At 36.0% G+C, this 72,089-nt stretch overlaps 3 protein-coding genes and 1 long non-coding RNA gene across 5 annotated transcripts in view; 3 read left to right on the top strand and 1 right to left on the bottom strand.

Annotated features, from left to right (window-relative positions):
- Nucleotides 1–10,940, top strand: part of LOC125664276 (deoxyribodipyrimidine photo-lyase-like) — a 16,830-nt gene extending 5,890 nt beyond the window's left edge. Inside the window, exons 4-6 of the mRNA XM_048896966.2 lie at nt 511–705; nt 1,053–1,290; nt 10,456–10,940. Of these exons, the coding sequence (XP_048752923.2) occupies nt 511–705; nt 1,053–1,290; nt 10,456–10,823 (801 nt within the window). The 3' untranslated portion in view covers nt 10,824–10,940. The remainder of the gene's footprint in view (nt 1–510; nt 706–1,052; nt 1,291–10,455) is intronic.
- Nucleotides 6,124–10,446, top strand: LOC125664277 (uncharacterized). Its single transcript, XR_008799547.1, has 3 exons — nt 6,124–6,167; nt 6,398–6,540; nt 6,957–10,446. It is a non-coding gene; the product is annotated as an uncharacterized LOC125664277 (long non-coding RNA).
- Nucleotides 10,941–24,713: 13,773 nt separating the features above from the next.
- Nucleotides 24,714–31,791, bottom strand: LOC125664264 (sex peptide receptor-like). 2 transcript variants are annotated; one of them, XM_056152551.1, is made up of 2 exons: nt 31,453–31,791; nt 24,714–26,906 (listed from the first exon to the last, which is right to left on the bottom strand). In XM_056152551.1, the coding sequence occupies exon 2, from the start codon at nt 25,982–25,984 to the stop codon at nt 24,827–24,829; it is 1,158 nt and encodes a 385-aa protein (XP_056008526.1). In that variant the 5' UTR covers nt 25,985–26,906; nt 31,453–31,791; the 3' UTR covers nt 24,714–24,826. The 2 variants fall into 2 exon arrangements, with proteins under 2 accessions (XP_056008526.1, XP_048752907.1); XM_048896950.2 differs by having other exon boundaries at nt 24,714–25,916.
- Nucleotides 31,792–67,242: 35,451 nt separating this feature from the next.
- Nucleotides 67,243–68,841, top strand: LOC125664265 (sex peptide receptor-like). The gene has a single exon (XM_048896951.2). It carries the CDS (start codon nt 67,526–67,528, stop codon nt 68,621–68,623), a length of 1,098 nt encoding a protein of 365 aa, XP_048752908.1. The 5' UTR covers nt 67,243–67,525; the 3' UTR covers nt 68,624–68,841.
- The last annotated feature ends 3,248 nt before the right edge of the window (nt 68,842–72,089 follow it).

The raw sequence follows: 72,089 nt of genomic DNA, 5'->3' as shown, positions 1-72,089 counted from the left end.
TGCAGACTTATTGGAAAATATTTTAGAATCTTGTTCTCGAGAACGACAGGACCATGATTACTCATGTTGTTTTGTAAGCATACCTAGGTACTTCAGATTCAGTTTTGATTAAATTTTAGTCTTCTGAAGTAGGATGGGGCCACAATAGGGGATTGAAGTTTTATGAGGGAATGTATAGGGAACATCTTTTAAAAATTTCATTTCAACAACAGAAGGGTTATGATTAGTCAAAGTTTTTAACCTTGTGACATTGAGCTTGGTATGAATTACTTTTAGAAGTAACCCATTCAAAATCTTCTGAGCAATTTAAGGTAGGGTTTACGTAATTTGCAAATAGATTCTTAAGATCTTATTTCTTACATGATCTAATATATAAAAATGTTTTGTGTGGATTGGAAAAGACTATTTAAATTTTGGGCTTGAGGTTTTCATCTGCAGATTTGAAAAACTATTTCATATTTTTAAGTATATTTACTACCCAATTAAAGGTGAGTTTTTCGCTGTTTAAAGAATCAGGTCTGGAACAACAATAGAGTTCACCTGAAGGCCTGGCAGAGGGGCAGGATGGGTTTCCCTCTGGTGGACGCCGCAATGAGGCAGCTCTGGTTGGAGGGGTGGATCAATAACTACCTCAGGCATGTAGTGGCCTCCTTTCTCATCTCCTACCTGCGCATTCACTGGGTGGAGGGGTACAGGTGGTTCCAGGTAAACACCCAAACATTTGATCTCTTTTTACCTTCTAAACAAAAGATTGACTTCTGATATCTGGTGGCTTAGAATTATTTTGTAGCTTTGGAAACAGTTTTAAGCAAATGTTGAAAGTAAAACTGTTCCTCTTAGAGAATGCCAGTTTCTTATTATGTCTATGGCATTCAATGTGGTAAAGATTGTCCATCCATTAGAATTGATAGAATAGATATATTAGTTCAACTCACTTTTCAAAGTCTACCGATCAAATGAAAAATAACTTGTCAGATATTTCAGCAATGAACTTGACTAACTGTTTTATGTAACTAGCAATGAAACAAAAATTTTGTGTTTGTTCCGTATAGGATACCCTGCTGGATGCTGATGTCGCCATTAATGCTATGATGTGGCAGAATGGGGGCATGAGTGGGCTGGATCAGTGGAATTTTGTCATGCATCCCGTAGACGCCGCCTTGACTTGTGACCCCGATGGCACTTATGTCAGAAGATGGTGTCCGGAGATTTCCTCCCTCCCAAACGATTTCATACATCAGCCCTGGAAATGCCCACCCTCTATTCTGAGACGATGCTGTATAAAGCTAGGTTAGTGTTTTTCTGAGATGGTGCTGTGTAAAGCTAGGTTAGTGTTTTTCTGAGATGGTGCTATGGAAAGCTAGATTAGTGTTTTTCTGAGACGGTGCTGTGTAAAGCTAGGTTAGTGTTTTTCTGAGATGGTGCTGTGTTAAGCTTAGGTTAGTGTTTTTCTGAGATTGTTCTGTAGAAAGCTAGGTTAGTGTTTTTCTGAGACTGTGCTGTGTAAAGCTAGGTTAGTGTTTTTCTGAGACGGTGTTGTGTAAAGCTAGGTTAGTGTTTTTCTGAGACTGTGCTGTGTAAAGCTAGGTTAGTGTTTTTCTGAGACGGTAAAGCTAGGTTAGTGTTTTTCTGAGACGGTGATGTGTAAAGCTAAGTTAGTGTTTTTCTGAGACGGTGTTGTGTAAAGCTAGGTTAGTGTTTTTCTGAGACTGTGCTGTGTAAAGCTAGGTTAGTGTTTTTCTGAGACGGTAAAGCTAGGTTAGTGTTTTTCTGAGACGGTGATGTGTAAAGCTAGGTTAGTGTTTTTCTGAGACGGTGATGTGTAAAGCTAGGTTAGTGTTTTTCTGAGACGGTGATGTGTAAAGCTAGGTTAGTGTTTTTCTGAGACGGTGATGTGTTAAGCTTAGGTTAGTGTTTTTCTGAGACTGTGCTGTGTGAAGCTAGGTTAGTGTTTTTCTGAGACGGTGCTGTGTAAAGCTGGGTTAGTGCTTGGGGATTCAATTTTATACTGGTTTCTCTGTGAACTAAACACAAGCACTGACATTTTAACTGTAGGGAAGAGAGATAAAACCCATTAAGTCATGTGACTAGAAGTTTTCATTTCATTGGTTTATGAAGATGTACACATATCTGATATAACAAAATATTGTCAAATCTAAATGACATGGTAGGATGGAGCTGAGTAATCTCAGTTATTATCTAGATGAATCCAAAATATTGGGGTTCAAATAAAAAAAGGATGATGCTAAATTGAGTTATCTTTCCATTATCTGTACTTGGACAATAGGATCAGTTTTATTTCTGTTAGATCATTTAATAGACAATGGAAAACATAATTAAAAAGTATCCTATCAAATGTAAAAATTTCATTTAAAACTATCTTATCCTTTTAACTTGATTAAAGTGTGGTTCTTTTATCTTATAAATTGGCAATATTAAATTTCATCATATTTTCCCAAGATTTGTTTTAGATAAATTCTTGCAGGGTGATTTAAATGGTTAATGTTCACCTATAGAATTGTGGAATATTAAAGTACAAAATTCACTGGTTTATGTATTCTGTATTCCTAAGTATACATATAATATCAAAATGTAACAAAATTCACTGGTTTATGGCTTTCCATTTTTACATTTATTCCTCTTCAAAGATATCTCATGGACTTATTAAAGTTAGAAGACATATTCTAAAGTTTATAAGATATCTTATATTTTTTCTTTATAAGATATCCCGTTAAATATGAGATGTCTTATATAAGTATACAAGATACCTCATAAAGTATAAAAGATATCTTCATTACTTTTTTGATATAATATATCTCATAAAGTTTATAAGATATTCATACCTCTTATAAATTTTACAAGATATCTCATATAAACTTTATAAGATGCCTTGTTTAATATGCAAAATATCTTATTGAATTTATGAGATATCTTATATAGTTTATAAGGTATATTTTATGAGATATCTTATAAATTGCAAATTATATGAGATATCTTATACGATTTATTAGATATCTTATCGAAAATAGAAAATATAGATTATATAAGATATTTTTATAGAGAAATAAATATAAATATGGCGTGTCACACGTGTCACTGACATAGCCAAGTATACATATCAAAATGTAACGAAATTCACTGTTATGTGAATATATGCTACGTTTATTAAAGAAATTATAATAATCATTCATATTTTGTCCTGATCAACAATTGGAAGACATTTCTGATTGTTTGTTTGTTTTAGTCCCGTCAAGAATTGTTCACTCATAATGAGACGTCACCAGCTGTAAGTGAAGTAGCACACATTTAGACCTACGCTTAGCGCTCAGGGCCGTAGCAGTGAGGGTTCTTTAACGTGCCAACCCCTGCCGAGACACGGGACCTCCGTTTTTAAGGTCATATCCGAAAGACCTGTGATTCTCACTTGAAAATGCTGAGCGTTTGGCAAAGGAACAATCACTACCTATTTTAATGTCAGAAGTTTGACAATTACATGGCACGAGCTCGAACTCATGACCTCCCGACAAACTTCCGCCAGAGTTCGTTTTCACGCACGCAGAGAACTATGGGAAGTATGGACCTCCCGGTTAAGTTGAGAACGCTCTACTACTAAGCTACCGCGACCGGTCGAAGACATTTCTGAGACGACGTGAAACCTTATCATGCAATTTCCGATATCAGCCATGACACTAGTGTTAATGTAAGTGTAAAGTAGCAAAGTTATCATATAGTTTACTTTGTCAGTTTACGGCCAACCTCTCTATAGTATGCAAGGCGAAGATAACGAACAGTGATCAATCTCATTACTCCTATAAGCAATACAAAATAGATAGTTGGGCAAACACAGACCCCTGGATATACCAGAGATCAGTATACACGGCCGTGGTGCTCTCTCTATAGTACACGCAAAACTTTTACATGGTCGCGGCGCTCTTTCTATAGTACACACTATACACACGGAAGTTTTACACGGCCGTGGCGCTCTTTCTATAGTATACACTATACACATGGAAGTTTTACACGGCCGTGGCGCTCTTTCTATAGTTCACACTATACACACGGAAGTTTTACACGGCCGCGGCGCTCTTTCTATAGTATACACTATACATACGGAAGTTTTACACGGCCGCGGCGCTCTTTCTATAGTTCACACTATACACACGGAAGTTTTACACGGCCGCGGCGCTCTTTCTATAGTATACACTATACACATGGAAGTTTTACACGGCCGTGGCGCTCTTTCTATAGTATACACTATACACACGGAAGTTTACACGGCCGCGGCGCTCTTTCTATAGTATACACTCTTTCTACTTGTAATGAATGTTTTGTCATTGTTTTATTCAGAAGTAGTGTACACTAGACTATGATCATTTATTATGTACTTTATTTACAATGATCAATAATTGATAGTTTGTTTTTTTCTATACTAGTATATTCGTTTCTTGTTTACGTTACTAGATACAGATGTTCTGCTGGGTTTTTTTTTCTATACTAGTAGGTTAGATATTCGTTTCTTATTTACGTTACTAGATACAGATGTTCTGCTGGGGTTTTTTCTATACTAGTAGGTTAGATATTCGTTTCTTATTTACGTTACTAGATACAGATGTTCTGCTGGGGTTTTTTCTATACTAGTAGGTTACATATTCGTTACTAGATACAGATGTTCTGCTGGGTTTTTTTTTCTATACTAGTAGGTTAGATATTCGTTTCTTATTTACGTTACTAGATACAGATGTTCTGCTGTGTTTTTTTCTATACTAGTAGGTTAGATATTCGTTACTAGATACAGATGTTCTGCTGTGTTTTTTTCTATACTAGTAGGTTAGATATTCGTTTCTTATTTACGTTACTAGATACAGATGTTCTGCTGAGTTTTTTTCTATACTAGTAGGTTAGATATTCGTTACTAGATACAGATGTTCTGCTGGGTTTTTTTCTATACTAGTAGGTTAGATATTCGTTACTAGATACAGATGTTCTGCTGGGTTTTTTTCTATACTAGTAGGTTAGATATTCGTTACTAGATACAGATGTTCTGTTGGGTTTTTTTCTATACTAGTAGGTTAGATATTCGTTACTAGATACAAATGTTCTGTTGGTTTTTTTTCTATACTAGTAGGTTAGATATTCGTTTCTTATTTACGTTACTAGATACAGATGTTCTGCTGTGTTTTTTTCTATACTAGTAGGTTAGATATTCGTTACTAGATACAGATGTTCTGCTGGGTTTTTTTTTCTATACTAGTAGGTTAGATATTCGTTACTAGATACAAATGTTCTGTTGGTTTTTTTTCTATACTAGTAGGTTAGATATTCGTTACTAGATACAAATGTTCTGTTGGTTTTTTTTCTATACTAGTAGGTTAGATATTCGTTTCTTATTTACGTTACTAGATACAGGTGTTCTGCTGTTTGGTTTTTTTCTATACTAGTAGGTTAGATATTCGTTTCTTATTTACGTTACTAGATACAGATGTTCTGCTGGGGTTTTTTCTATACTAGTAGGTTAGATATTCGTTACTAGATACAGATGTTCTGCTGGGTTTTTTTCTATACTAGTAGGTTAGATATTCGTTTCTTGTTTACGTTACTAGATACAGATGTTCTGCTGGGTTTTTTTCTATACTAGTAGGTTAGATATTCGTTACTAGATACAGATGTTCTGCTGGGGTTTTTTTTCTATACTAGTAGGTTAGATATTCGTTACTAGATACAGATGTTCTGCTGGGTTTTTTTCTATACTAGTAGGTTAGATATTCGTTACTAGATACAGATGTTCTGCTGGGTTTTTTCTATACTAGTAGGTTAGATATTCGTTACTAGATACAGATGTTCTGCTGGGTTTTTTTCTATACTAGTAGGTTAGATATTCGTTACTAGATACAGATGTTCTGTTGGGTTTTTTTCTATACTAGTAGGTTAGATATTCGTTACTAGATACAAATGTTCTGTTGGTTTTTTTTCTATACTAGTAGGTTAGATATTCGTTTCTTATTTACGTTACTAGATACAGATGTTCTGCTGGGGTTTTTTCTATACTAGTAGGTTAGATATTCGTTACTAGATACAGATGTTCTGCTGTTGTTTTTTTTCTATACTAGTAGGTTACATATTCGTTACTAGATACAGATGTTCTGCTGGGGTTTTTTCTATACTAGTAGGTTAGATATTCGTTACTAGATACAGATGTTCTGCTGGGTTTTTTTCTATACTAGTAGGTTATATATTCGTTACTAGATACAGATGTTCTGCTGGGTTTTTTCTATACTAGTAGGTTAGATATTCGTTACTAGATACAGATGTTCTGCTGGGTTTTTTTCTATACTAGTAGGTTAGATATTCGTTACTAGATACAGATGTTCTGCTGTTTGGTTTTTTTCTATACTAGTAGGTTAGATATTCGTTTCTTATTTACGTTACTAGATACAGATGTTCTGCTGGGGTTTTTTCTATACTAGTAGGTTAGATATTCGTTTCTTATTTACGTTACTAGATACAGGTGTTCTGCTGTTTGGTTTTTTTCTATACTAGTAGGTTAGATATTCGTTACTAGATACAGATGTTCTGCTGGGTTTTTTTTTCTATACTAGTAGGTTAGATATTCGTTACTAGATACAGATGTTCTGTTGGGTTTTTTTCTATACTAGTAGGTTAGATATTCGTTACTAGATACAAATGTTCTGTTGGTTTTTTTTCTATACTAGTAGGTTAGATATTCGTTTCTTATTTACGTTACTAGATACAGATGTTCTGCTGGGGTTTTTTCTATACTAGTAGGTTAGATATTCGTTACTAGATACAGATGTTCTGCTGTTTTTTTTTTTCTATACTAGTAGGTTACATATTCGTTACTAGATACAGATGTTCTGCTGGGGTTTTTTCTATACTAGTAGGTTAGATATTCGTTACTAGATACAGATGTTCTGCTGGGTTTTTTTCTATACTAGTAGGTTAGATATTCGTTTCTTGTTTACGTTACTAGATACAGATGTTCTGCTGGGGTTTTTTCTATACTAGTAGGTTAGATATTCGTTACTAGATACAGATGTTCTGCTGGGTTTTTTTTTCTATACTAGTAGGTTAGATATTCGTTACTAGATACAGCTGTTCTGCTGGGGTTTTTTCTATACTAGTAGGTTAGATATTCGTTACTAGATACAGATGTTCTGCTGGGTTTTTTTCTATACTAGTAGGTTAGATATTCGTTACTAGATACAGATGTTCTGCTGGGGTTTTTTTTCTATACTAGTAGGTTAGATATTCGTTACTAGATACAGATGTTCTGCTGGGGTTTTTTCTATACTAGTAGGTTAGATATTCGTTACTAGATACAGATGTTCTGCTGGGTTTTTTCTATACTAGTAGGTTAGATATTCGTTACTAGATACAGATGTTCTGCTGGGTTTTTTTCTATACTAGTAGGTTAGATATTCGTTTCTTATTTACGTTACTAGATACAGATGTTCTGCTGAGTTTTTTTCTATACTAGTAGGTTAGATATTCGTTACTAGATACAGATGTTCTGCTGGGTTTTTTTTCTATACTAGTAGGTTAGATATTCGTTACTAGATACAGATGTTCTGCTGTGTTTTTTTCTATACTAGTAGGTTAGATATTCGTTTCTTTTTTACGTTACTAGATACAGATGTTCTGCTGAGTTTTTTTCTATACTAGTAGGTTAGATATTCGTTACTAGATACAGATGTTCTGCTGGGTTTATTTTTCTATACTAGTAGGTTAGATATTCGTTACTAGATACAGATGTTCTGCTGGGTTTTTTTTTCTATACTAGTAGGTTAGATATTCGTTACTAGATACAGATGTTCTGCTGGGTTTTTTTCTATACTAGTAGGTTAGATATTCGTTACTAGATACAGATGTTCTGCTGGGTTTTTTTTTCTATACTAGTAGGTTAGATATTCGTTACTAGATACAGATGTTCTGCTGGGTTTTTTTTTCTATACTAGTAGGTTAGATATTCGTTACTAGATACAGATGTTCTGCTGGGTTTTTTTCTATACTAGTAGGTTAGATATTCGTTACTAGATACATATGTTCTGCTGGTTTTTTTTCTATACTAGTAGGTTAGATATTCGTTACTAGATACAGATGTTCTGTTGGGTTTTTTTCTATACTAGTAGGTTAGATATTCGTTACTAGATACAAATGTTCTGTTGGGTTTTTTTCTATACTAGTAGGTTAGATATTCGTTTCTTATTTACGTTACTAGATACAGATGTTCTGCTGGGGTTTTTTCTATACTAGTAGGTTAGATATTCGTTACTAGATACAGATGTTCTGCTGGGTTTTTTTTTCTATACTAGTAGGTTAGATATTCGTTTCTTATTTACGTTACTAGATACAGATGTTCTGCTGGGTTTTTTTTCTATACTAGTAGGTTAGATATTCGTTACTAGATACAGATGTTCTGCTGGGTTTTTTTCTATACTAGTAGGTTAGATATTCGTTACTAGATACAGATGTTCTGCTGGGTTTTTTTCTATACTAGTAGGTTAGATATTCGTTACTAGATACAGATGTTCTGCTGGGTTTTTTTCTATACTAGTAGGTTAGATATTCGTTACTAGATACAGATGTTCTGCTGGGTTTTTTTTTCTATACTAGTAGGTTAGATATTCGTTACTAGATACAGATGTTCTGCTGGGTTTTTTTCTATACTAGTAGGTTAGATATTCGTTACTAGATACAGATGTTCTGCTGGGTTTTTTCTATACTAGTAGGTTAGATATTCGTTACTAGATACAGATGTTCTGCTGGGTTTTTTTCTATACTAGTAGGTTAGATATTCGTTTCTTATTTACGTTACTAGATACAGATGTTCTGCTGAGTTTTTTTCTATACTAGTAGGTTAGATATTCGTTACTAGATACAGATGTTCTGCTGGTTTTTTTTTTCTATACTAGTAGGTTAGATATTCGTTACTAGATACAGATGTTCTGCTGTGTTTTTTTCTATACTAGTAGGTTAGATATTCGTTTCTTATTTACGTTACTAGATACAGATGTTCTGCTGAGTTTTTTTCTATACTAGTAGGTTAGATATTCGTTACTAGATACAGATGTTCTGCTGGGTTTATTTTTCTATACTAGTAGGTTAGATATTCGTTACTAGATACAGATGTTCTGCTGGGTTTTTTTTTCTATACTAGTAGGTTAGATATTCGTTACTAGATACAGATGTTCTGCTGTGTTTTTTTCTATACTAGTAGGTTAGATATTCGTTACTAGATACAGATGTTCTGCTGGGTTTTTTTTTCTATACTAGTAGGTTAGATATTCGTTACTAGATACAGATGTTCTGCTGGGTTTTTTTCTATACTAGTAGGTTAGATATTCGTTACTAGATACAGATGTTCTGCTGGGTTTTTTTTTCTATACTAGTAGGTTAGATATTCGTTACTAGATACAGATGTTCTGCTGTGTTTTACAGCGTGTTGATTTCTTTGTATGTATCACAAATAATTTTTATTACAGATCTGTTACTGATTAAAACAAAACTTACAGATCATTTATTTCAAGGGGAAATTAACAGATAGGAGCTACAAATGTTTATCACAGAGAAAACAGTTGGGAATGTTCATTTGAAGTCCGCTTAGCACACGTGGATGGTCACGTGGTTTAGTGAAAGATATATATCATGTTCTGATGCATGTATTATCATTTTCGATGTCACAAGAGGTTGTGTGCAGTGCACATAGATGTATCACTTGATTGATTGATTGTTTGTTTGTTATACGTCCGGTCGAGAGTTTTTCATTCACATTGAGACGTCACCAGCGTGAAGTACCACAAATTTAGACCTATGCCTGGCGCTCAGGGCCGTAACAGTGAGGGTTCTTTAAGTAACGTACTAACACCTCCCGCGGCACGAGACCTCCGTTTTTAAGGTCATATCCGAAAGACCCGTGATTCTCACTTCCAAATGCCGAGCGTTTGGTGAAAGAGCGATCACTACCTATTTCAGCGGTATAGGTTTGTCGCGGTCCTGGTACGAGCGGGGCCCGAACTCACGACCTCCCGGTTACGAAGCGAACGCTTTACCACTGAGGTACCGCGACTGGTGTATCACTTGAAACCATGTGTAGTGTACAATGTACAGCGTGTATATATCATTACAATGTACAGCGTGTATATATCATTACAATGTACAGCGTGTATATATCATTAAATGTTTGTGTAAATTGTACACATTTATGACATTCGGTGACAAAAAGGACTTCTTCCCTAGAGTTGTTACTTTCCAGTTGTAAGTTTGTCAGCATTTGTTTGTATATTCAAATCAGTGGAGATGAACTGGAATGCATGCTCTGTCGTACTGCCACAATCCTCCAGATCTATGTGTTAAGCGGTATTCTGTCGTTCCACAATCATCCAGATATATATGTTTTGAGCGGCATTGAATTTACATTACTCTGTTTTATATTTACAGGAGAAACGTATCCTGAACGGATCATCACGGATCTGGAGGGAGCCAGGGAGCAGTCATTAGCGGACGTTGTTGCTGTCCGTAAGAAACACCCGGAGTACGTAGACAGACGATCCGGAAACGACCTGGTGTCGCTCCCTAACGGTATGTGTCTCCCAGTCATCACGAGAATGGAGTTCAAATACAAGCTTCACCACCCCGAGGCTAGAGACAACCCCCACACGGCCGTGCTTAGAGGGTACCGTTCCCGGAAGAGAGACGAGGCCATTGCCTTTGCCAATGAAAGAGACTTTATGGCTAGCACTATGAAAGAATGTGTACAGATGAACGAACGGAAATTTAGAGCGACTAAACTTCAAGTACTTTCATGACAAAGTAGAGGGGTTTTTTTTCTCTTGGCTTGGGTTACCTTCACACCTTAGCGAACATAACTGTATTGAGTGTAGGGGCTTTTGTGATATAATTCAATAAAGATATGAAACATTGCAGTGGTAGTCATGTATTTAGGAAAACCATCAATAGATGCTATAAAGTTTGCGCTATGTTTTAAAATATTAAAAGTTAGATATCATATTTTCTAACCAGCTGTTCAACAAATGGACTGAAGAATCCAACATATGAAACAAATTCGGCACACATGCAGCAATATTTGGTGAACGATTGAAAACTGCATTCCTTCAGACACGTAATGACACGCGGAGTGTTCGATGACTACCAACACAGCTTGATTTAACCTATGCACAGTCTGTGGAGATTATCACGTGCTATCACTGACATTTACGTGGGTCGCGGGTTCGATTCTAAATGTCTTTCAATTCTTGATGTCCAGACAACTTCTCTGCTTTTCATTAGTCGTGTCACATCCCGCGTTTAAGGGCCATCAAAGTCCGCTATATCACCGTAAGCCTAAAGCTGACGGGGGACTATCCATTGTGTGTTTTTGAAAAGGAAGTGTCAATTTCAATCTGTTGTGACTCCTTAAACCACCATTAATAATGTTTTGGAAGCAGTAAACGTCCCTTTCTATTCTCAGCATGGATTTTAAGATTACGAGAAGTCGTTTTTAGCAGACGTAGATTGTGTGTGTGTAGAATACATGATGAAGTTCTGACAGAGCGTAATGGAAATTGGCTTCCTTGTTACACAACAACGGAACATTTAGATTTTGATTTACGAGTCCCTGTACGTATAATGTTACAGGTTTCAATTCACTTGCAAGGGTAAATTGAGAAATTAACGCCGGATATCTAAAATCATGTTGATTTTCATTAGGATAACGATTATGAATGAACAGATATAGCACAATATATCTATAGGCGTCTTACAAACGGGATACTGCGGACGTACCTTCACCCAATTAGCAGACAATTAAAACACAAAACCGTTAATTTCCGGTCCCGTAATTTCATATCGGGGGGGGGGGGGGGGGGGGGGGAAACTCCGCTGGCGTCTACAATATAATCTTTTGATTACTTGATTACACCTAATTTACAAGGTAATCCAAGTTCACAAAGTTGTACATCGGTCTTTCCCTTGTCCATTTCCTACCCGGAAAAGCAGCCCCCCCCCCCCTTCATGGGAACCTGGCTATGTAGGAAGGCCTCTCCCTCTATTATAGCCAAATTTCTCCCACGAAAATTTTGCCATACAGTATTCCGGTTAAGTTTATGGAGGGTCGTTTTTTGGCAGAAACTAGCAAGATTTGAAAAGACATTAAATTCTGATCATTGTGAAATCAGCCCACTAAGTTTCATTGCAACAGCTCAAATATAAGACCACATGGCGTATTTCATAGAATATGTGAATTTGTGACCTTGCTATTCAAAATTTCCAACCCAAGATCATTATCGTTTTAGCTGAGCTGAAAGCTCAAGTAAGCTTTTCTGATAACCTGTTGTCCGTCTGTCTGTAAACTTTTTACATTATCGACTTCTTCTTCAGAACCACTTGGTCAATTTCAACAAAAAATGGAAAATGCACCCTTGGGTGAAAGTCTTGCAAGTTTGTTCAAATGAAGAGCCATGCTATCTTTAAAGGGAAACGCAAAAACAGGATGGGGTCATTTAAAAATCTTCTCAAGAACCACTGGTCCAGAAGAGCTGAAATTTATATGAAAGCTTCTTGGCATAGTGCAGATTCTAGTTTGTTAAAACCATGACCCCTGGGGGTAGGTTGGGGTACAATAGGGGATCAAAGTTTTACAAGCGAATATATAGGAAAAATCAATTTTTGAAAATCTTCTCAAGAACCACAGCAAAGTACAAATTTTCATGAAAGCTTCCTGACATAGTGCAGATTCAAGTTTTTTTTTAAATCATGGCCCCCGGGGGTAGGATGGGCCACTATTGGGGATCAAAGTTTTACATACAAGTATATAAGGTAAATCTTTAAAAATCTTCTTCTCAAGAACCACTGGGTCAGAAAAGTTTACATTTACATGAAAGCTTCCTGACATAGTTCAGATTTAAGTATGTAAAAACCATGACCCCCGGAGGTAGGTTGGGGCCACAATAGGGATCAAAGTTTTACATGTCAATATACATGTATAGGGAAAATCTTTATATATGGGCCAAGGTGACTCAGGTGAGCGATGTGGCCCATGGGTCTCTTGTTTTCTGTTATATCATGTTTTATTTTATATATCAGGTATTATACAGAGATGTTGTTTTAATTTTCACTAAAAACTCGAAGAGAATTAAATATATCATTTCGAATTTTCTACAGTGGTCTTTGATTTATTAATAGGGTCTTATCCGAATCATAAGGATTCTTGATTATCATATAAATTTCATTGCAATGTTAAATGACCTCTAAAGACTAAGATATGTGTTACGACAGACGAACAGGCCTAAAATAATGAATAAATGTTAATTCGGTAGATACATACATACAACTATGCATACATAAATACCAAGGATAACCCATGGAAGCTTAATTCCAATGGGGTCCTTTGATTCACATATGTTGCCGCTAGGGAGCAGGTTTAGTTGATTGGTTGATGGTATCTTAACTTGTTTAACGTCCCTCTCGAGAATTTTCACTCATATGGAGACGTCACCAAGACCGGTGAAGGGCTTCAAATTTAGCCCTATTCTCGGCTCTTACGGCCATTAAGCAGTGACATTCACACCTGATGCCGAGCGTTTGGCGATGGAACTGTCACTACCTATTTTAACGACTTAGGTCTGTCGCGGTTGGGATTCGAACCCCGGCCTTCAGCATGCGGGGTGAACGCTCTAACCTCTCGGCCACCGCGGCAGTCTCTATCCTTCTGTGTTTAGTAAAATATCTGACGACCTATTGTATATATTATTATATATACCTTGTATACTATTACCTCTATCTCACTATGTTATATGTTTATGAATATCTGACGACCTATTGTATATATTATTATATATACCTTGTATACTATTACCTCTATCTCACTATGTTATATGTTTATGAATATCTGATGACCTATTGTATATATTATATATGTTACATGTTTGTACCTCGTGTACCATTTTAACATGAATCTAATGGAATGGAAATGATTATCAACTGTAGGAAATGGTAATCTAAACGACGCCGTCTGGTACAAAGTACATGACTTACTATACGTACAGAATAGGAGACAAACTCTATTTCAAATCGTAAAACATATTTATTCGGAAAGATTTATATGCACAGTACATGTAATGTAGTCACACAGTAAGGTTTACTGTGCGGATGTGACGTAAGGTCCCGCCGATCAGCCTGATAAGGAACTTCTAGACCAATTTTCATTTTCAACATCAAAATGTTTGTCTTGTTACAAAGAGTGCAAATATACTGGCAACAACCCAATGACTCCAATCTGACATTGGTGTTTTTAATTAATTGAGAAGAGCAATGTCAAAGTTTCCAGGAATTGGGACAATTTCTCGAGATGATCCAAGAGCAACTTCATGGTTGAAAAAATCTTTAAATATCAAAGGAAGGCAGGCCAGATTTAATTTGTCTCATATAGCATATGCCAAGCATCGAGTTGGTTGAAGTAAGACTGTAAACTAAAATACTCTAATTTTCCTCTTCCATTTTCAGTCATTACATTCTTGCTGGAATAAAAATCAAGAACAAAAAAACAAAAAAAAAAAAAACAAAAAAATCAGTTTTGCATACCAGTCGTTGAAATTTTATTAAAAGATTTAAAGCATGGCTTGTGTCTGAAATCATTAAGATGAATCCACCTCTCTCTCCTGGAAGCATCGTTTTGATATTATTGATTTCACGTATACACTGTAACCACATGATGTACAGTTAAACCCGCAATATCTAAAAACAAAAGTTCGTTGTTGTTGTTGTATGTTGTTTAACGGGACGTTAAAAACTTTCCCTCATATGGAGACGTCACCCTTGGTGGTGAAGGGCTGCAAAATCTAGACCTTTGCTCGGCGCTTACAACCATTGAGCAGGGCCGAGGGATACTTATCGTGCCACACCTGCTGTGACACGGGGCCTCGGTTTTTACGGTCACAAAAGTTCGTTGTTGTTACATGTGTCTATGTCCGTCTGTCTGTCTGTAATTTCATCACACTTTCTTGTCATTAGCACTCCTCTTTGATTTGGAGTAGTATAGAAAATATTTCATATTCTACATTAACTTGAATGCATGATACCTTTGAGGACACATCCAAACAGAATTCAGAGCTAATTGTTTTACATAATGTAATTATCCTATATATGCTGCGTAATCAAGATATACGCTGAGTAGCACAGGTTCAGTTCCCCGTAGTGTTACCATGATGTAGGGCTTTAACGGTTTGAATGAAGCAATTGACCTACATTTTCTGCGTGAGTGGCACGTAATCATCTACGGCAGATACAATCTCAAGTATCTGTATAGAACAATGTTACAAATGTAAGAAAGAGTAAGAGAATTCTATAGACACTCCAGCCATCGCTTCAGATGCCGTTTTGACCTATTTCTTATTTGGAGGCATATTTGATTTTTGCAGTGATCTTTTCCCCCCAATTCTGATAACTGTAAGGTTACATTCAGGTTACATTCAGATGCTGAAATTAATTTAACTTTAAAATGATCAAGGACAATATTTTGTGGGATGGGGGATTTAATTTCTGATGACTATAATAGCCATAAATTAACTTTTACTATGCTTGTTTAGCAGCACACATCAGGGTGTTCATGAGTTGTCTTTCAACCCTTGCTTTTACGTGGATGTCTCTTGTTAAAGGTTAATCGGTTTAGAAAAGTCTCCCAGTCTCTGTTATCACTGTACAAATAAATTCTACATCAACTAATACTCTTACAAATAACGAATGATGGAGCATCATAGAGATATATCACTGGCCGCGTCAATACTAGCCCTGAAACAAAACCATGAATATATCGATGTAAAGGTTACACTCTTTGAATAACGCCGTGCTGTTATATGAATTATTCTGCAAGTAAAAACATTCAAATGATCCCTGCGGAGGTCGTTTATGGTACAACACAAATTTCAAATTCATGTTTTCTGTCGCATTTGCCTTGACGAGAGTAAAAAACGTGCGTTTAAATGAACATTTGATTCCAAACAGAAACAATGTAGAAATAGAAACCAATCATTAGATTTTGTACATTTTTCAAATTAAATGTACAGTGTTCCTTACAATGCAATTTTTCAAAATATTTTCTTTTCTGGAAGGAGTCCATATCATATAATAAATTTGTTGGTCGTCTGCCTGTATAATCTGAAATCTTTTCATATTTTCGATATCTGTTCTTCCTGGGTCCATGGTGGGGTTATGATACGGGTTGTAAGTTTTACAAAAGAATTAGCAGAAGAAATGCCTCACAAATGTTTTCTTGAATTGTAAAATTGATATACATGCCTCCTGATGTAATATAGAGTTAAATATGTTTACACCATGAACCTTGCTGCAAAGGTGGGACCGCAATATATAAGGTTTCAGTGTTTTACAGAAAAATAAAAATGATACAGGGTGAAAATTTAATTACAATATTTTTTTTCTGGAGTCAAAATGGCTCAGGTTGTGAAAATGACATGCAAGCATCCTCATGCCTTACGATAAGATCTGGATGGGAATAATAATAGGACCTCAACGTTTTGTATAATGGACACTTTGAAAATCTTCTTTTCAAGGGTAAACGGATCTAATAGCACCCTAATAAATTGTATACAGAATTAGAAAATTTGTAACGACGATATCTGCTCTCTGGAGCAGCGAGTATAACGGCAATCTGTGGTCAAAGGAGCGGCAAAGTGTGAAAGCTATTGTTTACACAGATCAAAATGGGATCTGATATCATCCTAATAACTTATGCTTGTTAACAATACCATGATACCTGATGAAAGTGCGAAGCCATGGTATGGACTAGATTTTACATAGAAATAATCGGAAGCATACACATGTATGAAAAATTGAAGATGACGAACAGTGATCAATATCATAACTCCAATACAAAGTGCAGATGACGAACAGTGATCAATATCATAGCTCCAATACAAAGTGATGAGAAGGGCAAACACGGACCCCTGGACATATTTAAGGTGGACTCGGGTGCTGTATGTATATTCATGTTTGTCTGCAGCATCACTCTTAAGTTCAAGATGTTGTCATCAGAACGTGTGTGTAGCATAGTAGGGATGTGATGTGTTACATGGGAAAATGCAGTGGTTCAGGTGAGCGACATGGCCCATGGGCCTCTTTATAAAATAACTGACGTTATCTATCATTTCGAGAGTTATCTCGCTTATCCGAGGGATGTTGTACATTAAGTTTAGAATCAAAATGAAACATTCTATCACAATCGTGTGTTCTCTCTCTACGTGTGATGAAGTTAAACGTCAGCAGACGGGACGCACCCAGCATCACAGCAGGCTATAGGTGTATAATCTGATAAACCTGCAATAACAAACAACCAATCAGATTACAGAATCACACAAATGTGCAATATACAATGATATCCAACACTCTTAGTTATCTACAGGAAATAATGGAGATATGGTTATGCATACTAGAAATGCATATTCATGCATGAGATTTACAACCTTTAGTGTTCTAGAATTGATAAGCCGTTTTATATATAAATTACATATTGTTCTTAGTAATTACTAAAGACAAATCGATTCCTGACTTTGTATCCATGCAGTGTGCTTGCATGCTCGTAATCTTTCAATTTGCATAAAGTTCTCTATTCAAAAGTGCAAAAACCAAAACATGCTATGATCTTTATATAACAGTAATGGACATGCTGAATGTTGCAATGTTATATCAAGACATTTTAAGAATGAGTGGTAGGTGGGGGAGGGTGGGTAAATTGTGGTCATGCAAACATATTGCCTTTATTCTATGTGTCAATATCTCGATTCTCCCTGTTTAAGTCCGGTTTTTTCTGACCCGTGGAAGTGGTTAGGTTTTTGTAGACTTTTATTTGTTGTTGTTTTAGTTACATTTTATGTAGTTAATTTGATTTACGACCTTGTCACGTACATGGAACTTTCACCTTATAATCCTGATATACGCATGGAATGTTTGTTTTCCTCTCTGACGCTTTCGTCTCTCTGTGGTTTGTTCTGGATAGTCTGATATGAATACTTATTTAATCAATGAAAGGTGATCGAAGATAACGAACAGTGACCAGTCTCATAGCTCCAATAAAGAATACAAAATTAAGAGTTGGGCAAGCACGGACCCTTGAATATACCAGAGATGGGGTCATAAGAAAGCATCTCCTGTCGACTGGTCACACCCGCTGTCAGCCCTATATCTTGATCAGGTAAACGGAGTAATCAAAATCAGTGTAAAAAGAACGACCTAACAATCAGTATGAAACACGTCAGACAACATTTGACCCAATTATGGGTTATTATGGCAAACTATATCATTATATCGACCATAGAATTTGCGAAATGCTGACTTTAGACGAGAATGTTGAAACTTCTGTAACTTCAACTTGTTTGTCAATAGCCTGCCTCGATTTAAAAATTGACCATACGCAGAACAAGCTCTTGCGTGTCGAATCACTTGAGAGATATAAGCACCATATGCAGGTGATAATGGAATATTGCTACATGAGTATGGGAAGTTGACGATGGAGAAGCTGAAATCATCCCGTGTGTCATTAAGATGAGTTGAGATAAGTCAAAATAACCAAAACTTAATTCTCTTGATATCGACTTTAGATAAAGATGACGTATCTGAGAGTATACATTTTGTATATACCATTGAATTCAAATACAGATGAAATATCGATCGATCGATCGATCGAGAGAGAGAGTTATCATAAATACTACCATGTGTATCTTCAATAGGAAGTATTTCAGGGTAATCTTACAATAGGGTGGCGTGGAAAAGCTGGACTTTTTCATTGTGCTGGTCTGTTCAGATATGGCATATCAAACGTTGCACGATTCAATTTTTTTCATTCTTATTATATGAATTTTGATTTGTTCTGTGTATTTTTCATTTGTATTGTATATTTTTCATTTGTATTGTATATTTTCCATTTGTATTGTATATTTTCCGTTTGTATTGTATTGATTGATTGGTTGTTTTGATGTTTTTCCCCACATTCAACAATTTTTCAGTTATATGGTGGCGCCCAGTTTTTGTTGGTGGAAGGGAGAACCCAGATACAATGTACCTGGGAAGAGACCACCGACCTTCCGAAAGTAAACTGGGAAACTTTCACACTTACCGACGCGAGCGGGATTCGAACTCGCGCCTACCAGAGATGGGAGGTCGTGTAATTTGGAGCGCGATGCTCTAACCAATCGGCCACGGAGACCCCTTCCGTATTGTATTGTATACTTTTCTTTTGTATTGTATAAGTTTTCATTTGTATTCTTCATTTTATTTCCATTTGTATGATAGAATTTTTAATTTGCATTGTACTATTTTTTCAATCTTTCATTTGTATTTTATAATTTTTCATTTGTATTGTATAAGTTTTCATTTGTATTGTATGATTTTTCATTTGTATTGTATAATTTTTATTTATATTCAAATTGTATCTAAAGGATTGTTTATTTTGATTTGCAATGATGGATTTCATTGGTCTAGTTTTAGCCTGTATTATGTTGAAAACGAGCGACATGCTTCGGATGCTCAATCACAAAATTACCTAGTCACTCCCCCCCCCCCATCCCCCATTTTCATGCAGAACTAGTGAGAGAAAGTTCAGCACAGTCTAAATAAGTGAATGGTAAACAGATATAGTCCCATCGAACCATGATTTAAACCAATGAAATCCTTTGTAACAAACCAAGATAATCAATCCCTCGGATAAATTATACAATATACAAATAAAATGAAAATTATACAATATAAACAAAATATTTTACAATGCAAATGAAACATTCAGCAACACACAAATATAAAATATAGCAGTAGATCAAATATTGCAATGTTTGACAGGCCGTCTTCTGAATAGCCTCAACTTCAGACTTTATTGATATTTCTGTACTTCACTTTGGCTTAACAAGTGGATTAGCTGCAGAACTGTAGCTCTCTGAAAAAATATTTTGACATAACAGAGAGCTACAGAGCCACCCCTTATAAAAACCTTCGGTTTACGGCGCACAAAAAGCTGCGCACGGTTGAGGCCTTATATCTTTGTATTCTTGAGTTGCTGTCTCATAAATTTAGTATCAAAAAATTCTTAACATATTTCCCTACTATACTTGTGTCTAAACATACCTTCAAATATTCATCAAAGCCCCATACGACCTGAAACAGTCCCAGCTTCAAATGATTTCATTTGTTGACGTAGCCATGTTAGGTAGCCAGTCAATTCGAATCCTGGTTAATTTCCATACTAGCACAATAACGTCTAGATGTGAACTAATATCCCCACAAACATTTTAGCTAAATATTTTAAATAATATATCATCCCAATGCCCTTAAATAATAATTATTCAAATATCTAAACTCACGGCAATGCGGCTTTCATTAGTCTGGTCCGGTCTCCATCCGTGCCACACGAGTGTTAAGGAATTTAGTAGCATTTTCATGAATCAAGAGCTTATTTTACCTTTAGAAAAACTTCATTTTTTTAATTTCTATAAATTATTCGTATTGATAATAAATGAAGAGTGAATATATAATATATAAAGAATTTTATGAATATATACCAACAACAACAGGGTACGAATTGACCGGCTACCTAACATGGCTACGTCAACAAACGAAATCATTTGAAGCTGGGACTGTTTCAGGTCGTATGGGGCTTTGATGAATATTTGAAGGTATGTTTAGACACAAGTATAGTAGGGAAATATGTTAAGAATTTTTTGATATTAAATTTATGAGACAGCAACTCAAGAATACAACGATATAAGGCCTCAACCGTGCACAGCTTTTTGTGCGCCGTAAATCGAAGGTTTTTATAAGGGGTGGCTCTGTAGCTCTCTGTTATGTCAAAATATTTTTTCAGAGAGCTACAGTTCTGCAGCTACAAGTGGATGTATAGATTGATTCTCTCTCTCTCTTTCTCTCTCTCTCTCTCTCTCTCTGGTTTGTTTATAAATGTAATAAGTACAAATTAAAAATTCACAAAAATACGGAACTTGTAACTATTGAAATATACTACCACTCTCTATATAGCTCTAGTTCTATACGAATTTAATTTTCTTAACTGTTTTTGGACTTTAAAAATGTGTTCATTTTAAGTATAAAAACACTTCAATTTTTATTTTCATAATTTTTGAAAAAGGTTTGTAGCAAGTGAATCAGTCCGCAGCTTATAACACGTGTTATTTTGTCATTCTTATAAATTCTAGCGAATAACGAAGTTTTATATATTTCTTTGTAAACCGTAGAACTTTAAAAACAAAAAAAACAAAACAAAAAAACAAACAAACAAACCCACACACACCTAAAAAACCCTCAGTTATTACCCGTTCAGCTGGTCTCGAGGGTCATGTATCTATCTGAATGAGAATATTTGCATATTGATTTCATACATTGTACAAGTCTGTTGTTCTTGAGAAAGTTTTTTCAAAGAATCATTTCTATGTAAATATTTAATCCATTGCGGTTCAGCTGCCTAGCCAGTGGATCTTTGCTTCAAGACAATACATTATTGACTCTTTATCATTTTGTGAAATAACGAAGTTTCACGGAAGCCGTGTTATAACTCTTCTGTCTCGCTATGTTTGATTTATACACTTTACAGATACCTCTCCCATCTTCATGTTTTCTTCATCATTTCCTCTTTGAATGGACATTGCTTCATTTACACAATTTGAATCGTCTTCACTCAAAGACGTTTTGTGCCAAGTTTGGCTGAAATTTACCTAGTGGTTCTTGGGAATATAAAAATGTAATTCACACCAGACAGACAATCCAATTACTTCTGGCTGATTTACGTTTTTTGCGAAGAACAATTATCTCTTTTCATCCACACGGCTAAGCGTGACAGTGCATCACACTCCCCCCTTAAAGTACATATGTTTTAAAGGAACCCACTTGAGAACTCTTGATCTGTTTTAAAGGATCCCAAGTTCAAGCTCTTGATCTGAAGAATGCGCACAAAAATTTAACGCTATCAACACTAGTATTCAATGATAACTTTGTCATATGATGCAGACCATTCAACAACGAAAGGACGTTTATTGATATTTCATATTCATTGATATACTAGCTATCCCATCGGATCACGCGCTCGTCCTTTTCCGTAACCGGCAAGAAGTTCATTTGCGGTTACGGAAATAGCCGAGTAGTTACGATCGACCAGCTATCTAGACCGCGCCCAGCTAGAGAATCCCAACAGTTACGTCATGTACGTTTGTACTGACGCAGTGTCCACCATATTTAAAGGCTCGGGTTTTGTTTTTTATAAGTAGACAACAATGAATTACGCATCGTAAGTTGTTGTCTTTCTAATTAATTAAGTAACATATTGATTTGGTTCCTCAGGTGGATTAAGATCTCAATATTGTACAAACGATATCAAATAATCATGACGTCAGATTCTCAAGTATGAACACCAACTTACCATTCATGCAAATGCAATTTAGATTTTAAAAAGAAAGGGAAAATAAAAGTGTATATTGCGAGTCATGTTTGTGAATAATTGATAGTACACAGGTTCAATGCCTCGGTATAGAAAAAGAAAATGTATGATATGGGTATCTTTTGGGATTAGGCCTACTTAGCTTACGGCAGGGAAAGTTCGCTATATGTAACAGTATTCAACAAAACACTCGGATAACCTCGGTTGATTCCATCTAGATGTAGGGTACCAGAATCTGCCGAGGTTTGCCGAATGTCAACAAAAACGTTCACAACATAGGTCTATCAATCTAATTCGCGGTTAGGAATGGTCTCCGATTTCACGGATATTTTGGCAGTCGTGGAGATAACAGGGCCTAGTTTAGAACACATTATATTAACTTTTAAAAGAATATCTTTATAGTCGCGAAAAAGATCATTTTTGAATAAATAGAACTTTGAAAATATGAATGTTAAGTATATTAAAAAACACACGTCTGAATTCATAATGCATTGTCTTGAAACGCCATCTGGCTGGATCTTTGACATCAAAACTATGAGCGGTCTCAGGTCACGTGTGTAGACAAACAATATAAATGATTTAAAAAGGGACTGGTTCACGATTTTCCCCAAAATTTTGTTCTTTACTTTTAATGATCAAAATCTACTGCTTATTATGTTTAAAAGATTTCACATAAAAATTAAGGTTATACATTATCACAGAAGCTCATTTTAGGGAATTTATTATTTGTTTTGTAAACAAAGATTGTGGTGTTTTTGTCTACGAAATTTTCAAAAGAAATGGATATTGATCAAAGTTTATCATATCTTTCACATTTCAACCATTCTTTGGGTAAAATGTGGAATCTAAAAGTTAAAATGTGTGACTCTGCATAATTAAGATGCTTTATATTACAAAATTATTTTTTCACGGGTTTATTTGTATACACTAAAAGACTCGAGTCTTTGTTTACATAACACAGATTCAAGGCTAAAATATTGCTTTTATTCTTGCATTCAGAAAGTCAAAATTTTGGCTGTCAACATTCAATGAGTTATATTTTTAATGCCTAACATAAAAAATGAAAAAATATTTTTCTCAAAAATCGTGAAGCAGTCCCTTAAATGTTTGTTCTTCATAGATATACCAAAATCTATTCCTATTTTACGGTGAAAGCTTTCTATTAAAAACAGCATTCTGATTGTCAGTGGGCTTCCTGGTTTGGATCATTATTAGATTATCCGATTAAATGTGTTTCACTACACGAAGGTTTGAAAAATTAACACATCTATCTTACAACATCCTGCTAATGAGATTTTACGTACTGTACTCAACGATTTCACCGAAGTAAATTATTTCCGAATAAATAGAAAATTAATTTCAAAAGAAATGTAAATACAGAATATTACTTAACTTTATCCCGACATAAAACTTAAGATTCATCCCCGTACAGTACTTAGAATTATCAGTTAAAATAATGCTGTTAAAAATACTCATAATGTGATTTCGTGTACACGAGGAAGGGGCGGGGCAGCTGATTAGGACAATCGCGTGGTGAGAAATGACGACAAACTGGCGCTGATGGAAACAACTTGCCTGACAGAGAATATCTTTCACAAATTACGAAAAATATCGATTTGGAATACAAAACGTTTATCGAATTAATTTGCTCTGTGGAATACAAAAACGTCTGACGAATACAGGAGATAGGAAATACCTTTTTCTTATTCTTTTTATTTCATTCCGAATTGACCTCTCAGCACTCGTTCAATTATTACGTAACACATATACAGACCAGTTGAATGGTGTGCTTGACTTTTGTTTTTATGATGACAAAACACAGGAATGTGAAGAGATGCTCAGGGAACAAGAGCCTCTCCTCCTCATCTTTTTCTAACTTCTTTCATCCCGTCAGTTATAGCACTTTTATGATAAAAATCCAAACTTTGAAATCCTCCGGGAATTTCTTTCGCTGATGTTCGATTTCTACATTACCAAATTCTATACATTACAGTTGTCACTATATCATAAGATTCACAGAATTGTTTTAGACACTTTGATGTATGCAGACTTTGTTTGACGCCGTGGGGGGTAATCAGTCATATTGAACATCCCTCGTATTAATTTGGTTTATACTGTGTGTCTATGCTTTAAGATACGAGTTATCCTGCGGCAATAAAAGAAATGTGAGACCAAAATGGGACATTATGGGACATGCCTGAATGGAAAAATGACCTAATTCAAATTAGATCGTTACACAATGCTTAAAGCACACGTCACAACAAAATAACTACACTTTTATTTGCTGATGAAAATAAATAAAACATGCGTATGTCAAGCTGAGTTTGTTTGAAATACAGAAAAATCCAGACAAAAACTCACAACATTTCACTACAGATTTTCTGTTGTGGTTTTCATAGACCCCTGGCTAAGTAAATGTACCTTTTGATATTTCACATTCCAGCGGCAGAAAATCGCTCTCAAATTTTTCCGAAACTCCTGGCTCATACAAACGTAAATCCAGAAATTTATATGGAAGTTGAGGAGTGTGCAAGCATTAAGAACAGCTATCAGGAATAGGTCCGTTTTGGGGTCAATGGCTCCCACATCTATTGTCTTAATGAGGAGGCGTAATCCATTTGGAACTTCTACCGCCAAACAACACACAACTATGACGACAATCATGAGCGAGGTCCTCCGAATGAGCCGCGCCTCTCTCGTCTCTCCCTCTTCAAGTTGATGGTCCGCGTGAAGTCTCGCAGATTGCCGTGCTTCCATGTCCAGTTTTCGGACGAGCAGAATTGTGGTGATCGTCAAAATAAAACAAGGGATCAGCTTTGCAAGGGACAATTTAAGGATCTTCAGTTTACTTTCGTACTGAGCGGGTAACCCTGTTTGCCAGCATTCACACACATAAACCATATAGCCATATCCATTATCAACGTAAGTCTTCTTAAAATTGAAATAAAAGAATTGTGGAAGGTACATGCCAGTGGCGAGGGCATACACACAGAGTAATATAATCACAGACAGCTTTATAGTGCAATATTTTGGCCCCACAAATGGATGCGACACGACCAAATACCTCTGGACCCCAAGAACGGTTGTCACCCACACCGATACAGTGTGGAGAATCGTGGACACCACCGGTGCCATGTGGTAGTATATGCACCACGGATACTCCATAGTATACATATAGTTCTCAAGACTGTGATAGTATATGTGGAGGGGCAGGGTGGCCGCCCCGACCCCAGCATCGCCGATGGCCAGCCCTATCAATAGCGTGGTGGTGGGGGACTTCATTTTCTGTTTTAAGAACACACCGACCACTAGAATGTTTGTGATGACCGTGAGGATAGCCACGGAGGGATATAAAATCCCGTAGAAGAAAAACGCCTCCGGATACACGTACGGATCACAGAAGTGAAATTCTGTATAGTTCTGATCCTCGGCAAAGGTCAGGTTTCTCATGGTTCTAGGTCTGAAAATAACAGAAACAAAAACTGGAGAAATCTCACAAAGTGCTATCCTTTGAGCGCGCGGGTGCATCAATAGGTTCTAGCCTTTTAGTTTGTAACACATCTACTAATTAACTCCCGCGTGTTCAACTTACTCTGTATGCGGAGTCTCACTTTTAATCATGCGCATTCCGAAGTTAATTTTACGGAAGCGATTAATATCACCGCAACATGATTTAATCCAACACAATGGTTCGATTAAATCAGAGACATCAATGAACACGTAACGACGCTGTCAATTAACAGACCTGTGATTAAGATTTACTCCGAAAATGGCACGAAAAATTAAGCATGTTCATTAGAAAAGTCCTTGTAGCAAATCCGTGTTTCCGTAAGATCACAATAAATGTAGAAACGGAACATAAACTGAATATATACTAAAATTCATTGCATAAGACTAGTACAATTTCATCATGTTCATTATCGAATACAGCAGCTCAGGATTCGGGCCGTCCCGGTTTACTCTGAAAGCAAATGAGCTGTTTTGTGTTCAGACACCATCAAAGATTATCTGTGAGTAATGCAATTAGTTGCTTTGCATCCTTACCCATAAAAACCACCTGCAACATTTTACATTTATTTCAATATTTTTTATAGCTTTTAGGCGACTCATTCACAAATAACTATATCATTTGTCGAAATATTGTTTTTATTTTTCATGAATTCCGATTAAGCGAGGTCAGTGATCAGGAGATATGGTTATTTTGTACATTCTGTATTCTGTTTTGTTAAAAAAAACAACAACAAAAAACACGAAAAATGCCAAACACTATCTGGTTGATTTTGTTTCTACAACTCGCTCTGTGGTTCCATTCAGGAGGAAGATTGATTCTTGGTATCAAATTCACAAATTCTACTGCTTCCGCTGTCGATTCAGGTCAAATCAAGATTAGACCCCAAAAAATCTGTTTCTTTCCCCCTATCCATCAATCCGGAAAGAAATACCTTCACTCCTAAAAAAAAAAATCTAATTGTTATTTCTCTTTTTAAAGAGAAATATATTTCATATTTCAATGAACGAAACATTTTCCGAGTTATCATTTCGTGTGATTTCAAATGCAGAGTACATATTAAACTTAATAACAAAAGTGATTTTCCTTTATCCCCCCCCCCCCCCCCCCCCCCCCCCATTAAATCCTAAATTGGTGAGAAAGGGGAACAAAGGCCTCGAGTAGATTACATGTATATTGTATGACACCTTCTCGTGTGATTAAGAAATTATCCGACTCTTTTCTATCATTATATCACCGTGGATAATTCGACGGAAGGATTAAAGTAGCGGGAAAATCTTAACCTCTGACGAGCATCAAAAATATATCATCGTCCTATTTTTAGAATAAGTATAATTTCACCTTTACAGAGAGGGTATTACCACGGAGCAGGAACAGGCCCTTGTGAAATGATCAGCTATGAGCGGGATTGTTGTAGTTCGTAGGTCGTTTGTCCCGCTAATCATGTCGGACAGGTTACATATGGGGTGTCAATATAAAGCTAACTCTTTTCTGAAGCCGACGTAAGACAAATAATGAAGACTTCTGACACTGTCATATCCGCTAAAGCAGATTCCTGCAGGGGCGATTATTGAACTGGTGTGTTCTTAAAGGCAAATTTACAAGAGACAGATCTCAGAAGCATGTTCCAGATGGTACACAGGTGATTTTGGAAGGGGGGATAGAACGGCTTAAATACAAAGGCAAGAATATTGTATAGTGCCTTATTCAATACTATAAGTCAATAACACTGTTTTTAGCCTTATTGAATACCATGTCAATAATCCTGTATATTGCCTTATTGAATACTACATGTAATTATATCAGTCAACAATACTGTATATAGCCTTATTGAATACCAAGTCAATAATACTGTATATAGCCTTATTGACAGCCTTATTGAGTATCAAGACAATGATAATATGTATTGCATTTTGGTGAGGTAAATACATTTGCTTTTATCGACTTGATGAGATTTTATTAACGAAGGACGAAGTCCAATTAGTGGATTGCATGTTTTACGTCCCGTCGAGAATTTTTCACTCCTATTGAAACGCCACCTGCTGAAGGTGAAGTACCACAACTTTAGACCTATGATTAACGCTCGGGGCAGGAAGCAGTGAGGGTTCTTTATCATGCCAACGCCTATCGCGACACGGGACCTCCGTTTTAAAGGTCATAATTGAAAGACCTTTGATTCTCACTTCTAAATGCCGAGCGTTTGGCGAAGGAGTAATCGCTACCTATCTTAACGTCTAAGGTTTGACTTGGCCATGGTACATGCGGGGCTTGAACCTCACGGTTACGAAGCGAACGCTCTAGCACTGAGCTATCGCAACCGGTAGGTCGATATACTCTCATGCATTGACCGATATCGAAATGCTGTAATTGTTTTATAAATAAAAGGTCATAACAGTAAAAAGATGAGTCTGTAATTAGTTGATTGTTGTCACATGATTTTATGATTGATTGTGTAACGTCCCTCTCGAGAATATTTCACTCATAAGGAGACGTCACCAGGGCCGGTAAAGGGTATTAGACAATTAGGCCTGTGCTCGGCGCTTATGACCATTGAGCAGGGAATAGACAATTAGGCCTGTGCTCGGCGCTTATGACCATTGAGCAGGGAATAGACAATTAGGCCTGTGCTCGGCGCTTATGACCATTGAGCAGGGAAGGATCTTTATCGTGCCACACCTGTTGTGACACGGGGCCTCGGTCTTTGCGGTCTCATCCGAAGGACTATACCCCCATTTAGTCACCTCTTACGACAAGCAAGGGATACTGAGGACCTATTCTAACCCGGATCCCCAGGGGTGGGGTACTGAGGACCTATTCTAAGTCGGATTCCCGGGGGAATGATTCTGTTATGAACCGCTTATAAAAAGATACCGTCTAAAACAAATGTATATCTAAACCTTATTATACTAAAAATAGAACATCTATAAACCTCATCTAACTGAATATACTACGATCAGATTCAATTACTGCACCATGTCTAAATTGTTCTACTAGTATTTTAGTATACCGTAGTCAGTTTAATAAGCGTTTTACAACATTATCACGTGACAACAGTTGACTACTCAAAGTATCTACGTCAACATTAACATGGGCGTGGGCTGGGATTATCCACCTCTACTAACACGGGCGTGGGCTATGGTTATTCACCTCTATTAACACGGGCTAGGGCTGGGATTATTCTCTCTATTTACACGGGCGTGTACTGGGTTAACACGGGCGTGGGCTGACGTTATCCACCTCTATTAAAACGGGCGTGGGCACAGATTATCCACCTCTATCAACACGGCCGTGGGCTGGGGTTATCTACCTCTATTAACACAGGCGTGGGCTTGGGTTATCCTCTATTAACACGGGCGTGGGCTGGGATTATGCTTCTCTATTAACACGGGCGTGGGCTGGGATTATCCACCTCTATTCACACGGGCGTGGGCTGGGATTATCCACCTCTATTCACACGGGCGTGGGCTGGGGTAATCAACCTCTATTTACACAGTCGTGGGCTGGGGTTACAAGTTTGAAGAAATTTGATGAAATTAAATGTTTATTGTTAAATAATGATGAAAGTGAAGTAGATGAAATTCACATGACAGGTAAATGATTAGAAGCTGACTTTTCTGCACTTGAGACCTTTTTGAAGAGTTACATTCTACGATAAGAAACATCAACTTTCCTAATGTGTGCGGTAAATGATTGATTTCATTTCATATTTTCATAAAGAGAAAGTGTATGTAACATTCTACCAAGAGATGAAAATATAATTTCTTTTAAAAATATTTAGGTAAAACATGCTATGTTCATAGACTTCAATGTAAAATTCCAGGTGAAATAAATCAAGCAGTAGACTAGATTTTGAAAATTCCTTTGGTGGATTATTTTTATTTCATGAACCCTTCAAAACCATACCATGATTACAAAAATATCACCATCCATTTACTAGATATGAAATATGGTCGTTATACATTGAAGGTAATTCATAACAGTTTGATGTTAATTAGACTGTCTCCCGTTAGATCTTCATGTCGAGGGTTCATTAGCAATTTATAAAAACAGACTTAAAAACATATCTTTTTAAACTTGCATTTAATCTGTAACATTGGGTATTTATGTATACCGTTATTTAAAAAAAAAGATATATATGAAAATAAAACACACCTCAGTTTTAGCATCATTTTATGCCTTTTTCTATGTATTTATTGTTCTTTGTTTTAGTTTGTTTTTATTCCTTTTACATGTAAAGCGCAAATGTCTGAAAATCTATTGTTTGTCACATTTATTTTGGATTTTGAAGAATCCCTGAAAATGATTCATTTGATTAGAAGGTTGGGGGTGGGTGGGGGTCGACGTATATTCTAACTATCATTGCCCCCTAAGTAAGAAAATGTATTCTTGAAAGTCTATGCATATTAAGTTATTATATCTAATTAAAATCATCAATAAATTGGCATTGCACGTACGTGAAGTGTATAAACGTATATATTATATATAAATATGAACCTTACATTGTGATCTGGCAACAGAAGGGGAGCATACGCCATCTTGAATCCGCCACTATATTGAGAGGTGATGTTGACAATTCTAGCAACATGCGGCTTTACATTGTTTTTACATTTTATGGAGTTTTTCACATTAAATTATTGTTTTTTATATCAAGGATAGTTGATTTTATGCACTTAAGAGTTGGAACATTTCCCGAAGTTACCGAGTATATCAATTCCTTTATAACCATACCGTACCGCCAGTATTGTATGTCTGCTGTTATAATGGGCTACACGAGCAGGTATTTACAACGACCAGGACGTTCCGTGAACACCGGAAAGTTTACGTCAACAGTTACCCGAAGATTGTCAAAACTAACCACTTCGACTCTAAACATTCCAAGCTTGGATTTTAACTGAATCGCTAAGCTTTTGATTTATTACATTTATAACTCAAATATTTCCAGTCAATATATGCTTAAACAGCCTAGACCTGCAAGGTAAATGATGACAAAGTACCAGTGTGGATGTTAATTTCTCGTGATTTGATCGTTCAATATTACAACGGCTGACGCTCAGATTTACGTTAGTGTCGCCAAAAGCGCCGCCATGCAGATAATGGCATGCTGCACGCGACAAGCATAAAAAAGCATAAAAACTTCTCATTGAAAGACAGGTCTCTTAATTTTAAAGATTATCATCATAACTTCCCCAGACTGTCTAATAATATCGCTATCTAAAGATTAATATTAACACATCGTGAACACGAACGTTTAATTTTACTTTATATTAAAGTGATAATAACAATACTCATTAATTAAATGATTTCATTTTCTATATCGAATTTTATACGAGTCTTTTAGATTTATCAAATTAAATTAGTCGGAATAAGATCGCTTTTAACGTACGATTTTCTTTATTTTGGTATGCATGTAGTACACCACTGTCGCTCTGGGGCAGGCACAATGCAGTCACTTTTAGTACAATTTTAACAATTTTGAAACTTTCTTTACCTCAGAAATGGTACATTTCGAAACTGGCAAAAAGATCACACTTCGAAGAAATTCCCTCACATAACATTTCCTCAATTCCATAAAACAACATCTCTTGCAAGACAAATGACCCTGTTAGTTAGGATGCAGACAACGAATGCAGCGCATATTCCCTCCGTCAACTCGGCTGGCTCGGTCCGAAGGATAGCGCAGTCACGGTAGAAACATCAATGGTTATATCTAATTAGAACGGACAAATGTCTTAGAATCTGGGGTCTGAGTTAGGGCAGATACACTGTACGTGTGCGATATCCACTAGAGGTATGCCGAGTGCATCAAACGTCAACCACCAAGCCAACAAGCATTACATGTAGATCACCATCTTGCAATGATGCGAAGCGTTTTATTAACTGTGTCGAACAATTTTGCCGTTAATGCGTATTGTGTTCGCTGTAAGATACGCCTGCCGGGTATATAGATCCATTTGTTTGGTCCTCAGAAAAGCCGTATAGAGGTACAATACATTCCGCTGTCGATAATGCCGGAGACGGTAATGAATTGTAAAGCAGTACATTAGCAGTCTCCTCTGGGACCTTATCTAAAGCAGTTTATAATTTTCACTTCTGTCCCACAAATCCGTAAAATCTAAACAGCGGTGGATATAAAGCGAAATCCTATCTTTTATATGTAATGGACGTAAAACGAGAATTTCAATCTGCGTTTAAATAGATCTAGAAAAGAAATTATAAAATAATCAGACGCGAAATGACAGTAAAATAATGAAAAATAACAAAACAAAATGTATAATAGCCTACGATATAACCTAATCCTGAAAAGTGAAGATATCGAATAATTCCCATAAAGACTGCAATATTAAGGGTAGGACAAAAACGAAGCAGACAATATACCCAAGAGGAATATGCACCCCCTGTTGATCGATCACACCCGACGTAAACCCTATATCTTGATCAGCCAAACGGAGTAATCCGTAGTCAAAATCAGTATGCTCATAATTGAAAACTTACGATTTAAAGCAAGAATAAGGTAAACATGAAAATTTGAAAATTCCTTGAAATTTTGAATACGCGATTTTTTATGATATGCCTATTTTGTTTGTATATTTTTTATGATATGCCTATTTTGTTTGTGTATTTTTTATGATATGCCTATTTTGTTTGTATATTTTTTATGATATGCCTATGTTGTTTGTATATTTTCATGATATGCCTATGTTGTTTGTGTATTTTTTATGATATGCCTATGTTGTTTGTTTATTTTTTATGATATGCCTATGTTGTTTGTATATTTTTTATGGTATGCCTATTTTGTTTGTATATTTTTTATGATATGCCTATGTTGTTTGTATATTTTTATGGTATGCCTATGTTGTTTGTGTATTTTTTATGATATGCCTATGTTGTTTGTGTATTTTTTATGATATGCCTATGTTGTTTGTATATTTTTATGGTATGCCTATTTTGTTTGTGTATTTTTTATGATATGCCTATGTTGTTTGTGTATTTTTTATGATATGCCTATGTTGTTTGTATATTTTTTATGATATGCCTATGTTGTTTGTATATTTTTTATGGTATGCCTATTTTGTTTGTTTATTTTTTATGATATGCCTATTTTGTTTGTATATTTTCATGATATGCCTATTTTGTTTGTATATTTTTATGGTATGCCTATTTTTTGTATATTTTCATGATATGCCTATTTTGTTTGTATATTTTTATGGTATGCCTATGTTGTTTGTATATTTTTATGGTATGCCTACGCTGTTTGTATATTTTTTATGGTATGCCTATTTTGTTTGTATATCTATTTGCAACACGTCCCTTCGAGAATTTTTCATTTAGATCGAGATGTCATCAGCTGTAGGTGACCTGCCACAAAGTTAGACTTCTGCATGGTGCTCAGTGCCATAGCAGTAAGGGCTCTTTTTCGTGACAACGCCTGCGGCGACACGCGTCATCGGTTTTTTAAGGTCTCATTTGAAAGACCTGTGACTCTCACTTCTGTAAAATGCCGAACGTTTGGCGAAGAAGCAATCACTACGGTAACCTAATTTCAAGTCTTAGGTTAGACACGGTCATGGCAGGAATGGGGCTTGAACCTACGACCTCCCGGTCACGACGCAAACGCTCTGACCACTGAACCATCGCAACCGGTAGCGTATGCCTTATGAAAGAATAACAAAAGTTAATACAGAAATACGCCGATGATGCAAAAATAAAATCCTTGTTATAGATCTACCCTCTGTCTTAAGTCACATATCTGGTTAATTCAGTGGAGTAAGGTGGTATGTTGGCGGCAATCTGTAGGTCGTGTTTTCGCACTACGCGGTGGTTTTAATTTGTTTCCTGGTTATATTAAGAATTGAAATTTGTTTGTTACATAAGACAAAGTTCGAACTTTTCTACATCACATCATTATCATACAAATCTTGTAATTTTCTATAATGACGATTCTGATAGTGTGTTATTCCTCTCTAATATATTTATTTACAATCGTACAGCGGAGGGATTCATTGTCTTTGTACTGCGGAGAGATTCAACGTGAAATGTCTTTGTACAGTGGAGGGATTCGACGTGAAATGTCTTTGTACAGCGGAGGGATTCGACATGAAATGTCTTTGTACTGCGGAGGGATTCGACATGAAATGTCTTTGTACTGCGGAGGAATTCGACATAAAATGTCTTTTTACTGCGCGTGGAGGGATTCGGCATGAAATGTCTTTGTAGTGCGGAGGGATTCGACATGAAATCTCTTTGTATTGCGGAGGGATTAGACGTGAAATATCTTTGAGAAATAACTCAAGCGTAAATGCGTCAGGGTCAGGTAAGCAGAGAAGAAACTGAAATTTTTGAAGAGTTCTTAAAGTTATTTATTTGGCTTTTTATTTATAATTTTAATTTTACTTTCGGTTTCACATAATGTGTATGTACGTGATTTAGCATATCTCGGAAGAGCCGAGCTCCCGGTAATATGTTCTTGGAATCAAAGTCTAAATCAATGTCTGGAGCCGCAAGAAATCCATCACACTTACAACATATTTATATTTATACTGAAAGAACATATTCTGCATTTTGTTTTAACATCAAAGAACAAACCAACTCTGTTTCGTGCAATAAAAGAATGCTGAAGTACGATGGAACCAAACCTATCATAATTACCATGGTTAATTCACAAGTTTTACATTCTTCCTCAAAACCACTTGGCCAATTCCTTCCATAGAACTTGGTTCACTCTATACAAGAAATGGCCCTGTTAATTTCCAGATCAAAGAAATTTCCCGTTTTGCCAAATTTTAAGCAGAAACATCATACTTTTATTAGCTATAAAGTAATTTTTAAATAGATTTCATTTAAGAAAACAGGACATGCGAATTTGTATGTGTGTGTTTTAACAAGAATTTGAATATGAGGAGCTGGTGCATGAAATATCTAATTTTGACCTATGCACGGTGAGTAAGGCTACGGTGACTGGTATATAGGACAGGTGGGAGAGATTTTTTAAAACAAATCGTCACCACGAAATGACCAGCCACCGTACTGAGCCGTAGCAGTGGCGGTTATTTTTCTTTTCGTCGTTATATACATTTACAAGCGTCTACCAGGACGTATGGCCTCTTATATCTAAACTGATAACCGAAGCATCTCTGACTTTAATTTTTCTTCTAATGTCACGTGTCTGGCAATAGAACAGTAACCGTCATTTACCTGGGACGTCTCGGTTACGAAGCGGGCGGCTTAACCACTAGGCTACGACTGGTAAATGTATACGGCTGCCACAAAAATAATAAACTACATCCTGAATGGGATCGTCAAACTCTATTTTATTTTCTCCTTCGTGCCCACAATATGAAATATCTGATTGCGAAGAAGTGAAGACAAAGGCGCAAAAGTGCTAGCTGCCGATCTGTACCTCAGAAAATATTGGGACAGATCAGAGAGCTACAGATCCACCCTTAACTTTCGATTTACGGCGCAGAACAAAATGCGCACGGTCGATGCTTTATATCGTTGCATTCTCGCATCGATGTCTCATACCAAATTACTTGGTACACCTTATGTCCAGACTTCTTCAAAGCCAGTCAATACCAAATTGCATTAATCAAGATAAATGCTGATGATCTTGATTAAAAGATGAAAATACGAAAGGGTTATAAGAGATAAAAAAAGAGACCACAAAGAATTTTCCTGTCTTGTGTGCAACATGTACTACCTATAAGTATGTTGTTACACTTTTCTCTCGCCACTCGATTTGGTCCCTCACTTCGCTTGGCATCAAACTCTTGATACTTGAGAAAAGTTTAACAGCATATACTTGTGTCCAAACATACCTTCAAATATCCATTAAAGCCCCATGCGACCCGAAAACTCACAGCTTCAAATGATTTGTTGACGTAGCCATGTAAGGTAGCCGGTCACATCGAACACTCCCTGTTAATGCCCATACTCTCACTATTGTCTATGTGATCAAATATTCCCACAAATATTTTTAGTAAAATATTATGGATGAAATCATCCCCGTTCGTTTTAAAATAATTGCTTATATAAGTTTGAACATTGAATTAAATTCCCGGCTTTCATTACACTTTGCTATTAGTGGTGCGAGGACCGGATTAGGATTAGGTTTTCATAACGTACCAGGATTACTTTTCAATACGCAAGAGCTTCTTTTACATCTATAAAAATACACATTTTTCATTTTACATTGATTTATGTTAATCTTGATTTAAATGAAGACCGAATCTCGAATCGGATATCACTAATACATACAAAAATCAACAGGATTCAATTTGATTGGCTACCTAACATGGCTACGCCAACATAAGGACTCATTTGAAGCTGTGAGTTTTCGGGTCTAAAAATATAGCACTTTCCTGAGATTTTTCAATATTGAGTATGGTAGCTCTCATTATCATGTTCCCCAAACAAAGTTTGGGAACATATTGCTTTTACTCTGTTTCTTATTATTTTTCTCCGGTACTTTTGTGTCCGGGAGTGTTCTCAGAAACTACAAAAGGTATCAATATGAAACTTTCCAGGATGATAGTATAGCGTTTCTAGATGTGCAGAACGATAGTCATTTTGTCTGCACGTGCACGCACACGCACTGCAATTTTGGTACAAAAAATGGAAAATAAGAATATTAAAGGGATCGATATGAAACTTTAATAGGATGATAGTATATCATTTGTAGATATGAAAAATTATAGTTATTTTGTCTGCATGCGCATGCACGTGCATTACAAAATTTGTACACTAACTTTGGAATCAGTCTAACTTTTTAGTTGTTCATTGAAATGGCTTGATATTCATATCATAGGTAGATATTGAGACCCTTAACTGGTTTGCATGGTCAACATTACCAATTTGCACGCGCATGCAAGTGCGTTTCTTTTTGATTGGATAATACTAAACGTTTGTAACTATCTTATTCAAGAAGCGAATGAGTTGATATTTACAATATAGGTAGATAGTACGTGTATCTATATATTAGTGTAGCAAAAAATGCCAGCGCACACGCGCATGCATCGTTTTTCAAATCTTCAATTTTTAAAGGACGACAACGTTTTTGTTTTTCATCAAATTCTATTGATATTAGGGGTTTAGATGTGTCTTGGTCCTCCTTACAAATTACTGTTGTTAAAATTACTGCTCAGCACGTGCATGCACGGGTGCTGAATTCTGATTGGACGATTTTAAAATCGCTATAACTTCCTTATATTTGATGGAAACGTTATGACATTCATACTGTGGGTATATGATACAAAGGCCTGTTGAATGACATCAAGAAAACTGCAGAATCATAAACGCATGCGCGTGTTTACACGTGCAACGCTTTTTTTTCATTTCTTGGTACTGATATGACCATTTTGAACGTACTACATGTAATTAAAAGCTAAAATAAAATGATTTTTTGCTATAGGTTTACAATGACATCACTTTTTAATTGGGGGAGGTTTGGGGAACATATGTAACGGTCCCCGTTACAATTAGAACTAGTTTTCCTTTTACTATTGAGCATGCTACATGTAGCTTTCATTACATTGAAAACATTTTTGTTACGCAATCCTTTGTCTTTTTAGGCTTATATATAGAAGAAAGTCCACTTGTAGTGAAAAGGTTACCTGTAGGTGTCCAATAAGTTGACAATTGCTGTCCATTATTTTTAAGAATGGACAGATACTGTCCGTTCTTAAAAATAATAGACAGTAATTGTCAACTTATTGGACAGTGCCAGGTAAACCCAATAACTTATTAGACATCTACAAGTAGGCTGAAAATAAGAGAAAGACAATACATTTGTCAAAGAAATACAAATTTAATTTTAAATACCCTACAAGTAAGAATCAACAGAGATATCGGAAAAATCACTGAAACACTTAAAAACGATATTTCCTACGGGCCTCGATCAGTTCCTTCTCTCACAGAATGGGCAGTTTTTGGCTTATACCCTTTACGTATTTTACTTTTCATCTTGAGTATGCTAGCTCTCATTATTTTACTTTCAATCTAACGAATCTCATTTCATGATTCATTTGTAGACTGACAAGTCGTAAGGTTGAAAGGTCAAATTCAACACTTGTACATGTAAAAATATAAAAAAAAAAAAAAAAAAAGCAGCATGCTTAGAAAAATTTCTTAATGCATCCGTACAGAAAATTGCTTTGTATTCTCGTTAATATTACAATACAGGACTGAATTGACCCCCTTTGATGTATAATGAAAACGCTTTAAAGTGATAGATCATATAAACACCCTGTCTGCCAAAAAACAAATAATTTCGTCTCCAATACTTTGAAATAAATGTGTGATGCATGTTAAAGCACAAACTTTACAATATGTACTATTAACAATAATTGTTTTTAAAAACATAATTGGAAACGATGCCCTGACCTCATTAACCTTTGCAGATTTCTCCCGCCGTTGATTCCGGAGATTGTCGAGGATATGCAGGGCGATGGAGTCCGGCGCATTTGATGTACGTACAGGTATTTTGTCAGTTAATAACTATGTAAATTTATAATATGAAAAATTACAAGATACATTGTCTAATTATTATTAGCATGGTGTTTAATCCCTTGCACGCCTTTGTCGCACTTGCATACCCGCCATTATTAGCCGAAAGTGACGTAACAATGCGCAGTGCAATGTCCGAGTGAGTTCACAGAATACGCAAATTAGCTCTTTTAATTTTTACACAGGAAGCAAAAATGAGTATAGCGATGGAATACGCTGTTCATTAATTGAATAAGAAAATGTGTGAACGTATGTTCAAATGTGAAACTTCGATATTATGGGCAATTTTATTATGTCTAGACGAAGATTTCTCAAAACAAAAACGACGTTTATTATCCAGTACACAAAAATTATATAACCACTAATGTTGGATGTTTTAAGGTTTGGGGATATTGTCCATTAATCAAAGAATGTGGAAGCAAAATTCGATTTTCCTTACGCTTAATTAAAAACGATGTAATTAACTTACTTTGTACGATATGTAAAGGGAATGAAGGGCAAGGAAAATTTGATATATTAAGACCTTGCTGTAAGCTTAACTAAAATACTACCTCTTTCCTAACTCAGTTAGAAAGATATCTTCTCTCTATAAATTGCCACAAAGCACAACTAAATTGATTTTAGAAAATTACAGAAAAGTTAATATCGGCAAATGAAATGCCTTCGGTATATCCCAAAATTCCCCCATGTATGCAAAACTATAAAAGATGTACAACAATTATTAAGAAAAATCGTTATGAAAAATCTTTTATGAATAGCATCAATCAATTACGAGTATCTTATCATAATTGGGTATTTTTGGTGCATTTGCTATACACGTTTTGATATCTTTGGACAAGATTAAAATGAATTTCAAAATTCATTCATATTTTCCAACAATATTTCACCCAACAAAAAAACCCAAAAGCCTGTTTGATTACATCATGAACACTCACAGACCCCACCGCTCGCCATCACTCCGCTAAGTACCAGATGCTGCTTTTTCTCCCCCACTTTGATGTACAATTAGGCGAGCCCCTCTCAGTTGGTTGAGAGGCTTCAACAGGATTTATTTTGAGAAGAAAAAAAACTATTACATCAAGGTCAATCAGGATCAAGACATGAGTATCTTTTATTAATTGTTGATGAAATAGAATCCCATTTTTATCGCTTTTAAATCCATCAACAGGTTTTATTTGTTAATTCAGATACGTTAGAATGGCGGTATCAGAGTGATTAATGTATTACCGATAACAAAATTTGATAGAAACTGGAAAAAAACACCCCAAGATCATGCTTGAATTTTTCCCCAACAGAATACAGATCACCATTTCTTGTTGTATATATTTTCGGACATTTTTTATCAGATGCAGTTTCAAGATATCAACAAAATGACGCATGTGTTTCTGTTACAAAGGAGATCGTACCAAACACTGTAAAATTTGAAATGTTTTCTTAAATCCGTGAGACAATATCTTATTTTCTATCACTCATGAAGTACTAAATACTTCCCGAGGAGTGGCTGCGTCCGAACTACGTGTTTTCATTACGCGTGTGCACGTGACTTATCAAATTCATAGTTTATCACTTTGTAATAAGGGTACTTGCTACTTTTTTCTGCGCACTAGAATATCAATCCTTTATCTGCTACGTCATTTGAGGATGGATTCTTGTTGTTATTCAGGCTATTTAAATGATATGTGCCATATGCGCAGGTATTTTCGTCAGTTAGGAACCGTGCAAGTCACGAAGACAAAGTATTTTTCCTTACTTACAGTTGTAACATTGAAAACGATATCCAGGGAACGACTATATGATGTCAGTTTCTTACTTACAATAGTAACATTGAAAATCCAGGAAACATAAATTATATGAGATTCTAATGTCAGTTAGTCAACGGCGTAGAAAAATATATATCAATTTATTCCTTCATTTGAAAAAATTCAAAATACTAATGAAACAAAATTACATTACGATAATGTTTTCAAAACTATTAAGGGAATAAGTCGGCACTGACAAAAATAAATATCATTTATATCTGCAACTTGCTACCCTTCCTTGAGTCGTTTTATTTTAAAGAAAAGATTGATTGGTTAAATATTGTTTAACCACAGGCACTCCACGTTTTAAATATCTATAATAAAAAAAATTCTTCCTTCAAACAAAAGATATTTAAAACGTCGAGTGCCTGTCTGTTTAGCATCCCTCTTGAGAATATTTCACTTTTATGGAGACGTTACCATTGCCGGTGAAGGGCTGCATCACCGTGCCACATCTGCTGTGACAAAGGGCCTCGGTTTTTTACGGTCTCATCCGAATTACCGCCCCATTTAGTCGCCTCTTACTACAAGCAAGGGTACTGAGGACCTATTCTAACCCGGATCATTTTCTCATTATCATACATGTATGATCCGATATAACGTATTACGTATAAAAACTTCCACAATATCTTCAAAGAAGTGTAACAGGAAGGAAAATCAATATACAAAAATAAAATTATCAGAGGAAATTCGGATTACCTTATATTTGTTGAATTTGTCATTGTTTAAAAGCTTTGCTATGCAAAAAGACAGAAATATACTCACACACACACACACACACACACACACACACACACACACACACACACATATATATATATATATATATATATATATATGCAAATATGCAAGGTGAAAATAACGAACAGTGATCAATCTCATAACTCCTATAACCAATACAAAATAGATAGTTGGGCAAACACGAACCCCTGGACACACCAGAGGTGGGATCAGGTGCCTAGGAGGAGTAAGCATCCCCTGTTGACCGGTCACACCCGCCGTGAGCCCTATATCCTGATCAGGTAAACGGAGTTATCCGCAGTCAAAATCAGTGTGCCAAGAACGGCTTAACAATCGGTATGAAACACGTCAGACAGCATTTGACCCAATGCGAGGTTGTATTGACGAACTAGATCGTTATAACGACCATAGAATTTGCGAAGTGCTGACTTCAATCGAGACTGTTGAAATCCCTGTACCATCAACTTGTTTGTCAGTAGCTTACCTCGATTTAAAAACTGACTATACCCAGAACAAGCTCTTGCATATCGAATCACTTGAAATATATAAACACCATATGCAGGTGATAATGGAATATTGCTACATAAATATGGGAAGTTGACGATGGAAAAGCTGAAATCATCCCGCTTGTCATACAGTTGATTTGTCAGTTTGCCGTTAATGTCTACTTTCAATAAAATATCTACGTATAAAGCAGAAGTGGACGACTTTGTGGTGTCCTTTATTTCGAGCTCACAGGGATATATCAAATCGACATATGAATGAAAGCTATCATTGTAAATAGACAAAACGTCATCGATATATCTAAAAGTCGAATTGAAGGTCACAGCGAGAGATTTTTTCTTCTCACGTAGAAGTTTTTGAATAAATTCTGCTTCATATGAATATAAAAACAGGTCAGCTAACAAAGGAGCACAATTCGTGCCCATGGGAATTCCAACAGACTGTTGGAAGACCTGATCACCAAAGACCACGAAGATATTGTCAATGAGGAACTCTAGCATATTTTTTATTTCAACTTCAGAGTACTTGTGCGTGGAATCAGAGTGGTGTTTAACAAAGTAAGTTTTTGAATGACTGATCACTAGATATGAATATTTCCGTTTTCCGTTTTTGTTGAAGAAGCAACTGTCTATGATGTTAAAAAGTCTAGTCTTTAATTTATCGTGAGGAATGGCCGTGTATAGTGTTGAAAAGTCATAGGTTTTAATGCTATTGATTTGGGGAAAATTCTGTGATTTCAAGTTTACTAAAAGTTCTTTAGAATTTTTTAGAATCCACATTTGATTAACACCACTTCTGGCATATGTAGTCGCACAGTAAGTTTGAAGTTTCTCCTTCACAGCTGTTAACATTTTCGTGATGAGCAAAGATAGGGGCTTGGTAGAGCACTTACTGGATCCAGCAATGTATCTTTGTTTGTAAGGGTTTTTATGTAGTTTAGGAATCCAGTATAGGTACGGTAACTCATATTCATTCGACCCATTGACTGGGATATTAAATTTGTCTAAAACTGAAGCAGGGTTTTGAAGAATTTCATCTTTTGAAAGGGCAGTTGGAGTATAAGTATGATTACCAAAAGTGGAATTAATGCCAAGTTCGTTTAAAATACAGTTGAAATAATGAGCCTTACAAACAAAGACAATGTTGTGACAAGCTTTGTCCGCTGGAACCAAAACATATTCCTTATGTAACCTATCTAATTCTTTTTTCACTTCTGGTTTACTAAACACAGAAGGATAGATGGTACGTACTTTTGTTTTCATGTGTCTAATGCGGGATTTTAATATCCCTCTTATGCTTTTAACCCATTCTGACAATGTATCAAGTTCTTCTTTTTCATATTTAGCCCATCGTCTGGTATAATAGCAATTATACTTCAAATTAACACAAAATATTTAATGAATCACAAGTATAAAAATTAAGCCCTGATCCAATGAAATTTCAGGATCCTTTGGTGAAAAGAATGTGTCGTTGAAATGACCTTGACACAAAGAGAACCACAACACTTATTTTTTTGTGTCAATTAAATGCATTTAGTTTATGATTTCTGCATACAAAATATCATATCTCAATATATATATATATATATATATATATATATATATATATATATATATAATATACACACACGTGATCTGATAATCGGAAGTTTAGAATTTCGAAATTTTTTCAGAATTTCGTAAATACCTAAATGTCTTTACTAGCATATGTACTACATATATTGATTACCTGAGGTAGGGGTCTCATTACAGATTGATATTTCATGTTTAATCAATACAGAATGTCATGCAATATGTAGCTGTCTAGTTAAACATATAATTATTACAAATTTACAAGAACCGAACAAACAAATGTTACTATCACTGAGAAAAAATCATGTCGAGTTTATGTAAGATGACGTCATGTCTTAAATTACGTTGAAGTGTGAATCTTAGATGTCGTATCATTAATGTATTACATACAATAAAAAATAGGGAAATATCATTTAATTTCAATAAAAATCAAACTATTACATTAGATTCATACATTAAGGAAGGTGAAGATAACGAACAGTGATCAATCTCATAATTCCTATAAACAATATAAAACAGAGAGCTGGACAAACACGGAGGACCCCTGGATATACTAGAGGTGGGGTCAGGTGCCTAGGAAAAATCAAAATCAAACTATTAAATTCATACATTAGGGACATATGTGTTCTTATCGCAGCTAAAGAGTTAAGTGCGTCATCTGTCACTAAAAGTAAGGTTGCCTTCCTTCCAGAGAGTGCGGACATCTGTTGGACCATTGATAAGCGGGGTCACCGGAGGTCAAATAATGGATTTAATGCTGCAAGGGGAGGCACAGGACGGTCAGACCATCTCATCTTATTACTCCTAATATGAGCTAAGTATGGTGTCTTATTTTTAATTCGGTGTCTATTACGGCCGAGACGGCAACATGGCAAAAATCATCTGTCCTAATTCACCCACTGTCATCGATTGACAGAGGAACAGCACAATCTGTTGGAGTATAAACAAGATCCTTCACCCTAACACCAGCTTTAATGGACATGCTGAGTTACCGTATGCCTAAATACAACATAAAATAAGTTCATTGGTTCTCTTTAGTACATGCATAACAATCCTCGGCGATATTAAAAATCAAATTATGTGTAGTAACCCTTGCTTAGTCATTAGCTGTGGGACTGTATATCTCAGCCTCTACATTGAATCACGACATTCTAAAGACAAGGTGTACTCTGTATACAAACAGGTTAAAATTATCTGTTAATAAGGGCACTTTCTGCCAACAAAAGAATCCCAATTCAACAGAGTCGTTATTCTCCATTGATGAAAATGACGTAGGACAGAAAGCATGACATCATAAACTTTTGTCACCATGTTCGGCCTTTTGACATGACATGACCATCTTTCACATCGCTATTCTTTAAGAAAATATCGAGCGCAGGCTTGGATCAACTTTATATTCATATCATAGATTTAGTTTTTCGATACACATACGTAACAGAAAACTTTTATTTGTCCAAAGATGCGCTCTATGCTTTCTAACAGAAAACTCATTTAACGGAAATTACCGTTTTGACTAAATTGAGTGAAATTGAGATATTGCGTCACTTTAGATGCTGTGTATTCCAAATGACTGCAGGTATGTAAAACTGTATCAAATAAAAGACTTAATCTTCCTTTAAAGCTTTCGAATTTTGATTTTTACGTGGGCCGTTGTCGTGTGATAGTCCTTTAAGCTGAAACATTTATATCATATGTAGCGGTGGTTCAGTGGTAGAGCGTTTGCTTTGTAACCGGGAAGTCTTGAGTTCGAGCCCCGCTCGTGACATGTCAAACCTAATACGTTAACATAGGTGGATATTACTCCTTCGTCAAACGCTCGGCAATCACGGGTCTTTCGGATATGATATTAAACACGGAGGTCTCATGTCGCAGAAGACGTTGGCACGATAAAGGAACCTCATTGTTACGGTCATGGGCGCAAATGACAGATATATTACTAAAAGTAGGTAATAACGGCAAACTATCAACTGACCTTATGACAAACGGGATGATTTCAGCTTTTCCATCGTCAACTGCCCATATTTATGTAGCAATATTCCATTATCACCTGCATATGGTGTTTATATCTCTCAACTAATTCGATACGTAAGAGCTTGTTCTGCGTGTGATCAGTTTTTAAATCGAGGCAGGCTACTGACAAAATAGTTGATGGTGCAGGGATTTCAACAGTCTCGTTAAAGTCAGTATTTCGCAAATTCGACGGTCGTTATAATGATCTAGTTTGCCATTACTACATTTCGTTGGGTCAAATGCTGTCTGACGTGTTTCATAACGATTGTTAGGCACTAGTTTAACTACGGATAAATCCGTTTACCTGATCACGGCTCACGGCGGGTGTGACCGGTCCACAGGGGATGCTTACTCCTCCTAGGCACCTGATCCCACCTCTGGTGTGTCCAGGGGTACGTGTTTGCCCAGCTATCTATTTTGTATTCCTTGTAGGAGTTATGAGATTGAATACTGTTAGTTATCTTCATCTTTTTGTGGCACTTACAGCTGGTGCCCTCTCATTATGAGTGCAACATTCTCGACGGGACGTAAAACAAACAATCAATCAAATATTTACATGCTATTTATCATGATCCTTAAAGCTATCAACTTCGCGTGTCACTTCCTCACTACTACCGAGGTAACCGGTTATTTCCATAGAAAAATGCGTCTTTCCTTTTTTACTACTGTTGTGACTGAGAATTACATCTGAATGAAGGACAAGTTCAGAAAGGTACAGAAATATAAATTTAGAAGATTAATCTGAAATGTTACAGGCATATGAATGACAACGATTCCATGAGTCCCCTTGTTCATTAAGAGATTGATAGGGATTTAATAATGCGTCAAGGCTTATCATTGGATAACTATAAAAATAATAGTGATTCAGTGATACACCATGACCCGTCATTGGATGAATATAATAATTATTACATTGTCTTTAGATAAATTCACTTTAGGAGGCTCAGTGGTCAAGCTTTCGCTTCGTAACCGAAAGGTCGTGAGTTCGAACCCTGCTCGTGTCATGGCCGCGTCAAGCCTACGGCATAAATCTTTCGGATATGACCTTATCAATATTATGGAGGTCTCGTGTCACGACAGGCGTTGACACGTTACACCACCTATACGACCCTGAACACCAAGCGTAGGTCTAACGACAGGCGTTGACACGTTACACCACCTATACGACTCTGAACACCAAGCGTAGGTCTAACGACAGGCGTTGACACGTTACACCACCTATACGCCACTGAACACCAAGCGTAGGTCTAACGACAGGCGTTGACACGTTACACCACCTATACGACCCTGAACACCAAGCGTAGGTCGAACGACAGGCGTTGACACGTTACACCACCTATACGACCCTGAACACCAAGCGTACATGTAGGTCTAACGTTTTGGTGCTTCACTTACAGATGGTGACTTGTCAATGAATGAACGTTAACAATTCTCGACAGAACATAAAACAAAGAAACAAACAACTAACAATGTTTTATTTTTTTATCGAAAGATTCTGAAAGATTTCTTCTGGATCTTATTCATTGTTGACTCACTCTGACTCATTATTTCAAACAAAGCTGAATTTGTTCCAACGATAGATGGTTCTTTTTAATTGTGTAAGCCTTGTTGTTAAAAAGATGATTTTGATAGAATTCAAACTTAGATCTTCACTACATCCTGTTCCTGTTTGGGAGGGGCGTGATTTGAATAAATTAAATTTACACTATGTGAATATCTTGAGAAAGTTATATTAACCTGGACATAGTAATTGTGTATTGTACAGAAATCGGTGCAGTTTATTATTCTGTAATGCACGGCACGTGATACGTTGCTGATAACATCAGATAAAAAGAACATATCTGTCTACTTGTATCTATCTAAAATTGTCCATATGTGATTACCATTCATGTATACAATCGAAAACATGTCAAATAAATGAGAAATTTTGACATTTAATTGGAAAAAAAATATGAAAAATGAAGTTGTAAAACCCTCTGCTCCTTCTTGGTGTTTTAAAAATGAAACAATCCAAAGCATGTCGTTTGCAAATATTTTAGGTACTGCACTGGACTAATTAGGTGGATAATGGTTAATGGTGGACTTGTCACGAAAATTCGATTTTGCCTGATTTTTTCGTGGAACCATATTTAATAGAGAATTAACATTGGGACTCGTCTCTCCCTGTTTTAAAGGAATGTAGCAGTTGTCGAACATTCTCCAAGATGTCTCCTTTTACATTTGCAATATATTAGCTAAACTTTAACTGACTTTAACTTTATACTATTGCAATATAGTTGTAAGTATATTGTTGACGCGGGTAGTCGGGTACTAAATAAAAAGTCATTCAAGTAGACTTAAGGCGGTTTGCTCCACAGTACGAATTAATTCTATAGCTACACGTGGTGCAGAGCAGAGACTGACACACAAAACTGTTGGTTGGCGTGCTTCGTGTGGACCCGGGGGTGGGGGTGGGGGTTTACACTGTTACGCACTTACATTTCAAACATTAGCTTTTTATTTGTATTTGGATATTGAATCTTTGTACGTGAAAATGTTGAAATTTATGTGTAAAACATTGATATGTTATTGATATAATATTGTCTGAATGTCAAGATATTTATTAGTCTCCTACCGTCAGCTCAGTTTTCCGCACATTTTTATACGCCCGTCTTTAGACGGGACGTATTATGGTACAGCGATGTTTGTACTTCCGTCCGTCCGTTCGGGGTTTTCTCTTTATAACTTCATTTCCCTTTCACATATCACGCTGAAATTTGCTGTGTAGCTTCTTTGTGGGTCACTCTAGATCATACTGCAATTTCGACCTTTTTTCCAGGAGTTTTGCCCCTTTATTTGGAAATAATTATTATATGGAGGGTACATAATTTGTCCGCCCTACTCCTCCAACAGTTTTCAAGTGAGAGCCCTCTTATTTTGTGGAGTGTTTGTATAGGTATTGAAGATGTGCATATGGGATGGATTTTGATTTTCTACAATTTTTGAGAAAATTACAGGTTGTTGAACTTGGTCTATTTGGAAATTAATATTCTATGGAGGGTACATAATTTGTCCGCCCTCCTTCTCCCACAGTTTTCAAGTGAGGACCATCTTTTTTGTGGAGTGTTTGTATGGGTACTGAAGATGTGCATCTGGGGATGGATTTTGATTTTCTTCCATTTTTTTAAAAAAAATTACAGGTTGTTGAACTTGGTCCATTTTGAGGAAATCTCGATTTTTAGGCAAAGTTTGTCACAACCTCATGATGGCTGATACTACCTGAAGCTCTTGGTCTCTGTTCTTGCAGATATTTATTTGATATTTGGTATGTTGCTTTGCCATAATAAGTTACAGATCAAATTCGAATTTCGTCTCGGTCCGTTGATTTGTCACTTAGTTATGGCCTTTGGACTTAGAACAATAGCGTGAATTATCAGTTTTGTTGTGCTTGCATGCAGATATTCATTTGATATTTGGTACATTGCTTTGCCTTAACAAGTTACAGATCAAGTTTGAATTTGATCCCGGTCCGTTGATTTTTCACTTATAGTTTTGGGCCTTGGACTTGGAAAAATAGCATGAATTGTTAGTTTGCATCCAAGTTTCTTATTTCTGTACTACAAGGGGTCATGTACATGTAAACCAATTTGTTTTCATTTTGGGCTTACTCCAATATAGAATCTTATTAATCACTTTATTGAGTTCTAGCTCCAAGACCTAAAACTCAGAATAGATTGAAGTAAAAATTGAGAATATATTTTGTATATTCCATTGACTTGATCAAATCACGTGGATACTTTGTTATCATTTTGAATTATATCAAAATATGATCTCACCATAAAGTTTATCAACTTATATAGATTAGATCAACTTGAAAAATAAGAATTAGTCTATTTTCAATTTATGGTCATTGGACCAGATTTTCCAACGGGATCTATATACATTATAATTTTTCATTGCTTCGACCTTTGGTATGGAGAAACGCCATTAAATGAATCGTTCACCACAGAATTGTAAAATATAAAGATTATCGGGAAAATATGGTCCGTTGACCAAGCCATTCTGCATCTTTGCTTTTATGTTACATGTAAATATGCAAAGGGGCTAAACTCTGAGGGCGAGGAAGCAAAAACAAAAAGCCAAAGGAGCTAAAGCACTTGTAACATCGCTCCTTCAGTTCCGCACTTTTGTCCCTATGTCGTCGCTCCTACCGGAAACAAGGAAAAATTGTTACAATACTTTAATCATATTCTGATTGGTCATATAGTCCAAAGCAAAAATAAACTGAAAAATAGAATAAACAATAAAAACGTACGTTATACAGTCCCGTCTCCTGTGATTTAAAGTTTCTGTAAGATTTACTTAGTTAACTGCAGTGTGGATGATAGCGACTTAACTTAGTACAGAGCGATACGGAAAGTGTGGTACAAAGAAAATCCATTAAGAAAATAAAAAATAATGATATCATCATAAAATTCACAGTTCATTAAAATCTGCAAATCCGCAAAACGAAAGTTTATAAAGGCTGAAAGGTTGTTTTAGAAATTTGAAGGTTATATTTTAACAATTGTTCGTTACAAAAAGGAACAGTCTAAAAATTGGAAGTTTAAACATACGTGAGTAGAAATGTGTTCCCTAGTGGAAGAGTAATAAAACTCAAATGCAGCCACCTAAGCACGTGAAATGTAAAGACGAGCGGACATCGGACATTGATAGCGGAATAGTGCATAGGAATCCTGCCTACTTTATTGCTCTATAATTTGTGGCATGTGATGAACCACAAATGTGTTCAGATATAAAGAACATAACTGTCTACACGTCTCCATCTCCCATACAACGCCCATATAGCTTTAACAGACACAAACATGGCAGGTCTTTGCATGTAATCACATAGTTTATCTTTTTATTGTATAATCAATTCAGAAGGGATTTCAGAGAGCAGTATAGCATGAAGTTGATGTTTCCGAAACAGGATAACTATTTACAAATGTTGTTCAGATCTCTGAGTGTCGTGATACCAAACATTAAATTTGTTTAATGTTAAGCTATATGATAAGTCGGGAGTAACATGATTCATTATGTCTAGTGATATATATATATATATATATATATATATATATATATATATATATATAATTCACCTCCTTATATTGTCTAGTTATATGACTATAGCTTACATATACCTCCTCATTAAGTTTACGCAGAATGGGTTTTAACAAAGTAAATTTTTGGGTGACTGATCACAAGATTTGATATTTTCGACTTTCATTTTTATTGAAGAAGCAGTTGTCTATGATGTCAATAAGTAGAAATGGCGGAGTAAAGTGGTGAGACGTCGCACGTTTTGGTGCTGTTGATTGGAAAGTCTTTTGACATCAGCTTTTCTAGCAGTTCTTTACGTGATTTCTTATGCTGGTGTATCACGTAATCTTTTATGACGATTATTGCGTAATCTTTTATGACAATTATTACGTAATATTTTCTATGACGAGGCACTAAGGATAAATATTTCTCATTTTCATTGGACATGTTGAAATATTTCACTACGCCGTTGATTCACCGAAAATATAGTCCTTTATAATGCCAGTTTCCGGACCCCATTTTGGCGTTGAGTTTTACAACTGTAAGTATGGGCTTCATGATCCACATTCATAAAAATGCATGCATCATCGAATTTATCTGAAAGATGACAAGGTTTCACCCCTCCGTTTATAGGGCGGTATGATGTTTAATTCTAAATAGAAATTTTTACGTAGATTAAACAATATTTTTATCATAAAAACAGCACATTTTGACCGATTCTTGAGAATTCTGAGAAATATTTGGTACATGTACAGCCTGTGGGTGGTATATTTGCAAATACCGACAATCCAGCAGTGAATAACTAAAACCGACATATATGTGACTTCTCATACACAAACATGAAGTGCAAATAATTCTAGCGGAACATATTTTGGCGGATATAAAGTTCCAAAAAACATAAAGATTGATAAGTAGTGTGGTGTTGATAACTTATCTGTAAAACGTTTTGCTGTAGTCAGAAACAATTTGTATTAAAAAGCCCTGTAGTTTATTTACCTCCCAAGTTGAAGATTGCTACATATGTACTTTGACATAAAAAATCTACTATACAGAGTTATCTTTCTTGTCAACATATGTATTTTGATTGCAGACACATTTGGGTGCAAATTTAGCTATTAAAAATTTGATGGCATGATACCAAACCGCTAAAATAAGCCAAAATTATCCCTACGCGGACAAAACCGCCATACGGTTGTGCTACAACACCGGGTTCGATCTCGGATCCAGACAAAGATTTGTTCCGTTTCTTTCTTACCATAACTTAATTTGTTTGTTTGTTTTATATTCTGTCGAGAAATGTTCACTCGCCCACTGTAGGTGACGTGCAACAAATGTAGGCTAAGCGCCGTACCAGTGAGGGTTCTTTAACATGCCAACGTCTGTCGCGACCCGGAACCACCGTTTTAAAGTCATATCCGAAAGGCCAGCAATTTTCACTTGAAAATGTCGAGCGAAATTAAATGCCGAGTGTTTGGCAAAGAAGCAAACACTATATATAATGGTTGAAATAATGCCAAAACGACGTAAAAACCATAAAAAATCAATCAATCATATACATTGTAATATATAACCTTCTGTAATACATAAGAAGTTACAATCAATCATATACACTGTAATATACAACCTTCTGTAATATACAACCTTCTGTAATATACAACCTTCTGTAATACATAAGAAGTTACATTTTTATTTGCACGCACTTGCGGAATCTGCTAAGTAAACTATAAGCACGCCAAGTAACATACTCCATCTTTGTTTTGTAGAAACGTCGCTTGTGACTTTACTCTAACAGACAGAAGATAAATGACATTACACACGGGGGTCATCATTGAGAGTTAGCTTTCAGGGTTAATATACAATCATACATGTAGTCATGTGTTGATAAATTTGTGTTAGAATATCGCTGGACTGTAATTCACGTTATGAGAATTAAGTGTATAGCTTCGTTATTTGCTATTGTCGTGAATTTTGTCAAAGAATCCCATCTGATTTATATTTGCATAATAGAGGGTGTCTACGCTTCCGCGATGTAAAAACCAGTAATGAAATAAACCACAGAATGCTGTACAGTGGTCACTGCTTCCAAAAACAAAGGGAATACTGTCCACTGCTGCTCACTCCTCGTCCGTTAATCAGATGTCACAGTTTACGCAGAATTGGAAGATAGAGCTCTTGTATGTTATAAAAATGAAAACCCATTCCATCAACCCTGTTAATTGCTATTTTCTAAGTAAAGATAAGAAAACTCTACGATGAATGAGGCAAAATTCGAAAATCATAAAATTGTTTTCCTCAATATACTAGTATGATATTTTACTTTTAGTTTCTATAATTCATTTAGAGTAGTTATAGCTTTGAAGTCGTGGTAATTCATGCTACTGACAAACAAGTTGATGGTTCAGGGGTTCCAACACTCTCATTTAAAGTCAGCATTTCGCAAATTCTATGGTCGTTACAGCGATCTAGTTTGCCAATACAACCTATCATTGGGTCAAATGTTGTCTGACGTGTTTCATGCCGATTGTTATGCCGTTCTTGGCACACTGATTTTGACTACTGATAACTCCGTTTACCTGATCAAGATATAGGGCTCACGGCGGGTGTGACCGGTCGACAGGGGATGCTTACTCCTCTTAGGCTCCTGATCCCACCTCTGGTGTGTCCAGGGTTTGTGTTTGTCCAACTTTTTCTATTTTGCATTGCTTATAGGAATTATGAGATTGATCACTGTTCGTTATCTTCACCTTTCATCAATGACTGGCTACATTCAACAGCATCACCATTTTCACAAGTCAAGGGTTATTCATTCGTTAACTCGCACTAACCCTTGACATCTGTCACCATTTAAAATATGGGTTTGGGACAGAGGATAACGCAATAAGTTAAATCTAAACCATCCAATGAGATTCCTTGTTTAAGATGCAAGTTTGGTAATAGCCAAATCAGGAAGGAAAGAATTGTCTTCGTAGGGTACTTCTATAACATCATGAACATTGCGTGTTGATTTTATATGTAACGTAATTAATAATTCACAGTTTCGTCCCTTGAATGTTATAATTATCTATTTCAATTTCAAATGTTGAAACAAAATCGACAAACATACTTGTGCAATCCATCGTTTTCATGCGGCTCGTATTCTAAAACTTCGTCTAATTCTTTCTTTAAAAAATAAATCCCCGAAAATCAACCGACAGGCACAAATTCTACATCATGTTGGGTGTTTAGTTTCGTTATCGCCCGATTATAAAGGCCGTTGTCTGATTGGCTCCATGCTACAGGCTGCAAACCAATCATATGCTCCGTCTCGAGCCCATGTTTTGAATAGTGACTGATGTCAAAGGTTAGTGCGAGGTAACAAATCAAAAACCCTTGACTTGTGAAGATGCAGCATCACCCCTAAACTGGATTGCTAAAAACCTTGGTTAAGCTTGACCACTGGTTCAATTTCGTTACTCAAATGTTAACAAGTGGTTAAATTGCGTAACCAATGGTTGCAATATTGACCAAAGTTAACCAATCTGCAAAGTTAGGTTGAGGCATTTAACCAGTGGTTAGTGTAACCAGAGGTCAAATTTAAAGAAGGTTTTGAGCACGCAACCAATGATAGCATGTTATTAAATGTGACGTAGTTTTCAGACTACATGACAACAGATGACATAGAAGACAATATTAGCCGTGATTACTTATCATGAACTGTGACAGTCACGTGGCGCAGGAGGAAAGTTATTTACATATACTCGTCAGATGCACGGTCGCCAGCACCCCATGATCTCCTCGGGGTAGTATGATTAAGAGTAGGGAACCAGTTTAATTTTTGTCCTAGGACACTAATAGTTTTGTATCGAATGAATAAGTTGAAAGAAAACCACACGCTGTGTCAACTAAATCTAGATTTACGAGATTCTCTCTCCACTTTGTTATAATCTGATTCCGTTTAATCCACTGCAGTTTTATGTCTTTTATAGTAATTGATAATATCTACGTTAAAAGATGCAACATCCTCTCAGCAATTCGACAATTAAACGAGTTCTACTGTAATTAATGATCACTTCAATAAGAGGCAGCATTCTCTAAGTAATTAGACAGTTTTCTGACTTAATGAAAACAACTACGAACTGGAATAGTGTTACGGCTCGCCTCCTACTCTCAATAAATTTACAGATACTGAGGTCTGAGTGCATTCATTTAATGCTTGTCTTTGTTTACTACTACTCACACGAATGGACATCGCATTTTAAATGACTAGAAACAAACTAAGACCTGAGCCATTCCACCTCATATAAAGCTGTCCACTGAATTAGGCACTTCCTGACCTTTACAGCGTTTAAAACCAATATGAAGAAGTGTTAATACGCCTCGTTTGGTTTTTAAAATGCAGCAATAGAAATGCGCGGAATATCTTGTATTATAAAGAATGGCGAGGAAGGCGGAAACCATGTAATGTCGTTAGGATCTTAGAGAAGCTGTGGAAACCAATTTCTAAGTTCTGATAGATCCTGAATGTTTTTATGATTGATTTTTCTGGTACTGAAAAATGATGCAAAACAAGCTGGAAATAGATATCTCTCTCTCTCTATCTCTCTCTCTCTCTCTCTCTCTCTCTCTCTCTCTCTCTCTCTCTCACACACACACACTTCAGAAACTCGAAAATGTAAAAGATTAATTTACATACCCTAAAACTTGCTACAATTTTTTTCTTCAAAATTCTCAATTACGTTCAAAAGAGTGAGGAAAATGTATATAGAGTTATAAAGAGAGGGATAATAGATTAAAACTTTTGAACATCTATTTTCCAATATGACCTTGAAATAAGAACCCACGTCACAGTAAGCTAATCTTCACGACTCACTGTCTCGCGCCCTATACAGACTAACTTTTGTGGTACTTCGCCTACAGCTGCTGGCGTCTCGATATCATTGACAATTTCTGGAATGGGTCGTAATACAGAATCAAAGGAACAATACGGAATGAATTTCCTGATAGTGAACTCATGAATATTTATAAAGTGTCAACTTTCAGGTAATCTCTGCCATTGCTTTCTAAAACTATTTATCATCACTTCCATATGAAGAGTTTTCTTGTATGATTTCCGAAATAGGTTTAAATTGTATACTGTACCGGTATTACAATACTTCGTCCTGGTTAACTCGGCAGTTAGATCACGTAACTAGTAAAGAATAAAAACTTGCTTCTGATCCTTATGTATATAGTATATACAATAAAATACGTTCAAGTCAATGCAAAAGTCCTGGGTGCGATCCCTAAACGATCCAAGCATTTATCTCCTCATCCTTTGGTACAACTTGGTAATATCCATAAATACAACCTTCCTTAGTTCGTTAGAGCTGACATGACATTTTATTTCCCACAACCAGGAACTATCAAATTATGGCAACTGTAAAACAGACCTTGTAATTTACCCAGTGTTTTATAGAACAAGACAGGAGGAAAGTGAATTGTATCTGGAGTTGATATTGAAAAGACGACAATGCCTATATAGACTTAAGAGATCAGGTCTTCCAACTATCTGTTCGAATTGTCATGGGAGTAAAGTGTGCTCCTTTATTAGCTGACATGTTGTATAGTTATGAGGTAACGTTTATTCAAATACTTCTACATAGGAAAATAAGAATCTAGCTGTAGCCTTCAACTCGACATTTAGGTACTCGTACACCGACGATGTTTTATCTATTATATAATATTTTTTATTCATATGTCGATTCGATCTATATCCCAGTGAACTGGAAATAAGGGACACCACATAGCCGTTCACATCTGTTTCTCTTTTAGATTTTCTGAACACTTAACGGCGCGCTAACAACTCAACTGTATGATAAACGAGATGACTTCAGCTTCTCCATCTTCAACTCCCCATATTTATGGAGAAATATCCCATTATCACCTGCATATGGTGTTTCCGTCTCCCAAATGATTCCATACACAAGAGAATGTTTTGTGTACAATCAATTTCTAAACCGAGACAGGCCACTTACTAATAAGATGTTACAGGAGTATATACAGTTTCGTTTAAAGTCGGCAAATGTCTAAAATGATTCTCCAAGACCGAGTCGAATAAGGAATCCATGAGTCAAAAGTTTACTTTAAATCTCAGGAAGAAAATTATAAAGGGAATTCAAAGGTCAAATTCACAAGGTATAAATCTCAGGAATAAAATTATAAAGGGAATTCAAGGGTCAAATTCACAAGGTATAAATCTCAGGAATAAAATTATAAAGGGAATTCAAGGGTCAAATTCACAAGGTATAAATCTCAGGAATAAAATTATAAAGGGAATTCAAAGGTCAAATTCACAAGGTATAAATCTCAGGAATAAAATTATAAAGGGAATTCAAAGGTCAAATTCACAAGGTATAAATCTCAGGAATAAAATTATAAAGGGAATTCAAAGGTCAAATTCACAAGGTATAAATCTCAGGAATAAAATTATAAAGGGAATTTAGGGGTCAACTTCACAGAGTATATCGAGATAAAATTTAAAAATAATTGAAATGACTCTGAGAGATTAAATGAGACAGTTTCCAAGGAAAAAACCGGAACACGAATGTTAAAGATAGTTCTCAGAAAGTAAACTGTAATATGAATTTAATAGTGAAATATCTAAAGTGGATCTAGGTTACTTTTTCGCCTAGATACATAAGAAACAATTTCAAATATTTATGTCGCCCCAAACTTATTTAGCGTAGCAAATCAGAATTTATCTAACTTTGCGTTTATCCATTGGGGATGAGGACGAATAAGAATAACAAAAGGTGAACTCAAAAGTTCGATGCATAAAATGATACTTAAAGAGCAGATCGGTTGAAATTTTAAAAGGACTGGTTCACGTTTGATGAAAAAAATATTGTTCATTTTAGATGTTAAACATTAAAAATATAACTCATTTAATTCTGACAGTCAAACGTTTGATCTTCTGAATACAAGAATAAAAGCAATATATTGTGTTATGCAAACAAAGGCTTGAGTCTCTTTGGTGTTTACAAAAGAACCAGTGAATTTCAAAGCATCTGAATTTTGCACAATCACAAATTTAACTTTTAGATGACACATTTTACCTAAAGAATACTTGATATGTTATAAATCTAAAAAAAAACTTAGATCGATATCCATTTCTTTGAAAACTTCGTAAACAGTAACATACCTCAATATTTGTTTTCAAAACAAATAATAAACTCTCTAAATTGAGCTTCTGTGATAAGGTATAAGCTTAATTTTTGTAAAACTTTTTTAAAAACACATTAGACAGTAGATTTTGATCAATAAAAGTGAATAACAAAATTTTAGGTGGGGGGGGGGGATCGTGAATCTTTAAAAGTATAACATGTTGTGATTATGCTGACAAACGTAAAGTAAAAGCATAAAAAAGCAACTTCTACAATCAAGGGATACATTGTAAAAACATTTACACGTATATCCATTGTTTTTACCTTCGATATTTTTACCAATTGAATTGAAAGTCATTTCCTCGTGAATGTGAACAATGTGGGTATGACTCTATGATTATAGTACGATTATTTTAACGGCTGGGAATTCTCCGACACCAATGATAGAATGTAAATATAAGAAATGAATTCCATTTTTTAGATACACGAGGGTATGAACAGCACCGCTTCACGCCAGCACACTTTACATGAAGTGCTAACGCTGAAGTATGCCTATCGCAGTTCACATCCTCAAGCATATTTCAATCTTAGATATCTTTGTTATCTAAATACACAGCTGAATTATGATGATTTCTTTAGCAGGACCTTGTATATCATTTGACGGTATAGGATTATGATATCTCCAGGGGGATTTGTCGTGCCTGAGCTGAGTAATATATTTTCCATGCAGAAGTATACGTTGTTCCTGGGCATCAATATTTGTTTTCAAGTCAAAAGAATCTAATATTTTCTAGTGTACAAAATTTGATATGTCAGTCGCTGAATTCGGTCGTTGTAAAATTCAAGATTCTACACTGACCATGCATTTCGTAGATTTCATAAAACAAAATTTTGTTGATTTCAGATCACGTTGTGCTGTCTAAACCCCCCTCCCCACATTTTAAAATCTTTTCTAAATATTCACTTCTGTAGAAAATAATTTTCCACAGGAAAAGGGCTTACGTCTTAATTCTCACTGAAGACACTTTGTTGAGTATACTTATAAAACTGTGTAGAGGTATTTGAGGTGAATTTTAAGAGACCTGGCAAGCTATTTATGATAATGGCCCCACTAAGTACACTTGACTTATCTCCCCTTGGTTTATCTCCCCAGTGTATGGATTTGAAAGTCAAATGTATAAAATGATTGTCAGGAAAGAAAATAGGAATTCAAACATTTGATTCTGTGAGATGGTTTTCAGAGAGAGAAGATCGAAAAACCCTAGTAGGAATTAACGAGCCAAATGTGTAAAAAGTTTCTCGAAAGTTAACTGTATAAAATTAATGATTCCCGGAGCATAAAATGTAAATTCAAACGTTAAATGGACGAAATGATTCCGGAGAGGATATTGGGATGTAAATTCAAAAGTTAAATGTATGAAATGGTTCGGAGAGAGATTAGAATAACACTTTAAAGGTCGAGAGGAGATTGGATTACGAATTCAAAATTTAGATTGTGTAAGGGGTACCTGTTGGACGGCATTGAATGGTAGAACGAATGTCGGATGTGTGATCTGTTTCACAGAGATAAACTTGGAATGTGAAATCAAATGTAATAAAAATTGTTTTGTGAGAGTAAATTGCAATGGAATGCATCGTCAAATCTTTGTGCGCATTATGGAAAAAAAAATTAAAAGTCAAATGCGTCAGATGTTTTGAATTATGATGATTTCGAAGAACAAGACCCTGCCATTTCAAACGTGTCTGGTGTATATTACAAATGTACAAAACGTCTCTCGCTTAATTGTTGGGACACACCTTACACGAAATTATATGAAATTTGACTAATTTAGACTTTCATCTTCAATCAGCTGCAATTGTTGCTATTTGTACTTGAATGTCTTTGTAGATATCCAACCGAATGACGTCATATGCGAATTGTCTAATCAACCTCGGATACTAAATTATCGCATATCAATTAAATTTGTGCATTTACCTAATCGGCCTTAATATGTTCAAACGTTTCGTTTTCTTTAGAACATGCGTCATTAAATTAATGTATGTGTATGCATTATTTTCGTGTATCATGATATTGTGTCACCATGCGCAGACTCGCTTCCTCTTTCTTTCTCTCCGTTTTCTCTCTCTCTTTCTTTCTCTCTCGTGAAGTCCACATTATCATTTTGGAGTTCATTAGGTTTCTTTGATGTCACCGATATGAAAAGAAACCATTACAATTTTGTATATACATAACAATGTACAGCTGGTAAACAGTTTGCTTTGTTTGAAAACATTTTCTTGTAAATATATATACATGTACAAAGCGATTGGACACAATTCTTTGACTGGTAACGACTTCTTTTGATGAGGTACTTAACATCAAAGTCTGTGTTCTACACTTAGTTGTGTTCGATTACTCGTGTTCTACATGGAAATGCTTATTTTTAGCTCAGTATATCTGCCGGTGTGATATCAGGATTTGTCGTTTATCTGCCGGTGTGATATCAGGATTTGTCGTTTATCTGTCGGTGTGATATCAGGATTTGTCGTTTATCTGCCGGTGTGATATCAGCATTTGTCACTGTTTTTAAAGTCGTACCTGAATGTTATTTTTCAAATTGATATATGAGAAGACACTATACACACCATATAGACAAGAAACCTTTGTAGAAAAAAAAACCCAGGGTAAGACAACAAAACGTGACAAATTTCATTAATCCAGTAAAGGACATATACTGAAATTGAGTTGCAAAAAATAATCCAGTGCATTGCTGTAATCAGTTGATATACCTGAGAAGTATATTTACATGTACGTTTTGTCATCTAACAATATTTTATTCTTATTTGAAACCTATGACCCCCCCCCCCCCCCCGAGAATTCCAGAAATATACACTATACATCTGTATCTTTTGAAAAGTTTTGATAATTGGTTTCAGTATTTTTTTGTGCATAATAAATTTTGTGGATGCGCAAACAAAAAATGTACAGATTTGTCTAAATGTCGTTTCTTATGTTGTTATTTTTTCCTTCATGAGCTAACATTGTACTCGGTTGATTGCTTGAATCTATGGTCCACGATAACCACAAAAACGGCGAACATTGTCATTTAGCGAAAAACGAAGAAAGCATCGGAAAGCGGAAGCGACCCAATGAGCATCATTTCCGGAAGTCGATGACAAATCGCCCATGGCCGGTTTTTAATCCCCCTCAGAGCTGAATATAATCTTAAAAGCTATCTTAAAAGCCATTGAATGGATACTGAAATAGTGCGTACAAGACTTACATAAAAGGTGCTAACTGGGGGAAAATGTTACAGACGTGGAAATCGGTGAAGTAATGGAAGGAGGTCTCAGCGACGTTAGCACGCAAAACACACCATAGTCCAAAAGGGCACACCAAATACAATCACAATCAGTCAGTGACCAGACAACTTGGTAATAAGTTAATGAATAAACAAAGTTTATTATGACAGACATTGCCAATGTTCTAACAGGGTATCGTCTAGCTTATAGTAAGTCTAGTGTGTTTATAGATGTATAGATGGATGCTGTAAATTCCGTTGGCGAATTGCAAATAATTCAGTGTGAAAAAGTGAAGAGCATTTTTATTCCGCAAGATCAACATATTGGTAAAAACTGTTTGTAATTAGCATCAAATTATTAATTGTAGTTGGATTTTGGTATCTCGAACATCGATATTTCGAATACTATGAGCACATTCATTTCAAAGTGAGTTGAAAGCCCATACATTTTCTTTATGTACTTTAATCGAAAAGTCTTGAACCGTGGGATATCTTCAAGTTGTGGTTTGGTGGGTTTTTTTACCTACAGAGTTCGAAAGTTCGAGGTTTGACTGTATTCATGCATTTGTTAACATGTTGTAAACGTTTAACGCCATTTATCACAAAACAACTAACTGTAGTAAACTCACTGTGACGGAGACTTCAAGACTGTGAATTCCAAGACGACATAACGGAGGTCTGGTTACTGGCAGTTACATTAAGCTCTCTATTAACGATATGCAATAATGCTAGTACTCATTCTATAATTTTCGTAGCTATATTCATTGAAAAGTTAATTACATTGTTATAAATAATCATTTTGTCATGGATTTTTCATAATGACGTTTTTATATCATTTTCGCGGAAGTAAAGAATCACGTGAAGATAAGATACTATCAGGGAACATTTATAACACACCAGATAGTACAATAAAGCTGTTTATTATATAGCTAATAAATAGTCTATCAGATTTATAACACACCAGATAGTACAATAAAGCTGTTTATTATATAGCTAATAAATAGTCTATCAGATTTATAACACACCAGATAGTACAATAAAGCTGTTTATTATATAGCTAATAAATAGTCTATCAGATTTATAACACACCAGATAGTACAATAAAGCTGTTTATTATATAGCTAATAAATAGTCTATCAGATTTATAACACACCAGATAGTACAATAAAGCTGTTTATTATATAGCTAATAAATAGTCTATCATAAAATCTGCGTAAAATCTAGAGAATGTTAGCGTTCAATATCCTGAGAATTTATTGAACGCTAACTTTGCATTGCGTAAATTGCATGCGCCCGAAACATTCCGAGTATGAGCGTTCAATATTGACGTTACCGTAACGACGTAAACAAGCCAAAATGGCAGACGACGGTCCTCCGAATCTGACAGAGCCGGTATTTGATATTTACTTAAGCAAAATGTTTTACTGTACATAAATTATGATGTCCCCATTTACAAAATCAGTTTGCTTCTTGCATTAATGACGGGTTAAATATTGAACAATTGAGAAATGCATGCTGTTATTGCACAGCTGCACCTTCACCTTAGATGCCAATATTTTTGAATTCTCGTCTATTTTGGAGTAGTTTGAGTGAAAAGGGATATAATTTAACAACTAAATACGTTAGCTATATAATAAAAGGGTTATTGAACTTATATAGGTGAATATTGGCACTCGTTGGCTGTCAAAATGCACTCGCAAGCTCGTGCAATTTTACAGCCAACTCGTGCCAATATTCACCAATATAAGTTCAATAACCCTATAATACTGATACCATTACCAGGTTTCTAACCTTTTACATGTATAGAATGTACATGATGCACAAAACGGCGTGTTATCTCGGAAAACACAAGGAGGGTGGAAATTGGAATAGACCTCGCTGAATGAGATCGTGTGCTTGGTATTCTTGATCTGTGGCTAAACAATTACAAAATCAAAGAAGCCGATGTGTAACACGAGAGATGTTTCTCAAGAGATCGCTGTTAGAATGTTTCGTGTTTTTCCATTAATTCAAAGACTTTTTTCTATTAGTTTTACAATCATTCATCTTTTGCCAATGAAAAGTATCGTGTTCAAATTACTTTTGTTTTCAAATTACTTTTTCTGCAACAATATTCCGTGCAAGTAAAAGTGGGAAATATTTTTGTGTTATTTTCTGAGAGTATCTTAGTTATTGTTTTAACTTGCAAACACTTATTATATTCCAACATTGAAATGTAAGGAAACAGATCTGTTACCGACACATGAGATTTTCGACTCGATCTATGAACCGTTTTGAACGAACTTTTTAGATATCATGTCACTACATCAGTGGTAAAGTGTTCAAACATTAAGGAAGTCTGGCTACAATAGCTAGTGATATACACCCGTTTCTCCTGAACGATATACAATAAATGAATAGATATTATGCCTTATTGCAATAAAAATGTTTCTTTTAAGTGAATACCCATCTTAGATTGTCCCCATGGAAAGGTTCAAACGCTTGGAATATAAAAATAACAGAACAGTGAATAATATCAAACAGTTCTGTGTCAGTGATGACAAAAGCGATATCTCTATACTGGTATAAATGGATTTTATATGACAGGGAGCAATTTTGTCGTAGCAACTTAATGGAAACTGAGTAGCCTAACGTGATGTGACGTCATTTATACGGCTTCAGATGGCGCGACTTAACGGCAACTTACGCGATATAGAGAATGTTGATAAAGTCAAATGGGCCAATCAAATTGCATTTTACAGGTGAAATTAAACTATATGAATGTTAAAATTGCAATTGCATATTGAATTTCTTTTTGTATGTTGTGAAGCAGCATGCAACAATTTTGACAATAATCTCTGTTCTGTGAGAGGTTTTCATAATATGCAATAATTTCTGCTCTGTGAGAAATTTTCATGATATACAATAATCTCTGTTCTATGAGAGGTCTCCATGATATACAATAGTTTCCGTTCTGTGAAAGGTTCATGTGGGATACAATAATTGTCCTCGGGTGTACTCTTCAGATAATTACAACTCTCTAAAGTTACGAGTAAACTACTGGTGTTTGGTGTGGACTGGATCTCTACAAGAACTATAACAGATACTAGTTCCCTGCCCTTTCTTTTGATGTTAGCATTCCAGCAGGATGCATCAAAATAACATTACACTAACGTTGTATAAAGTTTGATGATTGGAATTTTTTTTTTACATCAGAAGCAGTTTAAACAGGACGAGGAAATTTGAGAATAGTAAGAAATCAGAATATATCCATTCTGTGATAACGTGTTCTTCGTTCAGTGGGAATCATGTTGTCCACTTCACTGGGAAGTTTGATGATTTTTACTATTACGTTTTTTTTAAAACATAATTACTCTGGGTCTGATGAAGGCTTGGAATCGTCTTTCGCAAGAACCCCATTACATACCAAATATGATAGATAAGTTTAAAAACTCATCCTATCCCCTCGGATTCGACAGAAAGTCATTACGGTTATGCCACTCATGCCCGTCATAATTTCTCTGTCGTGTTATAAATTACTCGTTGTACTTTTTTCCTGCTGGGGAAATTTGTCTGGTCACGAACTTCTGGAAACAAATGGGTGTCCGATAGAACGCAGCAGATAATAGAACTGCACGTGGTATCGCGACCGACACGGCAGTAACGCAGATAATCACGGGGGGTTGTGATTAATGACAAGGAAAATTCAATGGAATTTCACAGATTCTGTGAATGACGTATCAATATGAAGGCAACACTAGTGTCTTCTTTACGGCGACCAACCTACTACAGCTTCTTAACCATTAGTTACAATCTGCTTGAGAAACCAAAAAAGAAAACCTCAAGCCATGCTTGACTATAGAAACATTTTGTGGGCAACATCTACATTTCGTAACTTTCAGTTACCGTATCCTACCTCTATAAGCGCGTCTGGCATAGGTCTATATACAATGCATTGCAGTTAAGACATTTATTTAAAAGAAAACGGGGGGAAATTATGTACCTCATTGAAAATCGCACAATAGGATAAAAAAATATCTTCAAACATTTCTATTTAATAGCAAGGCGGTACATGTAAAACCTTGAAATCTTATGTTAAAATTAAAACAATATAATATTGTCATAAAAAAAGTAAAATAATGAATTCCCTTGACATAGTAAGTGGCGTGATTGAGTTTCATTCTGTGCGTTCATACTAAACCAATTAAACCACGTTAAAGCAATTAGGAGGCACCGATGTTACTGACTGGAAACTGGAAATGAGGGGTTGCTATTTTCAGATGCGGATAAACATTTCTGTTGCACAAAACAGTAACCCCAGTTTGATTCGTCAATTTATCATTTGTATTATGACGTTAAAACAAAGACCGTGACTACATACTGTATATATCGTCTGCCTCGGGCCAGGATCGATATTACATTTCGTTAAATACTAGTCATTTCCAATCCATATGGCGCACTGCATAGTGCAAAAGATCCTAAAACTAGGATGAAATTGATGTAATACACGAAAGTTCATAACCTGAGATTAACGAAATGTGACTCTGCGAGGTAAAGAAGGGCGTTTGTTAGAATTATGAAAGTTCTTGCTTTCTTTGGACATATATCTAATTCAAGTTTTCGCTGTCCTACCTCAAGAGCCCTTGTCAGACGAGCTCCCTTTTGATCTGAGTCTCACTTTTATAGAGAGAACATACAAAGAAAAGGTGAGGCGAGACTCGGACCAAACATGATTACATTCGAGTTTTATGGCCCCGGGGCCAGGTCTGTACAGCTCGCTAAGCGCTCGCTATAAGGCAATATATGCATCATTAAAAAAAATAATAATCATGAATTGAATTAAAATCAAATGTCTGAATTTATTTCCAGATTTGTGCTTTATCAGAATGAAAAAAACCAAACAACGCATATCAATAACGACCAGGTCCATCGATTGATTCTTAAAAGGTTCTCGTAAAAAGTATTACGAGAATTAGAGACTATTCACTTCATAATGAGGCTGGTAAGAGCTCTCGCAGAGCAATGATAAGTGAAGAGCATTTCAAATAATGGCTGCCCTCGTCAGGACTCGTCATTAATTGTAAGCTATAATTAATTTTTGCGGCCAATCACTGCAAATGAAGTTAAAATTTTTACAGACAAATAATGCAAATAAGGTTGCCCCTCAGGAGAACGACTTTCTGGGAGGAAATTCTCCGATGGATTTTTATGCGATTGTGATTAAGTCCTGTGAGCGTGGGAGGACAGTGACCACCGAGACGGACCTCACACTCCCCATAATTTACAACAGCATCACAACAAATCATCTGCCAAGAAATGATGAGATAAACAGATTTCAAACACAGAAACTTTGAAACCACGTTTGCAGAAAAAGAGAATTGTTTAGATAAGATATGTTGAGACAATAAATGTCCCACACACACATAAAACTAAATAGAAATACTCACATGTATGTCTTCATTTTAACTTCTACTTTCTGTTCTGATAATGAATAAAGAAATCACAGTGTCCTTTCTGAATAAACAATATTTGATCCCGTAAAAAACTTGTATAGAGTTGTGAAGATGAGGCGGGTGAGCGCAGTGCTTATTCTGACATTAAGGAATGGTGGAGTGTGCATATATCGCCTTAATGTTCACAACCTCCGAATGGGACCGACTACTTTACTAGGATTCCACGACAACCAGCCGGATTTGCATCTGTCTTGTGGCACAGGTGTTTCCCGAAGATCTAACTTTAAATAATGATTTGCATTTGAAAAGGTATATTCATTTCTGTTTTCATATTTTGATTTCATGAAAATGAACGACACATATATCTCCGGTTCGCTAAGATCGGCAGACCAGAAATAAAGTCAGGTGTACAATTTCTAAGGAGCGAATTCTTAAGAAATGCATATGTACATTATATTATTATACATATGTAAGTATGAAAAATCATACTTCAACGTACACATACAATTTTCAAGACTTGCACATTTAAATGAAATAAAATTCAATGCTGTTGAAGGAATTTTAGTCAAGCAATTCTAAATTTTGTCGGCCGATCTCAGCCATTATAGGAATCTGCCTATGTAGCAAAAATATGGTTAGTAGTTGGTTTTTTTCAAAACCAGTCAGGCATTATTATTAATCAAAAACGTCTTGACTGATATGATCGATCCCAATCAAGCACCCTCACCCCTCCCCGCCATGAAATGTTGATATTTGCTAGTGTTATTTTCTTATTTTTCCTATATTACTCATATGAATAGCATATGTATTTATACCACATTACGCACCAATTTGAAACTCTTTTTCTAACACTAAATGATATAGATTAAAACTAATTCTAATAAAAAAAATCTCTGTTCATCACAACTCTCTGCGTGAACCGAGGCACTAAGTTCTCGATGTATTGTTGACAGTCTGTAATTTCAGATTCCATCACGGTGGTCAGAAAGAATATGAATTCGTGTGTAATCTGTCGAATTATTAATTTTTTCGGTAAATGCCCAAGATGGCACTTTGGATAGAGTATCGGTATAAATTGATTGTAATTGGAAAGGAGATGTAAGCGGATTGCTCTCACATACAAGGGTCGGAGAAATAGACGGAGAGAGCGCTCCTATGTAACGGAGAGGGATTGACCCCGCGGATTGACAGCGCTAACCCTGTACGTCACAGATTATCATTGTGACGGACGCTGAAGCCGGGGTCCTAATTACGCATGACAGATCTGCAGAAAGACGGGCGAGATCTTCCATTGGGTTCCATAATCCATGAGCTGTTACGGAGCGAACACCAGTAAACGTGGTTGAAACAAATCTGATATGATATAATGTGACGGAACTCACCGACAGGCTACAAATCTATATGGTTTTATTTCAGTGATGTAGACAAAGCAATCCATCAGTCATTACAACTGTAAAGTGGTTCTTACTGTGAAGGATTAAAACAATAGTATCATTATCGGACGCAGTAGGGATACACCTTTATTAAGTGTTTTTCCCGAATGATGGTAATCTCAAACTCGTCGGTGCTCGGGGTGAATTCTAGTGATATTGGTAATGTCAGTTACACATTTTGTCATCCTTTTCGTTACCCCTCGCCGTTTGAAATATACGCCATTTTGTGTCCGGCTATCGCTCTTCTAACTCTCTTTACCAACATTTTAGTCATCGTTGTATTTACGAAAAAGCATCTTCTCTCTCCGACCTCAGTGTTGCTCATAGGACTTGCCGTGTGTGACATTTTGGCGGGAAACATAATTTCCCCGCCCTTTATTTATGCCTACGGAGTCGCTGATGTAGAACAACCCCTGCCTTACCCCATGTGCTTGTTTTACGACTACGGAAGTATTCTGGCTGCAATGTTCCACCAGACTTCCGTCTGGATTACCATGGCGCTTGGTATACAGAGGTATGTCGTTGTATCCTTTCCAATCATGGGTAGGCGAGTTTGCACGATAAAGCGGAGTGTGGTTTGGGTGGTTATTATTAATATTGTGACATTAGTAATGTACTCCATGACCTTCTTCACAACAACGTATGAATCCGTGGACGTTGATGGAAAGTCTATGTGTGTATGTAAGAATAATCCGCATTTCTCACAAAATATGCAAGTGTACAGTGTTCTACGTGGGATGTTCGGGCAGTTAGTGCCCTGCGCGGTTCTGACGGTGACAACAATTCTCCTTGTCCGACGCCTGCACATCACTAAAAATCAAATGGCCAAAATCAGAGCTAGTGAAAATCGAGAGAGAGAGAAAAAAGACAACCGCTCCATGAGGAGAACATCCTACATGGTGATTGTTATCGTCTCATCTTTTCTGTTGGCAGAAATCCCTAATGGCTGCTACTTTGTAATCAAGGCTATGGAAATCTCAATATTCTCACCGGACGCCGATCTGAAAGTATCCACAGTTTTAAATATATTGGTGTACGTTGTCAACCATATTAATTTCTGGATCTACGTGTTCTTAAGCAGACACTTTAGACGGTCCCTGAGGAAGATTTTACGCTTGAATTGCTTATTCCGGTGTTGCCGCAGAGAAAACTGGAAATTAGATTCGCATCAAACAACCCATTTTAGCAGCCATTCCCTCGGATGATATCTGTTTTATGTCTTAATCTCATACTGTAGCGATTTCATATAAGAAGTAATATTGTTCTATTCCAAATTTTGCTGATTCATGCGATGAACTCGAAATGTCACATATCACCGCAAATTCTCAATAAAACGCTGTGTTAGTTATATGCACACATTTCTAATGTCTTTGATATCTCTACAAATTGTAATAATATTTATTTCGTCATAGATGCGCTGCAGTTGTAAACAATAAACGTGTGTATCGTACGTCTGCCTTAACGATTAGATATTCCGACAGAAACGAAAGTAGAATGTAAAGATAATTTGATTTAAATCTAAACGATATTTTATTCACAAAGTGAATTGGATTGGGCAGCAGATGCAGCCTATTTTAGCCCTCTTCCTAATGCAATGTAAAGACAAGAAGTAAAATTCAGATTTGAAAGTACATGGGGGTATGCACTGCATTGCTTCACGCCGGTATATACATTCTGAAGATTCAGCTGTACCAGTATCAAATTATTCAAAACGATCTACTATTGAAAGGTTTTACTTATTCAAAATGCTATCTGACTTATTATTCAGTGCATATACTTTAATTTTTATTTGCATTTTTGTAGTTCTTCACATGAGAGCATGTGTATCAAAGCTCTCTGTAATTCAAGTCACCCAGTGGTACAGTGTTGAGAACACTCGTGTCATGAATAAGACAACCAAAAGCGAGATGACATTTTAAATTTAACTATGTTACATTAATAAACAAACTTTAAAAGATCCATACCTTTTCGTATCGATAATAATAAAAAATAACAAGAGGTACTGTGAGCAATGCTCACTAAGAATACCCCCCGCTTACTCCAATCTCCCAAAGGGTGTTGGTAATAGGTATAAACTACCTCTTTTCTGAGTGTACATTTTCCTGCAAACTTCAGTGTCAACTTCTTATTTTCGCAAACTTCAGAATAAACTTCAGTATTATGATCCAAAAGGTATCTAGGAACACAGCATCTCCATGCGATGAAAAAAGCCGTTAAAGAATTTAAAGGGAAACCATATTGCTACTTCGATGTCCAGTGCGCGTGACCTTTGACCTTTTGACCCCAAAATCGATAGGGAACATCTTCATCCCATGGGTAGTCCATATATATGATATGGTGACGGTAGATGGAAAGGATAATGCTTTAGAGCCCGGAAACCATTGCGTCTACAGATGGACGGACAGACGGACAACCTGATTCCAGTATACCCCCCACAACTTGTTGCGGGGGGTATAAAAATAAAAAAAAAATGACCGTGTTTCCGATAACAAAATAATGAAATTTTATTTCATGAAAGCAACTTTGAGGTGAAAATGGTCATGATTCATTGTTCGATAAATTTACACGTCTAACTAGCTATCCTGCCAATTTACTAGATAAGATGTAAATTGCAAAATCAATCCAACAAGGGTTGATAAATATATTCTTCTCCAATTTAGACTTGTCAATTGATTTGAACAATGTGTGTAGAATCCTTTATTCGCGTCCTTCTATACGTGTATATATCATAAACCTACGTTTATTGATAGATTAAGGATTGATTACAGATTACATCAGGGTAAAGTAGAGTAGAGTTTCTTATAAGTGTTGTTATAAGATTTCGATATCAGTTATTTTACACATAAAGGGAGTAACGACACTTCACGGGGAAATTGATTTATCAGGCCGTAAACATCATGCATCCTTGGCTTGTTTTCGAATTTTGTAACATTACAATCATTCTCGTGGGGATCCAGGTTAGAATAGGTCCTTAGTACCTCTTGCTTGTCGTAAGAGGCGACTAAATGGGACAATCCTTCGGATGAGACCGCAATAATTGAGGCCCTGTGTCACAGCAGGTGTGGCATGATAAAGATCCCTCCCTGCTGAAAGACCGTACAAGCGCCGAGCAAAGGCCTAAATCCTGCAGTACTTCACTGGAAATGGTGACATATCCATGAGTAAAAGATGCTCGCGAGGGACCTTAAACAATATACAATAAATCAATCGAGAAATTAACCTTATATATTATAACATTTGCATCCACTGACAATTTTCAGACGAAGATGTTCATCGCAGATCACGACAAAGTCCCAGCATTTCTTAACCACACAGGGCCGTAATAGCGTTGGGTAGCCATCTGTGAAATAGCACGCGCGGATCCAGGCATGTTTTATATTTTAATTTTTCCATGAGGTCAACCCTATACTAGAAAATAATACTCAGTACATTACAACTGAAAATGCATGAAACTAGACATTTACCATACTAGAAGGCGGGGTGGGGTGTCTCCACCTACTTGTACTTCAAAAAAGAAAATAGTATCGGTAGGTCGGATTATTTATTTATTATTTAGTGTATTTGCGTATTATTATCATTTCTTGACCCACAATTTTATCTCCATTGTTCCTTAGTTTGTTGATTGCATGAGTTTTCTCACTCATATTGAGACGACATCATTGCCGGTGAAAGGCTGTAAAATTTAGGCCTATGCTTGGCGCTTATGAGAGATCTTTACCGTAAATATCGTGTCGCACCTGCTATGGTAGGTGAAGATAACGAACAGTGATCAATCTCATAACTCCTACAAGCAATACAAAATAGATAGTTGGGCAAACACGGACCCCTGGGTACACCAGGGGTGGAATCAGGTGCTTAGGAGGAATAAGCATCCCCTATCGACCGTACACACCCGCTGTGAGCCCTATATCCTGATCAGGTAAACAAAGTTATCCATAGTCAAAATCAGTGTGTCAAGAACGGTCTAACAATCGGAATGAAACACGTCAGACAGCAATGATAGGTTGTAGTGGCAAACTTGATCTTTATAACGACCATAGAATTTGCGAAATGCTGTTTTTAATCGAGACTGTTGAAACCCCTGTATCATCAACTTGTTTTTCAGTAGCTTGTCTGGATTTAAAAACTGACCATACTCAGAACAAGCTCTTACGTATCGAATCAGTTGAGATAAACATATAGACCATATGCAGGTGATGATGGAATATTGCTACATGAATATGGGAAGTTGATGGAGAAGCTGAAATTATCCCGTTTGTCATACAGTTGAGTTGTTAGTTTGCCGTTAATATCTACTTTGACTAAAATATCTAAGTATCTTATCCTTAGACGAATTTGACTCCACTTTTTTGGAACACTGTTTTCCCCTAAAATAGCTCTAAAACTTCATTGTTATTTCGGATTTCAAACATTTCGGTTGAGCATCACTGAAGAGACATTATTTGTCGAAATGCGCATCTGGTGCATCAAAATTGGTACCGTATAAGTTTTACATGAAACAGAAGTGGACGACTTTGTGATGTCTTTTATTTTGAGGTCACAGGGATATATCGAATCGGCATATGAGTGAATGTTATTGTCAATAGAAAAAACGTCGTCGACATATCTAAATGTCGAATTGAAGGCCACAGCAAGAAATGTTTTCTTCTCAAGTAGAAGGTTTTGAATGAA

Source organism: Ostrea edulis, chromosome 1, assembly GCF_947568905.1.
Source record: "Ostrea edulis chromosome 1, xbOstEdul1.1, whole genome shotgun sequence".
Taxonomy (NCBI): domain Eukaryota; kingdom Metazoa; phylum Mollusca; class Bivalvia; order Ostreida; family Ostreidae; genus Ostrea; species Ostrea edulis.
Note: the sequence above shows the minus strand (reverse complement) of the source record. Positions and strands in the feature narration are given on the sequence as shown.

What these genes read in the sequence shown, in the direction of transcription:
- LOC125664264 (XM_056152551.1), bottom strand. Translation starts at nt 25,984, where the DNA reads ATGCACCCGCGCGCTCAAAGGATAGCACTTTGTGAGATTTCTCCAGTT.
- LOC125664265 (XM_048896951.2), top strand. Translation starts at nt 67,526, where the DNA reads ATGATGGTAATCTCAAACTCGTCGGTGCTCGGGGTGAATTCTAGTGAT.